General features: G+C 38.1%; 1 protein-coding gene across 1 annotated transcript; it reads right to left on the reverse strand.

Annotated features, from left to right (window-relative positions):
* Positions 1-10,979: 10,979 nt before the first annotated feature.
* On the reverse strand, positions 10,980-54,626 carry ALDH1A1 (aldehyde dehydrogenase 1 family member A1). The gene is made up of 13 exons (XM_009938873.2): positions 54,454-54,626; positions 37,623-37,727; positions 33,328-33,468; positions 29,984-30,113; positions 28,868-28,929; positions 26,729-26,857; positions 24,345-24,458; positions 22,598-22,700; positions 21,851-22,035; positions 17,877-18,041; positions 15,483-15,640; positions 13,892-13,966; positions 10,980-11,602 (listed from the first exon to the last, which is right to left on the reverse strand). Exons 1-13 carry the CDS (start codon positions 54,541-54,543, stop codon positions 11,530-11,532), a joined length of 1,530 nt encoding a protein of 509 aa, XP_009937175.2. The 5' UTR covers positions 54,544-54,626; the 3' UTR covers positions 10,980-11,529.
* Between the last annotated feature and the right edge of the window lie 17,463 nt (positions 54,627-72,089).

Here is a 72,089-nt window from a genome sequence, read left to right on the forward strand (position 1 = left end):
TACATTGTGTGTGTTCAGAATTACAGAATGTTAAGAATTTCCCTTTCTTGTTGCCTTGCCTGAAGTTATCTGAAGTTTCTGTGAAAACATCTTTCCACTAACAAAGTTACCCTGGTGCCCAAACGTCTATTAGGGCATGCATAGACCTGTTTAAGACTAGATTGTTACAAGTGCCAAAAGTCAGGTCACCAAGTACATACCTAAATCATAATGAAAGTAACAAACTCAGATTCAGGCTTAAGCCCTACCAGCTTTAAGCATGTAAGCGTTGTGGACCAGGACAAATGCTGTACATTCTTCCAGGCCAGTGCTTCCCTTCTGCTGTCCTAGGGCCTGCTGGTGAATGGATTTGGTTGTGCAGGACTCTGGTTTCAGGTCTCTGGTACCAGACTTTTCCCAGTGTCTCTTCTCTCTCCAGGAAATGCTGATGCATCAGCCTGCTCTGTAAGTGGCACTTTCTGCTTTTCTTCTGTTCCACTTGCAACAAAGAATCCTCGAGCCGGAGACTGAGCCAGGATGACTCCGGACCCTAGTGATTATTACAGGGCTATTCCCTGTAAATGCAGGAAGCTGGTGCCTAATGTGTTCTATGTTTAGTTGCCCCATTACTCTTGACTGTTTCGCAATTTTTAACTTGGTGCTTAGCATACAAGGTTTTGCTGATTTTGTTTCAGTGTGCTTTAATATGCCCACTTGGCTACTGAGAGCTCAAGGCACCTCCTGGAAATGTTTGTGGACCGCAGAGTTTCTTCCAGTGAGACAGCAGCCCTGAGCAGGGTAAATTTTATGCTATTTTGTCAGTCTCCAAGGAGTTCACAGGTGTGTTCTAGGAGAGATTTCAATAGAGAACAAATTAAAAAAAAGACTTTTTTTAGAAGTATGTTAACTCAATTGTAAAGTAGCTCTACATGTAAGGTGTATGGGATTGTGGCATAAAAAAGAATGATTTTCTCCCAGGCAGATAATGAAATAAAGAATATTTCATTCTGAGCTTAAAATAGGATCATTCCTTGTTCTGTAGTGACTATATCATTGTTGATTCACATGTTTCTTATTTCACTGACAGACAAGGCGAGTTAAAGTAATATTATGCCATCACCTCCTTGAGGGTAGGAACATTTGCTTTATATAAATCCGTCTGCAGGTATTCTTTTGACAGATGATTTTTCTTCACATATAAATATATTTTTTTTGTTGAGGAAGTGTTTGTGTTGCATTATGGCAAAGGAAAAGTATATTTACTCTGAAGAGAAAACAAGAGCCATCTGTCACAAACGTCATAGCAGAATCATGTTCCACAGATAAGCTATATTTTAAAGCTTTCTGAGATCCACATTAATAATTACATTAAAGATTGAGCTGAATGGCATCTTACCCATTAGCAGGTTATCTATGGATGACTCAGCTCTTTTACACAGCTATTTCTTAAGTACTGACAAAAAGGGAGAAAATATAAAAAGCTGAAATGTAAATTAAATTAAATTAAATAAATTAGTTCCTCTAACCTGGCTAGGCAGGTCCTCAAATGGCTTCTTCTCTTTTGCTAACTACAGAGTATCACTGTAAATATTACTTATGTCTGAGGGCCACTTGGTGGGTTTTCTGCCTTATATACTCACATTCCTTTTAAGTCTAATTTTAACTGTGAATTCTCTGAATCTCACCATTATGCTGAGTTTGTTCTATGTAATTTTTTTTTTCTCAGTTCTAAATTCTTCATATATCTACGAATCTCTAGCCTTCTGGGATATGAATTCCTTAAGGAAATATATAATGAAGAGCTATAAAGCTTAGGAGCAGGACTTATTAGAAGATGACCGAAAAATGTCATTGGGTGAAATGTTTAATTTAGTGTAATTTTCAAATGCTGTAACCAAAAGTTAATTCTTACAAATGCTAAAATATCATAATTGCCTTAATTTCCCAGCCTATTACATAATAAGACACATTTTCTTTCTATCTCTGCAAAAGGTTCATTGTGTTTTTCTGCATCAAATCCCTGTTGACTTTTCTGCTAGCATACCTTTTCTGTGGGCATATATATTTTCTCCCTTCTCAGTAAAGTTTCTGAATTTGCTTTGTATCTTTGCTTCTGATTGTTTTTTCAAGCTTTACTTTTTAAGCCCATAAAGATATGGGGAGATGAAATCCTGTCCACCTTATTTGCTGAAGTCCCTCTGCCTTCATCTGATTATTATGAACAAGATTTAACCTTGGTATTACAGATTTTGATAGGTGATTGTAGCCAATGTGCAATCATACACTGCCACTCCTGCTCACAGATTTGTGCAGCAGTACTGTAGAGCAGCAAGTTTTCTCACAGAGAGAGGAATGACTAAAAAGTAAATGGATATTTTCTGTTTAATCATATAATGTCTTATTTATACAACCAGAATTTTACTTTCAAATTTTTAACTTGTTTCTGGATTCTCTTAACTAGTGGGCACTTTTTTTTGTCCTCAAATTTGTTTTACATTTCCCTGGTTGAACACCGTTATTATAAGTCTCACTTTCAAAATAATTTATTCTATGCAGCATTCGAGAGAAAGATTAAAGATGTCTATTTGGTTTGTTTAAATATTAAAGAGCTAAAATGCACCTTTCAGACAGAACACGCTTTTGGATGTTAAAGCAGTAACATCATGCAGGCAGCTGTGAGGTATTGAAGCACCAGGTCACGATGAATAACTAGTTCTTCTATTCAGACCATAGCAATGTTCACAGGATATGTTCACCTGAATCACATGGATGTCTGGAACTGTCAAAATTAATGCTAGTGACAGCTGACACCTCTAGAAGTCTTCAGTTTAAAAAGTCTCTTTGAGGATGAGACTGAAATTTTTGTATAGGTTATAGAGTGTTCAGGTTGGTCTCTGCTGTCAACAAGTCAGCGTCAGCATGGACAGTTCTCAGTGCTTGATTTAACAGTTGAAAATTATGCAACCTTTGCAAGATTCGGTGGTTATGGAAGGTTTTAGTCTGTTTAGAATCAATCACTTCAATACTCAGCTAGCTTCTCCCATATAGCTCTTCCTATGACTTGAAGGAACTCCTAATGAGCTGTGAACATCTTCTTGCCAGCTGCAACAGTGACATAAAGCCATACAAAAATCTGAGTCAAACTGGCTCAACCCACTGTCCTCTCAGGCAGCTGCTTGTGTGCTAGTGAAGTAGGCACAGAAGGAGGCAATGGAACTGCTATGACCTTGATCTGGACATGTATATTTGGTGTGAAGGAGTAGCCATATGTATTTTTCTTCCTATATGTCCAGCACGTCAAAGTTTTTAGTATTCATAACCTGCTGTTATGAAACAAAATTCTGCCATGTTCTGTTCTTGTAAATATACTCCATAACACAATGACTTATATATAAAGTGATGTTTGTATATAGGTTGCACCGGGTTAGTACTTAAATGCTGTTTTTTTGTAAGCAATGTATTTACAGAAGAAAATAAGAATGAATCAAATAGGCAGTAAACATGTGCAGCAAATAGATGTCATAAAAAATTAGTTGTTTCGATAAATAAAGTTTAAAAAGTGTCTTCCAGTGTCCTTAAATCCACATATTTAAGTAGCCCAATTTCTAGCAGTGAATAAGCCAGTGGAGGTTAACTATTCAGCCCACATATTCACAGAAGCGGGGAAAAGTGACATATAAAATGTTGAAGTTTTTGCAACGACTCACTTGTTTAGTGGTGGCTGGTACATCATATACAGAAAAGAAAAGAATAATAGGTGATTCCTGAGATGGTGACACACTGTCAGGCATGATCTGTCTTGTGTCCATGAATAGTGTAATGCATGGACATTTTTCCTTTTGTTAAAGATAATTAACACCTCTTTGAAGAGTAGAGTGACGCAGTGCAGTCTGAGGAAACATGCTGCAAATGAAACATACACCTTGCTTTGCTGAGTGTGAGGGTTAGGTTCCTATGATACTTTCTCGTCGAGATCAACCTCTGCTTAGTGCTAATGGCACCAATTGTTTGCTTCTGCTTGTTTAATGAAGTCTAGAGAGAAACATAACAAACCTAACCTTTCCAGCAATAAATTAGCAAAATACAAAATATGAAACTTATTGTTTGTCAGACTGTGAAGTTTCTTTAGCTCTTCAGACAGGACTGTTTTTTTTACCCATTTCTATTATACCATGGCTAATTGTCCATGTAAATTAAAGCATAGAATTATAGAATGATTCGAACTGGAAGTGACCTTATAGATCATCTAGTTCTGACCCTCTCCTGCTGTGGGCAGGGACACCTTCCTCTAGACCAGGGTGCCCTAAGCCCCACCCAGTCTGGCCTTGAACACTTCCAGGGAGGGGCCATCCACAGCTTCTCTGGGTAACCTGTTCTAGTGCCTCACAACTCTTATAGGTTATAACTCCACTCTCAATAATATTATTTATTGTGTCATTTAACACGGAAAGTCAATGTCATGTTAAACACCTCCTTTATATCAGTGTTAACAGAGAGGTAATCATGGAGCACAGGGAAGTATGTGCATTAAGAGAAGGAGACTGAAGTAGTAGAAACCTTACTGTTTTTCCCGTTTTATATTAGATGCCATAAGGGGATACTAACAAAGAAGCTATATGTTTTGGGTTTTTTTTTTTCAGAGATGAAATTTGGATATGTGAGCTGGGAGTCCTCCTCCCCTCTACCTCCTTACCGTTACTTTGACAGTACTTATTCTCTCTTCAAGCCTGAGAACAGGCAGCCAGCAGATGGCATGAAGGCACTTTGTAGGCAAGAGCATCTTTGTTGTTTTTTTGTTTAACTTGATCTTGTGCAAGATTTCACCCCTTTCTAACCATGTTGCTTTGCCTTTAGACCCCTACAGCCACAACAGCTTTAATGAAGAGTGCTTGTATTTTCTTCCTCCTTCAGACTGAAGCTGCCTCGTGATGTGGATATGTGGAGCTGACTTCAGATTCCTTCTGCTAGCTTTAGTTAACTTATGTCTGAGGCCTCCTATATTCACCAAAAAGAACCCCTTTGTTGCCCAGGACTTTCAAAAATACACACTTTTATTTATTTTATTTTAGAACATTCTGAGTTTGTATACATAGAAGAAATAGAAGACTGATTTCCTTAAAATTTCCCACTAGGAGAAAACAATAGGTTAAGAATATTTAATAATAATTACTGTATTAATATTGAATAAGTAATTTCCAATGAGTGTTCACTGTATCCATTCTTCATACTCCTCTGCTGGGTAAATATCTGTAGACAGATTATGATTTTTCTTGTGTTCAGTGATCATCCAAGCATATACTTTGGCATTTTCCTCTGTAGTTTCAGCTTTACCGGTGTGCTATACAAGGGCCCATGCATCTGCTCTGTTGATTGGTGATGAGCATTTATAGTAGATAACTTGCATGGATTCTTTTCCTTGAGGAATTCTTGAAATGGAGAAGGCCACAGAATCGTATGGCTTTTAATGATTGCTATCAACACAGTGGATAAGCAGGGTTGTCAAAGATTCTTTGTGTAAGAGTCAGCTCTCTAATAGGCACTGGGCTTAGCAATACACGCTGTTAGTCCATAATATGAGTTCTAAAATATGTGTTGATGTAGCTATGCATGGGACATATTTGTAGTCCAAATACAATGTTTACATGACACATATCTTCCTTCACACTCATACAAAGTCTTTCTTGGTTCTTGAATATAGTTAATTGTGGACAGTGTTGCTTGTTCTCACGTGATTAATTTATTTGCCTGTCAGACATTCACCTCTTCAAAGGGCAATAAACCTCTAACCTTGCTCAAATTCTGTCAGTCTCTTTCTTGCTGTCACCACACTGTGTGCTCCTTGATCCTAAGCATGATTACTGTATGTAATAAGGAGCTTTATCCAGAATGAATGTAGAATCCATATTACTGGAATCACCAATGTGCCAAGGGGCCATAGGTAAGGCCTTGACAACTTGTACCATTTGGGAAGATGTGATAATACCATGGAGTTGTTCTGTTTGCCACAGCTGGTTTTGTGTTGTAAGGACCATGCTATACTATCAAAGCTTCTTAATAGTCTATGAAAGAGATACTGGTCTGTAAGGGATTTTTCAGCGCTGACAGTGAGGATGGTGCCCAGCTGCAGTGGTTTGTTTAATAACTTGAAATACTTGCAGAATTTGTCAGGTTGCTTTTTATGTCCAGAGTCACCTTGGATTGGGGTGTATTGAGCATTTGCAATTGTCAAGCTATTATTTAGTCATAATCTTATACTCGACAGAATTATAAGCAATATGAGGATGTAATACAAACCCTCTCTTTCCTGCTGTCTCTTCTAATTTGCTTGTTTCTAAATAACCCTCGGTACTCATAATTTTTCTTGGAAGAGTTAGCTACTTCTATTCTGCTCCCATCAGGGACAACCTTGTTGTGTTTTGGTTAATACTTCTCCCAAATCTCTCTGCAACGCCTGCTACTAATGTGCAAAAGCAGCTGTGGTCTCTTCCTCTTACAAGGCCAGTTTAATATACTGTGTATGAATCATCTTTGTCACTGCTCTTTGAGGACTGTTTCATGAGTGGGATTTTCAGCAGTCAAACCACCCAATACTCAGTTCTGTTTACTGGATCTTTATGTCTGTCCAATTTTTCATGCAAGAAGTGATTTATATCCTTCATACAAGACTACGCAGGACTTTATTTAACAGAGTCAGTTTATATTGTGCTTCCAGATCTCTAACTTTTTTTTCCAGAGCAGTATATTCATCATGCCACTGTTTTTCTCTTAGCACAACAAAATTCAGTCCTTAGGGCCTCCCACTGAGTTCGCAGGGAACTACTACTCCCAAATTTTCAGACTTTTTTTTTGTTGTTTTATTTTGAAGTGGAGTTGTCCTAATAAGAAGTTATTTAAATCTCACTTTTCAATAGGGGAATAAATGGAAGACAACATTAATACCAAGAGAACTGGAGCATGTCTAACGAGAAGAGGGAGAGAAGAAGGATTAGGCAGGACAAATATAGTCTGACAGCAGACTTGATGGTGGAGAGGCTGGGGGAGGACACTTCTTCTATTGAAGGCCTTCATGTTAACTCTTACAGAACTATAACGAGATCTTACTGTGAGATCTTACAGAATCTCAAGGTGATCCTCAGATTTGCTTTCATTTCTGGTCACACTCCTTATACTTCTGCTGTTGCTCCCTTCCTTTCTCCCTCTTTTTCTTGCACTTGTCCTTTCTACACTTATATTTCTGTCCCAGATGGAATAACCCACTCTCCTCCCATCAAGACCTTTTGCATGCCAAGATCTCACATCTTTCAGATTCCTTCCTAAAACCTACTTCATCAGGGAATTTTCAGTCCTTGTCCAAGCCAGATGTCTCTGCTGCTCTGGGTATTTTTTTCTATATCTTCTCTTGTCTGTCAGAAGATCTGGGTATCTGGCAGTAGAGGATTAACAGTAATTTTATTTCTTGAGACAGAATGAGAATTCTTTACAGCTTCGCTATTTTGACTGAAATAGCCTGAGGCTCCTTCTATCCTGCTGTTACCATTTAACAGCTTCCCCTCTGTTAAAAAAAAGTAGTGTGTCAGGGACAAGGAGTGGGGCAGGGACTCCATGGGCAAGACAATGAGTTTAAGGACCCCAAGTTTCTAGGACTTGTTTTTCTATATGGCATAAAATTGCCTGAAACAGATAATTTTTCAAGAAAACTGCAGAAGCATCTTCTTGGTTATTCTGCCATGAAAATTAAAGGTATGCATTCAGTAGTGTTAAAGGGATAGAAAGGTAGTCCATTGGAAAAAGAAATAGTCCCATTCAAATCTGTTATGATTTTACTGTAGGTTATGTACTCTGGCACCCACTGCCTTGTATAACTTTTTGAAAAATATCACTGTTGCAATCCAAATGTAAAATATAAGTTTAGCAGTTGCTGACGACTATAGCAGTCAGTTCTCAGAAGCTTTGAAAGGAAGTGCAGCCACCTTACTCCTCTTGTTAACTTTTATTCTCTGTGAAACATTGACTGCAACTTCACTAACATTATAAGCAATACATAGAGATCAACTATTGCTCTTCTCATGTTTTGTCCCAGTAAATTTCAATGGTACTACTTTGACACGCAACAGGAGTAACATAATAGTGATTTAAGCCCATAAAGAAACTGCTTCCTTAATTACCTGTGTAATATTTGCTGACTTAGAGTCCCCATTTATTCCTTTCCAGACTGGCTGATCACAAGCCACCGTACCCATATGCAGATATAATACAAAGACACTGCAAAGATATTTCACTGTTAGATGGATTCTTTAATACTATGAACACAGTTGCACACACTCTTAATTGTGAAAGAACGTTACTTGCACTCACAGAGAGACTGAGTTAGTACTAAGAGTGTGTGCACTGTGGAGGGGTATCCACTGTTGACCCTGACTCTGAATTAGTAACCAGGCAGTTGAGGAACAATTGCGACCATATTCTGAAATTCTTCTGGGTTGGACACAGTTCATGTACTGTGAACTGATATGTTCTTGTAACTTAAACCGGACTGCACAATTTATTAAGCTGTTGTTTGCCTCTTTCAAACAAATTTCAAGTGCTTTAGGCAAACACATACATACTGAATTCCTTAAACTTACTAGATGCCAAAAGGTGCATTTCTTTACATTGGCTTCTCTTGGGAACAACTTCAGTGTGTCATCAGATTAAACCAAAGCTATACTTGGCTGTGATGAAAAAGTTGGGTGTTTCACCTTGGTTGAATGACAGTCTTTGTCTTTTGTTCTTCACTTTCTCTCTCGCACTCTCTCTCGTGTATAAAACACACAAGGAAACACTTTTTGAGTCAAGGCTTTTGAAAAAATGAGAACTTAAAATCACTACTAGATCCTACATTTTGATCACACTGAAACATTTAAATTGACAAAAGACCATGACCAGCTTTCTTTCATCTGTAAATAAGAGAAAGACTGTGTCAAACAAGAACTAAAATAGATACACAATTTTGCTGAGAAGAGTATTAATATATCTCAGACATTGTAAAGAAGAATGCATGTATGTATGCAAGGGACAAGCTGATTCTTCTTCTATATCCCTCTATTTATGTTGAGTTTTCCCTTTCTTTGGGTTATATTTCAAAGTGGTTCTTCGCTTCTGCTTGCAGTTGTAGGTAGTATGGCCTAGCAGGACTGGATTTGCAGTCCTATGCTGCCAAAGGACCCTGTGAAGATATGAGAACCAAGGGCCTACACAGTACACATTCAGAATGGAGTTTCTTCAGACTAGTCCTAGTCTGCTTTTAAAAGCTGCATGGTTATTAGTGATTGGGTTGTATCAGACACAGGCCAAGTGTGTGTCTTCTGGCTTGGTGTCGTTGAACAGGTACCCAGTTTTGTTCCCATGTACACTCTTCCATGTGAACCAAAGAAGATAAGTGGGGATGATAAGGAATAGAATTTCAGAAGCGCACTCCTGATCCAAACCCTCATGCAATGTAGACCTACTGTCATTTGGCTTATCTATCCTGGTTTGAGACTTCCTGAAGAGGAAAAGCAGAATTTGGACAGCAGAGATTTATGAAGAACCATACCTGTTCTACATACTGCTTTTAATATTTTTTGAATATTTAATCTTTCATTGTGTCCAGGTATTCTATAATACTATGTACATTATAAATTTTAAAGTCTTTCTGAATCTTCTGCATTTCTTTTCTCCTCTGCAGCTTATTTCTTCAGACTTTTTTTCCTTTTCCCCTTGTTTGGCATTTGATTCCTGTGCATTCTTCTGTACATATTCATCTGCTGAATATTCTCTGCTAATTATAGCCAAAGTACATTTTTTCTTTTGATTCACTCTTCCTTCTTTTGTTATTTTGTTACTTGTTCCTTGATATGGGACCAGAACTGGGTTTGTTTGACAGCTATGGCTAATGAAATTATTTCAGAGGGCAAATGTATGGGAATTGATATCTTTCAAGAGCAGATGATGTAGAGGCCTGTGGAGAGTGTCACAAGTCTTTTGTCCAGTTCTTAACTTCATGAAAAAAGACATCCAGAGAAGGGTCGTAATGTGAAAGCATGACCTGGGTTTTGTTTTAACCATCTTACAAAAAAAAAAAAAAAAAAGACAAGCATATCCAAAGGAACAAAAGGAACATATCCTCTTTCCTTTCAATACTGTGCAAATTCTCTGTACTTGCTGCTTAAAAAATAGTGGTGTGCTATGTTCTTGCTAATGGCCAGAGCTTGTACATAAAGTTGTAGGTAAGGCGGATCCTCTCTAACAAGAGATGACTAGTGGCTCTGGATTCGGTCCAGAGAAAATATGACCCGGTCAGTAGCAGGCTATGTAATTGCTGTACTTGGTTTCTGTAGACCACTGTCCCAGACCTTATCAGGTGACTGCTGATGGTGAGTGGACATCAGAGGGTGCTGACAGCTGTGCTGGCAGAGAACTGTGAGACACCAAAGCTGCACAGACTGAGACACCTTAGAGGTTATGATCAGTTCGGGACACATGAAATGCAGAAGGCCTTTACGAGAATAAGCAATTATATGAGAAGGAAAGGCTGAAGCAAAAGGATGAAGGGAGAGAATGGTCTAGGGGAGGAAAGAAGAGGGAGGAGAACATGCAAGTTACATGCAGGCGTATGAGTACAGGAAAAATGAAGCTGGTATAAACCACAAAGGAGACACCCTTCCCTCACCTCCCCTTCTCTTCTGTCCCTTCAATATTTATTGTTCGTTATCTGTTAAGATTTTTTAACATACTTGTCACTACAAAGTCAAGTGCTGACTCTTTGTAAATTGCCCAGTGTTCTGCATGTTCATATTCTTCCATTTAGAACACTGTCAAAGAATTAGGGACTTTAGTCTCCATATAGCCAATATAGTATATTTCTGGTGACCTAAATACAACATTGAGACAGTAGTGTTTCTTTAAGGATATAAAGTATGTGCTACATTGTGCCCAGGGGTAAACCAGTGTAATAGAAAAGACTAAAGAAAGGAGCAATATTAGGTTTTGAAGGTGGATTTTAATATTTATTAATATTATCCAGATTATTTTCATATAGTATGGTGAATAGTCAGTTGTCTTAGAAGTATACCTAAAAGAAGTCTATTATTTTTGAAAGACACAAAAAATTATCTATCATCTGCTAACTACTCATAAGTGCTTTTGTTAAAGACACAAATAAAAGAAAATGCAAAGAGAGCTTGCCATCTAACATTTAGAAGAGCACATAAATTCAAACTGTACCTGTAGGAGATACTGGAAAAGGAAAAATTTCATAGCACTACAGAGACATTCAACTGAAAATAAAACATAGTTCTTTCTGAACATGAATTTCAAAACTAGTTGGCTATGTACCAGATGTTAAAGTTTCCTTTTCTCAGTCATATTAAAAGTTTCTACTCTATTCTGCATATGTTTAATGTAAGCAAGTACTTCATACAATCAGAAAGCAAAAAGGTTAATGAATAATTTGAGTGATGAAATTCTTCAGAATTCAGATAACCTTTTCAGGTTCGTTGGAAGATACTAAATTCTGCACCTCAAGCAGCATTATGAGTTCTTCTGTGGGATTTTGATTGTGACAGTCTTAACTTCTGTATATTCATGAAGGCCATATTCTCCCCTAGATAAAAGAGAAACAAGAGCATTATTTGTGCTAATGTTTTTTATATGAGTTATGTCCTAGATGGGATTTTCAGTGGTGCCATGCAATTGGCTGGATGTATAACAAGTATACTAGACATATTTGGAAGACATCTGTGCAGCTAGACTGCTGCTCGAAGCCTTTTCAAAAGCTACAGCCACTGTCTCCTGGGAAAAGTGGGAAAGAGACCAGTTTCACTTCTATGCCAAAGAATGGTGTTTAATCAACTCAGTGCATTTCTAAACTGGGTCTCGGGGCAGCAAATCAGGCACATGTTAGGTCTTCACAAGCATGGTCAATAAGTTATTTGCAAAGGCCTTCCATTGATGTCAAGAGTTTTCTCCAGAGTCAAAGAATAGATATTTCATCTCAAGCAAATGGAGGACATAATGAATCCACTATGAAATCTCCCAGACAGTGAAAAACACTTAAATCTTACTGACATGTTATTAGCATGATTCGACCTTTATGTTTTACATGATGAGATGAAGCTTACATGTACGTCTAGGTGTTTGACATCTGATTCAGTCAAACTATTTAGACATACTTGATTTTTTTATAGAAAAAGTGATTGCTACAGTATAATGTTGTCCAGTTCTCACTGCTGTTTGACTAGGTACATATGTATGCAAAACAGAAATCTTTGCTCAGGACTGTCATGCTGCAGGAAAACATTTAATGAATCTCTTAATTTTTGAAGAGAGATTCTGTCAGTATGTGACATTCAGTAGTTTAATTCACAATGATATTATCATTTCAAGAACTATAAAGGGAATTTTATTCTGGGATTGACACATTAACTACCTGATTATTTCGGTGCTGTTGTTTCACACATATTTCCATCTCTCCTAAAATTGGTTCCCACGTTTACAAATTTTTTCCCATGGCAGACACCTATCTAGTGCTAAATCCTTCCTTGTCCTGCAGCAGGAATATTTTTATTGGTTCCCTAATCGTGATTTTGAAAAAAGCACTAGGAAAATCTTCGTTTGCACAAAAGCTTAACTCCTTCAAACTGCAATGTTATGGAGAATGTTGGTCTTTGTGACAGCCTATTATAGTTTTTCTGTTATTTCCAGCAAATAAATCCCCAAAATATTTCTGCAAAATACTGTTATTCAGAATTGATGATATCCCAAATTTTGGCACACAGCAAATGCAAAACAGTCCTTGATGGTAATGACCCAAATTATTGTGATTTTTTCTTTTTGACATTTTCTAAGGCTCTCAGCATTGGCGTAACTCTCTTTCTTTGAAGTTAGTGGGAGCTTTGACATCTGGAGCAGATTGAGTCCAGTGATAAGCAAGCATGAAAAACTAGCCTTTATCTCTTAAAAAAACATAAGAAAATTTAGAATAAGGAGCTCTCAAGCACTTCAGCTGAAGAAATATTTTTTAATTACTTCCATTATTCATTAAAGGTACTACGCATTTAGCTTAATAAAAGGGAAAACTATGTATTTTGATTTTTATTCATTGCTTTAGAAATAATTTGTTGTGCCCAGATACATGGCATGTTTAACAAAGGAATACTTGTGATTTATTTTGCAAAAAACATCAGAAGATGTAATTCTATGTAATGTAATGAATATGTATGATAGCAAATGCTTCTCTATGTAAGGCTTGAAGTAATTGTCTTGCTAATATGAAGATAAGGATGAATGCAGGTAAGACAGGACATGATTCAAATTAAAAATGGACTAAACTTTAGAAATCTGAAAGAATTTTATTAGCTTATTATTTCTGTATAGACCTCCACTTCTATTTTGGGAAAAGTCCAAAAGTCCAAAGATTACAGAGAACTACTTTTGTCATAACTCTTGACCAAGCTGAAATGTAATGTGAAAATGTTATTGTCACAAGATTTTAAACTGAAAGCTCTTGTTTAAATCAAGGATTTTGAAATGTCTTGTGTTTTAAAAAACCTAGCATTTAAAGAGGATTCCACAAACTACACACATACATATCTTCGTGCATATGACACTTTCTCTCTCTATAAAAAACTGTAAGCCATAAACATAACGATCAGTTTTGTGCATCAGTGGACTGCAAGCTAGTAAAAACAGTTATTTTGTAATTTTCTTATTTGATTTATAAAAGAATTCTTTGCTTGATGTTGTGTCTGAAAACATGAAGTCTCTAAACAGTATATAGACTAATTTGACAACATGTAAAACTGGGCATCCTAGATATGAATGTTTAAAGTTGGGTTTTGGAATTTCATTCTGCATTTCCTGTCATGCTACATTTTTAAAAGTATTTACTTACATTTCCCGTCCATTTCCTGACATCTTAAATCCTCCAAAAGGACACTGAGCAGATACTGCACTATAACAATTCACCCTGGAAGAACAGGAAAATTACTTTCGACAACGTGAAACAACCTTTTTCACTTCTGAAAAATCAGTGGTTTTCTGTTGATTATAAAAAAACTATGGTGATATTCACAAACTATAGCGGAGTAATATATTTGCAAAGTTATGTGTAGTTCAAGGTTCAGAGATACAAAACATTACCAGAAACTACACTTATGATCAGGGTTCTAACATTCATCAAGGGTCTTCAAGCAGAGTGACAGTCATGTCTTTCTCTGACAGTTATGATAAAATTCCTTCTTAATTTGTGCATAAGCTGTCAAACCAAAAACTAGTCACAGTTGAGTCTTCTGCAGGTACACTTCCAATAGGTAAATTCAGGATTGCGCCAGGATATAGTTTGGAAGTTTTGTTTAATTCTACTCAATGTTAAACCATATTCTATATTGCAGTTGAGAACAAAAATACAATAATGAGTATGAAAGGAATTTCATAAGGGAATTTGCAGTATGAAGTGTTTTGGCAGAATGTGCATCCTGCTCCCTAGCTGAGAAGCTCTTGCTGTCTTACAACATTGTCAAATCAGATATTCTTTATTTTCATATCTTATAATTTCTCCTGCTGTTGGTCTCCTTGTTTCAATAAAAGAGGTTCTTCTCATAGTTAAGGATTCCTAGACAGACCAGATATCATGTAAAAATCAAAGATTCCACTTTTTTTTTAAACTTTCTTCCACTTAAAGAATACTAACTCCTAAGAACAACATAAGCATATGTTTTTAGGTCACAGGACCTGTGCAGGAATTTGTGCTGACTGCAAGGTCTTTCAGAAAAAATGTGAATAGGACACAGGTTTTGTGTACAAGTTAAATTGGTTGAACTCTTTCTGATGCATTGAGACAACTGTAGGGAAATGTAGGTCTCTGTCAGTGATAGTCATTAGACTCAGTCTGCTATTCCTCCAGGCTTTCACTCTTGCATCTCTCAGACCTTGCCTTTCCAGTTCCATGTAGGTTGCCTCTTTCTTTTCCGTCTCTGGAAATTGTCCTTGTAACAGATGTCCCCCACTTGTGTTTCCTTCCTTCCTTCTTTCCTTTTATCAGTGTTTTCCATCACAGGTGGATGTTCTGCCCAGGTTAATAGCCACAGAACTTCAGATAATTAATTCCTTTACATTACACAAAACGATCCCTGCATATTCAGTATGTATTGGGCTATCCCCAGATTCTGAAGGGAAAGGGAAGTAGCACTTTTACTGTGTTTCCTTTATCTCCTTTCCTTTTTAGCAAGTCAATTTCCTTTTTCAGACTAAGGTTACAGGACAATTGTGTGAAGACTTACAAGAAGTATTTGTTTAATAGCACTTCAAGTATGGAAGGGTGAGGTGAGGAGAGACACAGGAGAATGGCATTAACGGCATTCCTCTCTAAAAACAATAACGAATTGAAATATAGAAGTGCGCCACCTAGAGCAGTGTAAAATGTCCTACAATACTGCCATTCGCACCTGAAGTTCTGAAGGAAGAATTAAAAATCCATTACTTACCATACTGTTCCAGCCTGAAGAGCAGCTGCAAATGTCAGTGCTTTGTCAATGTCTTTGGTAAAAACTGCTGCTGCTAAGCCGTAGGTAGTATTATTTGCCCTCTTGATAACCTCATCTACAGTTTTAAACTTCATGATTTGTTGAACAGGTCCAAATATCTGTTTCAGACACATGTAGACATTCGGACTAGTATAGCTTACTATTGTAAATAAATTATATTTTTAAAGTTTATTTCTGTCAGATGGCCTTATTCCTGAAGTCATGTAGTCAAGACTGTACTTCTCAGAAGGGAGTTCTCAAAACAATTATAAATTCATGTAAACATAATATTTTGATAGTATGGACCAAATCAAGATAATCTACTGTAAAATGATGATTAAAACAATAAATGACTAAATAAAACGATAAATGATGAAAACAAATAAATAAGGATGGAAAGACACCCACCATAAAGGTAGTTTGCATGGAGTCACAGTATGCTACATATCTATACTGGTTACCAACAAACTGCCATTTTCTTGGTAAGCTCCAGTTCCAGAGTTGAGAAAGACATTTAACTTTTCCTTCTCCTCAACTTTCTATTACAGATTTATCTCTGCAGGTAGCCACACAATGGCGCACCTACACCAAGTGAAACAACTAATTCTGCATTCTATATGGGTGTTATGTGGGATAACAGTCCCTCAGGCTTGGCTTTCCAGCTACTGATACTCTGTATTCTCAGCCAGAGGTGCCCAGACCCACCACACAGTGCCAAGGCTGCGTAGGGCAGGGGGGCATTACCACATCTAATTACTTCTGTTCCCATAGATCACTAGCTTTCCACTTGTTTTCCCTGGAAAGTGTTTAGTGCTAGTTTATAACTAGAGTTGTAGGGATTGGTTTATCTAGATCAGAAAACCACTGAACATTCCCCCACTGTTCAAACTGTGAGTTTTGGAACCTGGATATTCTTTAAATTGCCTTGGTTCTCTGGGGTTTCATTATTTGGTGCACTCAAAATAGTGTAAAAGGAGCAGTTCCTGTACTGCTTACCCAAAGGAAACAAATACCTGAAGGGTGGGTGTCAGAGGGATGGGGCCAAGCTCTTTTCAGTAGTGCCCAGCGACAGGACAAGGGGCAATGGGCACAAACTGAAGCAGAGGAAGTTCCATCTGACATGAGGAAGAATTTCTTCCCTCTGAGGTGACGGAGCACTGGAACAGGCTGCCCAGGGAGGTTGTGGAGTCTCCTTCTCTGGAGATATTCAAGACCCGCCTGGACAAGGTCCTGTGCATCTTGCTGTAGGTGACCCTGCTTCGGCAGGAGGGTTGGACTAGATGACCCACAGAGGTCCCTTCCAACCCCTACCATTCTGTGATTCTGTGATTCTGTAATAGATCTGTGAAGAAATCTAGCTCTGTGCAGTTTCCTATCTGCCTCCCAGACCTGTAGAAACAATCCAATTGTTTCTCATATAGCTCTCTCCTGTTTTACAGTGCTCTCCCCTTCACAATTAACTTTAGATCCTCTGGTGCTCATTTAACTCAGCCTTTTGACTGCTGCTGAATGCACTAGGCATGTTCAGCAGATTGCATCAGCAGTATCTCTGGCTATATAAAGCAACTCTTAGATTTGTAACAATTTTGAAAGAGCTTTCTAGTATGAAGAAGCATAATGGACACCAACTGCAGCACAGGCAGCAGTTATCAAACAAGATGAATGTAAAAACTACCTAGAGAAGAGGTCTTGACTGGACTTTGTGGCTGTGTTTACAGAAGTTTTTCTCAATGGCATAGCAACTCTGCACTCCTAACTCTCTCTTGTTCCTTGCAAATGAGCACTGCTGTCCTGGCACTGCCACCTTAGTTGGATCAGTAAAAACTCCTTCAGTGTTGTGTAGACACTTCTGCAAACTGATCTAGGTTAAATAACCCTGAAGAGCAAAAGCTCTGCTTTACTATCACTGCCAGCCACAAAATGTCTGTGGAAGCACAACCTAACTATTTTCTCTTATTTCAGAATTGCTGATTGGTGCATGTTGTGTCCAAACCCCAACTTAAGTGGCTTCCTAGGCAGTGCAAAGAATTCAAAAGCTCTGCCTTCAAGGTTTGCTTCCCTGTTACAGGTTAATGTGACTCAGATATGTGAGACATCGGCATTTCTTACCTACTGCCAGCTTAAGCTGGAGCCTTTGTTGGCAAGCCAGCCTCATAGTCCTCTCCCTCACCTCCGCTGAGTTGGTAAAATGGGCATCAGAAACAAAGAAAAGCATTTTAAACACCACCAGGATGGAATGAAAGATTCACTGGGAGTGTTTTTAAGTAGCTACTTGACCTTCTAAATGGATATTTTGTATGGACATGTAAACAGACGATCTCCAGTGAGAATACAGACTGCCAAGAATTTATTTACCTCTTCTTTGGCAATGCGCATATCGTCTGTAACGTTAGAAAATATTGTAGGCTGGATGAAGTAGCCCTTGTCTCCCCATGGACATCCTCCACATTCCAGTTTGGCTCCTTCTTTTTTCCCACTCTCAATTAGGTCCAGGATTTTTTGAAACTGCTCCTTATCAATCTAAAAGAAAAGATATTACAGGGAAGAAAACAGTATACACTGATAACAATAGTTCTTCTAACTCATTAACCAGAACCTAACGATGTTGCAGCTTTGTTCAGTTGCATGTGTTGCTGTGGAACAGCTGAAGAGCCCTGCAAATATTCTTGTCACTGACTACTCAAAACCTTGCAGGCTTCTCTCAAAGCGACTAGTTGCCAGAAATTTTGACATAGAGCATCATCTGTAGAAGGACTGATACCATGTTTTTCTTTAGTAAAAAAAAAGAAAAAAAATCTATAAAATTAATGTGGTTGATACTTCTCCCAGTGCTCTTGCCAACTGCAAATGGTTCATCAAAATAAAAACTGCTAAGCCTGATTCTGCAAAAATAACAGAGGGTTTGATCTAGCCAGCAAGACTCTTCTGCACTTCACTAGGTCTGGTAGATTTGCCACACTGTTTTCCTCAACTATTAAGAAAGATAAAAAACAACAATAAAATATAACTGAACTTAAATGCAGTTTTCAGTTCGTTCTGATTCATCAGTGGAATAAAGACACATTTGTGGCTTGGGAAACATAGATGGCAAATTGCGTATGGTATGAAGCCAATCTTTGCTCCTCCTCTTGCCCAAGCCTACCAACAATTTCAACATATGCCAAGCATATAGTAGCACGGCTCTATAGTATATGAAAATGCATGGTCTTTGGCTGTAAAAGGAGTTTATAGTGGCAGTACAATAGGGGCTTCTATTTCTTCAGCCCCTTCCAGTTTTCCGAGGCAAAGTGGATAAAAGGAAATAGTGTAAAATGGGACTAGAAATGGATCACACACTGTTTCCTTTCCTCCCCTCTCTAACTCAAGCAATCACCACTTTTATCCCAAAGGCAAATTGTGCACAAGACAAAATTTATGTCAAGAGAAACTTGATGGTAAAGCTTGTTCGGTAGAGGCCTCTAACATCCTCTCTTTTTTTCTTTTTAATTTGTTCAATTTTTATGATTTTTCCTTCACTCTTTTAGAGTTCTGCTCTTCAAGCACTGGCGTATGAAGATACTGAGATTAATTCTAGGAGGACTCTTGCAGAGGATCTTCTTCTTCTCTGTGATCATACTGTTCAGTTAGCAGAGTAGGTGTGTGTCTTATTCTCTTATTCATGCAATAAAAATGTTGCATTTCAGTTTAGGCAACAAATATTACCATAATCATAGAACACACAATATTTTCAAAGTTTCTGGGGAATCCTGGATACATATTAGGCTAAACAGCTACTCAGCTAAAGCTGTGATCAAAGCTTATCTTTATAAGGATATGAATTTATAAAGATATTTATAAAGAGGTGATTTTTAGTTTGCTGCATTCCCCTTGTCATTTTGCTTTCTAACAATTGCCTTTCTGCATGCTGAAGACACAAAATTTCTGCTACCCTGGTGGCCAAACATCTCTTGCGTGTAAATATTCTGAAATGAAGACAAGGTCTAGATGATACAGCTCATATTGCTGTCAGTTGTCCCTTTGTTATTATTACCATCATTATTTTTCTTAATACAGTGTGAATTAGCATATATATGGTCTTTCGCATTCCAGTAGGGTCTTTAGCTATTCTTTGGTGCCCAAAGTGTGAAGTGTGACCCAAACTCACTTCCTGAGGCAGGTGCTGCCCCAGAGGCCTTGTGAACTGGAGAACAAATATGGATTTCAAGGAGTCTCTGTGACAAGAGAGCACAGGAAGTATTCCTGATACAGACTATTTTTTTTGATTCTAGAAAGAATTAGTGAAAGCACAACAAGGAACTTGAAGACAAAGCAAGATATTTAACATAATTTCCGTAAAAGAAATGCACCGAAGCTGCATGGTTACAATTTTCCATTAAGTGGGTTCATACCAGTTTAAAATGAGAAACTTTTTTAACCTGTGAAAAAGTTAACATTTCTGCTAGAGCTTGCTAAAAATACAAATACATCAAGAAAGGCAAATTATGAGACTGGAGGATAAAAGAGTCTTCATGCTCTTTCAAATGTTTTCAGTAATGCTTTTTTCACGCAATTAATTTTTTTTTTTTTTAAAGTTTACTTTCATCTCTCATTTAAATTGTTAACATGAATTTCAAACTCAGTAAAGTCACAATAGCATAAGAGTGGATTCCTGTTAGTTTTTTATTAGCTGTGCACCAGACACCTGGAGTTTACTTGTTTCAGTCTTCCTGCCCTCTGGCATTTAAATTTATTTAGCTCAACATATTAGCTTGTTAGCCAGACATGTTGCAGGATATCAAAATAGCATCCTTACTATTTTTAAATTCTCCAAAGCTTGTGTGGCTTGGAATGCAGTTTTCAATTTACTTGGTGTATTTGATTACATAAAATCACTGTGATTGATAACCAATGAAGAACATGTTATGTTATCTGTCAAATGTGTGGCAGTTGTTTTATTGCCAGCTTTTGCTTTGTCTCTAATTATTGTGGATCAACCCAGCAGCCGGAAACTCAGCACAAGACAACCACTTGCTAACCCCTCCCCTTCCCCTCCAGTGGGATGGGGAGGAGAAATGGACAAAAGGAAAACCTCATGGGTTGAGATTAACACAGTTTAATAAATCAATAAAGGAAATACTACTACTAGTACTAATATTAATAATAATAATGATGATAATGATAACAATGAATATGCAAAAAACCCTATATACAATACATTTTTTCTCACAGTCCAACAACCGATTTGCAGCCACTGCCTAAGCAGTGATTGTAGAACCCAAAAACACGAATTTCACTAAATTCCCAAAAAACTTCAAAGTACCAGACACGAGAGGATTCAAACTTGTGGAAAGGAGAAAAACAGAGATACCTGCCCACCAGCCAATGCCCATTCATAAACTGAGCATGATGCCCATGGTACGGAATATTTCCGTTGTCCAGCTTGGGCTATCTGTCTGGCTGTGCTCCCCCCTAGCTCCTGTACACCTGCTTATTAGTTGAATATGAGAAACTGGAAAAAAGTCCTTGATTTCATAGCAACAAATGAAAACATCACTGTTATCAACATTCTTCTCGTACTAAATCCAAACCACATCAGCTACTAGGAAGAAAATTAACTCTATCCTGGCCGAAACTAGGACACTAATACACTTCCTTTATTCTGTGACAACTGAATATGTGCATAATAGCTATAACAGGAAAGTATATATCCCATAGTACAAGCTGATAGAGGAATAAGACTCTATGTGAAAATTAATTTAACAATCCTTTAATGTTATTCACTGAATCCACAGCATTGTGATAGCAAAGACTTTTAATGCTGCATTTTAGCGTTCATTTAATGGGGAAGCTGTTGGCATGGCCTTTTAACATAAGCAGGAAAAAGTACAAGATTTTACAAAGCAAAATTAATTGTGCAATATTGTAAAAGTGAGAGCAGCATAATGAAACACTAGCACCTTGAAAAAGCGGAAAAGACACTATTAAATTTTATTTCCTCAACGTACTCGCTTACAGTGACCCTATTTGAATATAATTTTAGCAATCTCTGACATGGGTGATGGCACTTTCACTTTTACAGCTGTTGTAAAGAAACTTTCTCAAGGCATTTCAGGTCTATGTAATTGTTCCCATTCCATAATAAAAGCAACTGGAGAAGAGAGAGAAACCTCACACTTAGGCCCAGGACAGTGGCAGAAGCAACCACCACTCTGCTTTCTTCGTCCTGATCCTCCAGACTAACCACTAGACAACTGCACTTAGCCTTGACACTCATGTAACAATAGGTTTAGAAGTACATTAATCCATGATGTCATGTCATAATCATATTGGAAACACATTACATTACTTACTTGTGGGCCTTGCTGTACACCAGGCAACAGGGGATTCCCAAGAGTATAATTCTTTACTCGTTCAATGCTCCGGCGAACAAACTCATCATAAATAGGCTCTTCCACAAAAATCCTAGATCCAGCTATACAACACTGTCCCTGGTGGTAGAACAGACCAATGTGTGCAAATTCCACAGCGGTGTCCACTGCAAAGAAATGCAGAGTCCATCAGATCATGAAGTTGAATGGTCACATCATAAACTCTACAAAGCTTTGCCATACGATCTAATTTCCCTTTTTAGCACTTTTTATTTTCATGGCCCTTTAAAACACATATATTAATCCATTTAGTTATATCCAAAGCTAGTCTTATCAAGAGTAGCATAGTACATCTAGACAAACACATTCAGCTGTTCTATGTGAAATGTAGATTCAACATTATTTGCCCTTTTAACAGTATCAAGAGGAGTATTCAGCCAGAAAATTAATAAACCTGTAAAGTTCCATATAGCTTCTTTTGGTTCTGCATTCTTGATGCGATAGGATGATCCTTAATTACAGTAAAGGTTGGACAGGCTGTCAGACATTTATATACATTCAGGAGCCACCAACTTTTGGTGGCAACCTAAGTCAAAACTATGGCATGACTGGAAAACATTAAAAACTACCCCTTCATTAAACAGGTATAAATCATTTACTGACAAAGAAAAGAAGAAGAACTCAGGACTTGCAAAAGTAGTAGGTATATGTAACAAAAATGCTACTAACAATCTGCGTCTGCAAATATGATATTAGGACTTTTTCCTCCAAGTTCCAGTGTAACTCTCTTGAGATTGCTCTTCCCCGCTGCTTCTTTAATCTGTTTGCCAACCTAAACGGTAGGGAGAAGAGAGTTTCATCTCAAAAAGTTTATTATGACCTCAATAACACTTCTCTGAGTTCCTCAAAAGTGAAAATAAGTTCACAGTCATCTACTATCCTAGTAACTGTAGAAATGAAGAATAAATACAAAAAAATTTTGAAAAGAAGTGTCAGGGTGTAAGTGACTTGCAGTATACAACCCAGGAATGCTTTCTAGAAGAGTTTGCCTCTGGACACACTCATGTTAACTGTCAAAGATTGTGGAGCACGGCCTCAGTGAATTTCACCTTGATGATCTGGATCTGTGCCCCTGATGGAGAAGGTAAACAACTAAGGGGAAATCCATCGACCCCAAAAAGGAAGTCAGCCAGCTCGTGCAGGACGCATGAACAGTAGAATTCACCAATCAAGTTATGAACAAAGCCGCATGCAACTAAGGCAGTACCGTATCGGAATGCTTCTGATAGCGCGTGAACAACAGCAAGTAGTATATAAGGGGAACTTTGTAAATAATAAAGGTCTTTGGCTAACACTCCGCCAGAGTTTGTGTCTTCAGTCTCCACAAAAGATGTCTGGTGCTTTCTTGGTTACCCCCACTGTACATGCTTGTATCTGTAATCTAAAATAGGCACTGATTTCTGCTTTGCCAGTTACTGCCATTAGGTTGAAATTCCTTTGTTTTATACATAGGCAAGCCCTTTGATGCACAATGTGTATGAGAGAAAAAGTAGGTATCTACACTGCCTGTGTGGCCAACTTGTCCTTACCCCAGTTTCTCCCTTAGAAGGAAGAAGAAGAGAAAATGGACAATGTGAGGTAGAACCCCTATCCTGCTTCTTTCCATTGATTGCATAATTAAAGGAACTACTTAATATGAATCTCCCTGGAAAAACTGTGAAGGGAAAATGTGCTTGTAGCCCTTCTGACTTTGGTCTATAACTGTTCATGTGTAGCAACCATCAAATAGCTTCCTTTCTCTGCCAGCCTTCCTGACTTCATTACTCACTGCTAAATTACAGTGTCGGAAGAAAAGGACTGTCACCAAAGTCTACAAACACACCCTCTGGTCCACCTGCGTTTGGAGGGACACTGGGTGCTGGGAATTGTTGTTGTTACCGTCCACTGGGAACATCTGTGGGATATTTCTCAGATGTCAGGTTTCTGGGTGTTTTTTTTTTTCCTACTGCTTTAGAGTTAAAGGTTTCTAAGAGTAAACATGTAACCATGAATGAGATTTCTGAAGTACCTTCCTACCATCTTGTTGTTACTAAAATTAAGGAGAATGGAGCACAGTCCTTTTCACTTTTTTGCATTTTTAAAAATAATTACTCTTAAAAAATGAAGCAAACTAAAGATATGAAAATGTTTTCTTTTTAAAAGGAAAGACTTATAATACTCTTGGCATACTAGAACCTACTGTGTCTTCTGGAGTGCCTTTGTTTGAAGGGCTTTTCTGCAATACAAACATTTTTTAAATATGTTTAAAGTTAATAATAACCAACAAATCATTAGACAGACTTGGTTTAACAAACTAGAAGTCAAAAGAAAGAAAAAAGTTAAAATAGTTACATAGAGCAAGTTAGACATTAAATCATTACTAGGAATCAGGGGGGCATAGTTCCTTCTCCTTTTTTTCCTGCATTGATTATAGTACCTCTGTAGAGCCTGTGAAAGCTACTTTATCTACATCCATGTGGTGAGAAATCGCTGCTCCAGCGGTGGGTCCAAAGCCTGGCACAATATTCACAACTCCAGGTGGAAATCCTGCCTGAATTGGAGGAGAGAACACTGTAAATTTGGGGAAGGATAATGACTAAAAAAACATGTCTCATACAGTCTTACTTCCCTTTTCAATTCTCCAGAAACCTCTTCTCAGTAATACAGTTATTTTCAGCCCTAGAGCCCCAAATGTGTTCATTCTCCCATGATTTATGCCCTCTTTCCCTCATCTGTCTTTTAGACTATGAAGAAACTATGGGATCTCAACAGCACTTATGAAGGGGAATAAGCCCAGAATCAAAAAACCGTAAAGGTATATCTATTATATTATCACTTAAATTACTCTTTTTTAGCATTAAACAGGACATTGGAATTACTTGCAAGCATTCCGTTTTCATTTGGAAAACTGTGAATTTCAGCTGGTGAGTTACAGCTCCTGAAACTCACGTCCTGCATTATGGACACCAGTCAAATACTTTCGTCTGAGCAACTTCAGTTCTCTACAGGTTCATGCTCACATACAGTCCATCAATGCTTTTTATGCTCATTTAATATTCCAGATCAATATTCAGCCTGGAACTGGTGGGATAGTGAGGTTCCTTCCATTTGCTTAACATTGTGTTTCATACTTGATTTGTAGAGAAAAGTAAGAAGAACATTTTTTATCGGACTAGTTCACAGTGTCTTACTTTCAGCATTTAATTTCCATATCTGTATTAGAAGCTATTCTCTACATATCTGCAAAGGAGCCTTGAGAGGACTATTAAAAAGGATAAGGAGTATTACCTACTGAAAGTGACTATGTATTTTTTTTTTAATGTGGACACTTGAGAAGTAGAAAGCTAAATTGCATCTTGAGACAGTTTCACAAGAAGTCTAAAGCAGCTACCGAAACTATCACTGAGGTTGTGATCACTATCAGGGATTTGGTCTCCAACTTTACTTGAGTAAACTGGGTGTAAATTAAAACTCCACTAGATTTGGGTGAATAAATCTTGAAGGACTTGGTAAGCTAAATATTTGTCTTTTTCTAAAGCTCCACAATATCTACCTGATAATACGCCAAAGACATGTAACAATTGTATACTTAAGCTTCTCATCCAGTTGAACACTGAATGAATGCGTAAAATGAGAATCATCTCGCCTTTTACTAAAAATACTCCAGTGTTATACCAGTCATTACCATTCTGTAACCATTGTAAGTGTGCATACACAAAGGACCACTGATCACATTCCCACTTCTGAGCTCTCCTTTCAGAGAAAATCAGAATATCAGAACAGATATTTCTGTAGGACTTGGAGCAGAACTGAGTTACTTTCCCTGTAAAGTTGATTTTTCAGAGAAATAGACTTTCAGATGCTTATTGTTAAAAATTAAGAGACAGTATCTTTGGTATTTTTTTTTAAGCAATTCTCCTCCTATATTATCTAATAGCATTTATTATATGATTCAATAACATCAGGACTTAACTTCTTCCTGGTAGTCATTTAGTTTCTGTGAAATATTAACACATAACCAGTCAATATGATCTGCTGAGTCATTGTTTTCAAGCAGAATAATAAAATCTGCCTAGTCATTTCCATTAACACTCTGCAAGGTTACTGCACTGATGATTATTGACATCTGTGTCAACTGTTCAAACACGGTAGATTACATTTGTTTATTTTATTGGGAAGCAAGATAGCCAAACTATTTAACCGTTCTTTGGGTGTTTACTGGGCTGGGCACAATAGTCAATGTAACTTTGGAGACACTGTAGAAACCACCACAGTCCTTGTGTTCAAGGGCACAAAGTGTATTCTCCCAGTTTCAGTGTGAAGAGAGTTCAAAAGTTTGGCAGCGGTCACCATTTCAATTTTACAGAACCCTGTTAATAATAAACCTAGGTGGATGAAAAGCTTGTTTAATTGAAAAATAATATTTAGCTGTACAAATAGGTCTTTTTCTGTGATGACTATGTTAATAAAGTAATTACCAACTAACATGAAGTTCTCTACTGTTGGCTCCTTGTTTGTTTTTGACTTTGAAAGGTACTGTGCTTTTGTAACACAAATACATTTGCCAAGGAATGCAATTTACTGAATTTTTATTCAGCATTTTTGTGTGTGTGTGTGGACTGGGCTGAAAGATACGAAAGCTTTTGTCCTGGATTTGCTTCATTGGTTTACAGTAAGGTAAGTTCCTTAGTACAAGGCTAGACATGCAACGAGAAGTACTTGCAGAGGACAGCCTGGCTTATATTAACTTTGTGGCACTTCAGCTGCAGTATACCCTTACATTTCTGAGAAGAGCAAAAAACTGTCCTGTTGCTGACTTACCTCTTTAATTAAGGATCCCATGTAAAGGGCAGACAACGGAGTTTGTTCTGCTGGTTTGACAACCACAGTGTTTCCACAACAAAGGGCAGGGGCAATCTTCCAGATGAACATGACTAATGGAAAATTCCACTGAAAGACAGAAGTGAAGGTGTATCCTATATCTAATACAGCATCAAAATGACTTTTCTTTTTCTACGACAATAGTGCAAATTGTCAGATGGGTGGCTGGACTCTCAGCAAAACTCTTTTCAGTATGACAAAACAAATAGCAGGCAACATTATACAAAGACCAGTGATTTTATTGTATGTCAGTCCAGGGTATCCGAGGTTTTAGTTAAAGCTCAAGAGATAATAAGTGTACTCCTCTAACAAAGTCTTACATAAAGTTGCTGAATTAGTGGTGAAATTGGGAGTTTTGTTATCTTAAATGATCACATCCATCATAAATTCAGTTTTTTTAAGGGAGACAAGGTAATAATGAATAACACGGCCCCTGCCCTCTTCTCTGCAGATTTCACTGGCAGGTCTCTATTACGGTCAGTCCAGTGAGACTGCAGAGCAGCTGACTCCTTTGGACACCATATTCAAAAACATGAGGGACAAGGTCACTGGGGAAATAAGGGTTGCCTCTTTGAGACCATTTCTAATAGTTTTGGAAGCATTAAGCCCATGAGCCTCAGCACGAAAAATACAGTGTCCCTTGCCTTGATGAAAGTGGGAAGAAAGGCACTTAACAGTTATCTATTATGCCAGAAAGGACTGGAGGAGTGCACACCAACTGTTCTTTATCTCTCTCCTTATCTCACTTCAGTCTCACCCCACTCCCCAAAAATAACAGGAGCACAAGTAACACCAAGTAAGGAATTACAGGATTTTCTGGATCTTCGTCATTAAAGTGTAACTGTGTGAGCGGAAGGCAAATGGACGTGTTAAGCTAACAAAAGTGTTTTGCAGTGTTCATGTAGGTCTCAAAGTTTCTGGTTTACGTAAAAACTTCCAACTTGGTGGATTCACTTGTCAATGGAGATAAAATGAAGATATATGAGAAGTCATTGAACATTTTATAAAGAAGCCAGTGTTTGTACTAACTGCTTCTACTTCCAGGATGCAATTTTACTAGAAGTGGTCACATCTAGTGTGTCAAGTTCCTTAGCGTATCTTGACTCTGTGTGCTTTACTTGAAATATCTAGTGTCTGACCTACAAGGGACTCTAAATCACCAGATTCCCAAGTTCTTCTAGAGGCTGGATCCATATTCCAGTGATGTTCTGTAAATCAATGTGGTGATCTAAAGGGACAGCAAATCTGCAAGTTCAAAAGAAGGACATCAGGAATATGCGTGGGACTCGCATGTCTGCGCAAACCTGACAGACAAGCTGACTATTCAGAATCTGGTAAGCTGTTGAGCAGGTCAGGTCAGACTGCCCTCACCTACCATGTGTAAAGAGGTGGGTGGATTAGGAGCGTCTAGTGCATACAATCATTTTCATAGCAACCCATTCATCGAAGCTGTGTATACCTCACAAATAAGTTTAAAGGTGGAGTTCCTTCGTGTGTTGGATGTTCAGACTGAGACAGGCCTTTTGAATCTTAAGTTAAAATTAGTGACTTCAAAACTGGGAATTTAGACGCCCTGAACAGGAGCTTGGGAACTTATAGCTCAGTATCACTGTGCTTATTTGACACATTATTTGTGTTATTAATTATACCAGCAATGTGGTAAATAAGTCATAGTCATAAACAAAAGTCAAGCTGTCTGGATGCTGTACAGAGCAGAACAGATATTCCAGGTCCTGAAGAGTTTACAGGCTGTAAATAATACCCTCTTCTACTTGTTTCTTTCTAATTCTTTCAGTTCCAACAAAACACTATTCTGTCTTTCATACAAATCCATCAGTCAATCTTTCAAGATTCATTTTTCCTCCAAATACAGGGAGGGGAGAGGCAAGGCTGGACTAGACAGATTCATCAGAAACTTCATGTGGCAGAATTTGATGAGTACTCAGACTAGTCTCTACTTTCAGGGCCTGAAAGTTTCTGATTGGTAAAGTTTCACAAATGCACTTTCATAGACAGGATTTCGAAAGCATTTCCATTTGTAATAAACATTTTTGTTTTACATAAATGGCTTCAACTTACAGGAATAATTTGGCCACACACACCAATAGGCTCATGTCTGGTGAATGTAAAAAAGTTTCCATCTAGGGGAAGAAGAAATAAATTAGACATTTAGACAAAACATTTATGAGAAAAAGTTAAATCAGAAAATTAAAGTTGGATACCAAACTTAGCTGGATATAATTTTACTTACAAATGTTATTTTCAAAATCTTAACTATGCAAAAAATCAACCACAAAGTACATCTGGATTCAATATCTACTTTCTTCATAGGTCCAAGGTTTGACGCTGCCAGTCTGACTGACTTTTTGCAGTGATAACCCTGCTTCTCAATATGGTATGCACAGCACACCACTGAGCATTCTTCATTTTTTTTTTTAATTTTATCACCCTTTGTTTGGGAAAGTGCTCTTATAAATGCAGCTTGCAATCCTAGGTACGTATCAGGCATTTTTTAATATTAGATCTTAGCTTAAATCAAATCCATTAAGTATAAAACTCTCTTTGATTCAAATAAACTTGTGCTACATTAAGCCTAGTATAGAGATCTACTTGATGTAAAAAAGTTGGAAGCATTTATCACTCTGGTTTTTCATAATTCCTTCTTTATTACCATTCTTTGTCCTGAGAGAAGGCAGCTAGAAACAATGTTTTCATAGAGCTGTTTAAGGGGAGAGGGAAGAGAATGAAATGCCAGCAAAATAAAGGAATGTTTCCTCATTCCTATCTTTTAGTACTCTGCCTAATATATTATCCAATAACCAAAACAAATATTGCCGTTTGTGCTAATCTTAGCTTTTCAGCCAATACTTGTTTTTCATTAATGTATCATTACATAAATTATATATTGCTATGCAAAAGTAACCTTCTGGACTTCTTAGATGTACAGAGTCTAAAATCTTTTGATCAATAAACAGCACTTATTAGTGGTGTATAGAACAAGAAATAATTGTGAACAACTGCACTAAATGTTTAAAGCAAGGACCATTATATATTTTCTAGAACCTATAGTAATAACTATCTGAAATATTTTCCATTTGAGATATTTTTTGTATTGCAGGACTTTTAGAAAAAAGGTAGTTTTTACAGATCACATTGGCTTCAGTTCTGTACTTTTATTATCTCAAAACTACTCACCCATTGGAACAGTACGGCCATGGTTTTTATCAGCCCAGCCTGCACAGTAGCGTAACGTTTTGATACCGGCACCTAAATCCATTAGGTAGGCAGTGGAAAAGAGTTTCCCGCCATCAATGGTTTCCAATGTCTGCAGACAACAGCAATCACAAGTTTAATATCAAATATTGATAATGGTTCTCATGCTAGTACTTTATCATTTAGCTTTTGATTGTTCAGTCCAGAGGTTTTCAGCTTTTAGTTTATTCACAGTGAGCTATGCAGATAACATGATCATGGCACATTTGTAATAGTGGCATGTTCCGAAAAAAAACAATAACATTTCTTTCATTTTAATCAGTTAGACTATTCCAGTTTATATTAAATAGTCTGTAAGTGTAGATGAACTGATCAGCTAAAATTCTACGCAAATAACTGACAAATAAAATGAGTGGCCTCTCTCAGCTTATTTGCACTGACACCCAAGGTAGGCAGTACTTTCCTGGAAATAACCGTCACATTAACTTAGGATCCTGTGCTTGTATTTAATAAGGAACATCTTTCTACGTGCTTAATGAATGCATTATTAGCAACTTCTATGAGCAATAAGACTCAAAGTATGGAATAAAATATCTCAAATATACCTTGAGTGTTTGATGTCCAAAGGAAAGATATGAGCCATCAAGAACTCTTAACTGAGGAAAATTCACTATGAAAAATAGATATTTATGCAGAAGAGACTCTCTTTTATTGGCTAACTACTGAGTGAACAAACCAGTCTTATTGGAAGCCAGGCTAAACTCTCCACACCATCAATCTCCCCACTAGGCATATATCAACCTTGAGAATAATAATCAGTAATAAGCAAATATTTATCCAACACCTATGACTTTTCAGTTGACCAGTTCTGTTCCATGCGCAGTGTTTTAATGATCCCACAGAGACACTAGCACTTAATAGGGTTGATTTCCAGTCAAAACTGGGTAATGTTGTTTGGGTTTATGCCGGTATAACACCCCTAATTTTTGGTAAATCTAGTTAAAGACCATGTGCAGTTCTCAAGTTGTATCAACATCTTCTTGACATGGCTAGAGTGTTTTTCTAAAGTTTTCTAGCACAGAGACACTGGGGACAATCCTGTTTGGATGCTTAGTAGGAAAACTCCAAACTGTAGTTTCAAGATCTAATCAGATCTTTGAAATACTATTTTCTTTTCTAGACTTACTATTTTATATGTCCAAGGTTCGCTACCATTTCAGACTGTCTACAGACTAATCCTGCAAGTACAATGTTTCACCAAATATTCCTGTGTGAAGTCTGCAGTTCTAGTTACCTGGACACCTTGTCGATACAATTGGAAGAGAACAGAACAAATGCAGAAGCCAGCAATGCTTGATGGCTTTCAGCAACAAGGAACTGATTAAATGAGATCTGTCTTTGTCATTCCAGCAATATCTCCAGCATTGTTGTTCTGTCTCGACATGGGAGAAAATTCTTCCCTGGCCTCAAACTTCTGAAATCTGTAGCTTTGAACATCACAACAGACTGAAAACTAAGAAAAAAATATCTCAGTGTCTGTTTCAGTACTCTGCTTTGATTTCTTACGGCAGCTTACCAGTAGGGCTGATGAGCCTCTGGATCTTCAGGAGAGGCATCTTATCATCTGTCACCAGGGCACCCACCTCAGCAACAGCCCCACATTTTCCCTAGTCTTCCATTTGCTGCTGATGTACTTGAAGAAGCTTTTCTTGTTGTCCTTGACATCCCTTGCCAGATTTAACTCCAGGTGGACCTGAGCCTTCCTCATTGTATGCCTGCATTGACAGCCTTCCTCTACTCCTCCCAAATGGCCTGTCCTGCTTTCCACATTTCATAGACCTTTCTCTTTCACCTGAGCTCCACTAGAAGCTCCCTGCTCATCCATGAGGGTCTCCTGTCTCTTTTGCTAGCTTTCTTGCTCAGGGGGATGCACCGATCCTGAGCAAGGAGGAAATGGTGCTTAAACAGCAATCAGATCTCTTGGATCCCACCTACCTTCTAGAGCCCTGCTAAACAACACTTTAACAGAATGGCAAAGAAGAAGAAAACAACAATCAATAATACCGGTATCCCATTTGATTGGCTGTTTGGGTCAGCTGAACCAGCTTGTTGTGAAAATTTATCCCAGGTGAACCCAGGACACAGGTGATTATCAGCTCTTATCAAGGTGACAAGATTTATTTAGAGAAAACTTGGTTGAGGAAAAGTGTAGATCTGACAGCTGCAGACTTTGGAGTTCAAAGAAATAACCTCAGTCCTTTGCATTTTCATTTTTCTTCTAAAAACACATTTGGGACACATGCAAGTGTGTTCTTACACTATTGCTGTAAGGGCAGTAGAGTGGGCAATGGACTCTTTGCAGGTTTCACGTATTTTGAAGGTGTAAATTTTATGAGCTTATCAGTGGTGCGGTTTGTAACTAATGGCTAAATACTTCAAATTGTGACTAGATCAGTGTGAGGGATGATCTTGATTGTTTGAAGCTCCTCCTGCTCTCTTAAATTTTTGACACAGTTGGCAGAAAACAGGATTCATCTTCAGGATACTGAAAACAATTATCCTGCCTAAATGTTAGTTCCAGAAATTGCTTGAAATAGCAAAGAGACCATCTTCATGGCAGCATCATGTATGCAGTTTAAAACGAGAGGGGAAGGTACTATACTTTCTCTAATTGGTAATGCATTTCCATTTTAAGTATTCTTTCTTGCCTTGGTGCACAATTGGTAGGTGGACGTACTACAGCTTATGTTATAAGCTCTATATGTCTGCTGTTACAGAACAGAAGATGGTAAAGACAGGACATCATTCCCTACTCCCTACTTTCTTACTAATAATAAGTAATTAGTTGCTGCTTTTGGTTGTGGTTAAGATTATTCTCTCACTGCCAGTTGCAAGCTGAAGCGAATGAAGGAACAGTAATACCAAAATATGTAGCCATGAAATTCAGTCTGACTTGTAGAATTTGTAAGTGCTGAGCCAGGCTTTGAGTTTAGGCCTCAGTTCAGGCCTAGGTTTATAGAAGTATTAAGCCTGTGATCTATGTTAGTGTGTCCTTAAGAATTAACAATTGAAATTGCATCCATTGTAGGTGGCTTAAGTATCATCTTAAAGCTAATCAAATACTCAACTTCTTTGCAGACATGGGGTGTTAGCAGACTAAAGCGCAAGCCGGTTCATTGAGGTCCATTTGCAATACAGATGAAAAACAAATATTGAGACAGACTGACTTTCCAAAGATTTAGCATGTTATGCTTGCTTATACCTTTCTTTAAATATCAGGACATAAGCTTTTTTTCCCAGTCTTTTTGTTCACATGTTATACTCACAGCTAAAATCAGCCGATCTCTTTCAACTAAGTCAGCTAGTTTATTCAAGAGCCTTCCTCGCTCTGAAGCATCCATTGTACGCCAGGGTGATCCAAGCTCAAAAGCTTTTCTAGCTGCTTTAACAGCCTTGTCTACATCTGCCTATGGAAAAAGACAGAGAAAATTTTACTATCAAGAATTGATTCTGTCATCAGTCTTGTCAGTAGTTAAATGTGCAAGATGTTTTGCAAGATAACAATCTAATCAGAATTAGTATAGTGATTTTAGATACATGGGTTATTTTCTTTCAAACATTTCTGCTATCATTTCAGCAATGTGAAGTTGTATGAGAAACTGATGAGTTCTCAAAGCTTCTAAAATAAAAAAAACATACTAAGAAACTCTGCTTTTGAAACTGAGGTTTTCAGACTCTCTGCCTTCTACTGTCTGTAACTGGGGATACACCCACCAGCTACACTGCTAATGCAACTTAATCTCTTTTGTTTATAAATAAATGCACGAATCTGTAAGTTAATTGTTTAAATGCTGAACATTATCTAAAAGTATTTGGTGGTGTGATGATGACCAGGTTAGAAAAATCTATTCCTTAGCATATTTTATACAAATTTATTATTGAGTAAGACATATCAATGCATTCATTTTTGAAAGTTTTAAGGAACATTCTTTTTTAAAATAATTTTAACAATTGACTAATTGACCAGGTTTAAAATGCTAAACCTAAATATTCTGAAGTCTAAGCATTGTCTTTGCATTAAGCAAGTTAATTTCTCAGTTCATTTTAATAGCATAATTTATTATTTATCATTTGGCTTTTGCTGTAGCAGGAGAATCTACAATCAATTATATAAAGCTTTCCTCTGTGCAAGGGTGCTCCTGGATATTAAAAATCCGATTACAGATCTCTTGAGAAAAGGCTTTTAGCACTCAGAATTCTTCTATCTTTCTCAATTTTTGTAAAAATTTTCCCGGGAAAACAATGACAAAAAAGAGGTTTATGTTAGAAATAAAAAAAAAGAAATTCAAGAAAAAAAGGATGAATTTATACATGCCACATTTCCCTGAGCAATTTGAATGTATTGTTTAAAGAATTTCTTTCAGACTTTTATTGTGCTGCTGGTTGCTAGAATACCCTCTGGGGAAATCACTAGCAAAGTTAACCAAGTTAGCAAAGTTGATTATGCCAACACCAAAGTCAATTGTTCTAAAAGTGAACCAGATCTTGAATCTTTAACTAATGTTGGTAGGTAACAACTAATTTTTAAAAGCTGGGAGTAGGGTGGGTAAGTGGCTTGGAAAGTCCAGCACAGACCTGCTAGGCAGGAAGCCCATAGAACTTCCCAAAGTTTTTTCCAGGAAGTTTGCAAAAGAGATAGGAAACATCTCTACAGATAGCACAGTCATTATTGTAGGGTAATTTTGACCAGTCACCTATATCAGGTAGCTGAAATCTACCAGATTAGAAAGAATTTTCTTCAGAATCTGTCAGAAAGTCATCAAATACCTCATCATTTATCTCCAGAAAACTGCATTCAATAAATATTTAATTAATTCTATTTTTTTCTCATCTTTTTTCTATCATAAATATTCTACAGTTTTGCAATATGACTTAGGTTGTATGTCTTGGCCTTTACTGGAAAAGAACAACAGGAAACCTTAAGCCATACTTGAGTGAATTATGTACATTAAAACTAAATACAGTGTCATGTGTTCTTTCTACTCCAAGTACAGAAATAATTAAAACCAGGAAAATCTTTATAAAGCTAATATAGGGCTGTGAATGAAAATTAAAAAAAAAAAAAGAAGAGGTGTTCTTTAACCACGTGAAATTTAATTTAGGTACATAAATCTGCACCTTGAGTATAAAGACTGATAGCTGCTTTCAGAGCTAATGTAGACTTTTTACATAAATACATTTACTTCACATCCCACTGACCATTTGTTGAGCTGCTTTATTTTTACTAAGGGCCTTTAGGATTAGTGAATGTAGCTTGAAAGAGCCATCAAACTGAAAGGAAAACAGTTCCCACTCACAGAAGTGTCTGTGCTTCCTAATCTCCACTTGTTTTTTTTTAAATAGCACTGCAAGGCAGTGTACAGCCCTTTGTCAACTCTATTGTACACACAAATTAAATTCCTAAAATCTCTTGGCTCATTATCTAAAGATTAGGGTCTAGGATATTAGGTTCACAATGACTGTGTAATTTACTAGTTTTGTACATTTCACTTGACAATTGAGTTAATAGCATTTGTCATTACACATTAGCTTGCAAAATTATTGGAGAGAAATAACTTGTGTGTTGAAAAGTATTGCCTCTTTATTTAACGCGTTGTTAGATTGTTTGTAAGGAACGAAAGCTACAAAAATTCTGAACGGTAAGTGAACTGTTGTAAATCATGAGTAATTTAATCTGAGGATGATCAGATATCAGGCCAACCTGATTTGCAATGTAATTTGGTTTTTAAACACTGAACAGAGATGAGGTAAAAGAAGTAACATTTTACATCAACAGCAAGTATGGTTCCAGTGGGACACAATTCAGAAGTTAACAGCAAGCTCATGGAATTCTTTGGCCGAGGACAATAAGAGCCTGAAATAGTCTCAGTGACTCTGAGCACTACATACAGGTAACTGGGACTAAAGAAAAGCAAGAACAAGCTGTTTGAAGAACTCATGATTAGATATATGAAATTATCAAAAGCCAGATTCATGCAGACTTTCTCAACCATCTTTGTCTAACAAAAAGTTTAAAATATGTCTTCACTATGATCTTCTTAGTAATGTGTGGTCACTATTACTCATGTGCTAGACAGACAGCATTTGAGCCAACGATTATCAGAAGATTCTTGATGAAAATACAGAACAGAGTAACTAGGATTCAATGTACATATGATGTTGAATGAACTGGGTTTCTATGCATTTCTCAAAAGAGCATGTAATTTCAGAGTGAATCTTTGTGTGATAAATTAAAATATTCTGAAAGAGATTGTGCTTATTATATTGGCAGTAAATATTTGTTGAATTTATAATACAGATAAACGGTTTATATGTTTTATAGTACTTCTCATGGGTGAGAAGGTGTTTAATGGATATTTGGCAGCCAAGTTTAAAACACACTTGTAATACCCCTCATTCTAGATAGGCATATTTCTTGACTAAAATGAATTTCGGATGTCATTTTGTGAGAAATGTGAGAAAATTTTCTCTTTTGTATGCAAAAATTTGACTTTAATTAATGTTTTCACTAATTATAAAACCAATTTTATTTTCAGTCACAGTCATCACTTTTTGTGTACCTGTGAAGTGGAAATAGAGTGTTCGCTTCTCATACTTACTTTCTCAGAGTTTATAAAAATGACTTCTTTTGTTGTCGGTTTTAAAACTGTTTAAGAAACATTGTCCGTTCTGTTCGAAAAATTAACCCCCCTATTTGACAACTTACATTTAAACTACATGGTAGCACTGGGAAAACCATTTTCAGCAGAAAAATGCATGATATGATGAAAATACAGAGCTGCTCATTTGAGGGTTTAGGTTTTCATCATAACTTTGATTACATGGCGTCTATCTGTTTTTTTTCACTAAGAAACCTCGTAAGTACAGAATATAAATGATTGTTTATAGGTGTCAACAATCTTTTTAGTCTTCTTAAATTCATGTAGTGAACATGCTGTAAGCAAACCAGTTTTGATGGAATTGGTGTCTATTCAATAAGTTACCTTCAGCTTCAGAGTCTTTTTTAGGACTATGTTCCGATATATTTTTCACAAAACCGAAATTTTCAAGGGGGCGGTACTGAGAAAACATATTCACAACTGAAAATGCTGATGGTATTGATCATCTTTGCAGAGTCTGTTTGGGGAAATACCAGTCTTTGTCTACTTAATGTTATCTATAATGAAAAGCCTTATATAAATGTGTGATGAACAGATTATATCACTATGTAAGGAAAAGCCAGGAAAAAAAAATAAGACAGTTAAATTATTAGATGACACTGATCAAAGATAACAAAAGTAATCAATATTATCAACAAAATAACAAAGAGTATTTATTCAGGACTTTCTTCATATAAGCAAGGTCCTAAGAGTAAAGCAGTATTTCAGTGTCTGTTTACAAACAATATTAAGGCTTAGTAGAAAAGCTAAGAATTATGTTTGTAGAAGAAGGTATTCAGGATGAAGCAGGTACATCTCTGGGGTGATGCTTTACATCAAAAGAGATGGACATTTTCCTGACTGCTTTTAAGATGCAGAACTGAATTTAAAGCTAGGGTTAAGAGCAAGAAAGAAAACCCTACCTTGTCGCCTTCTTCCACCTCACAGATTTTCTCTTCATTTGCAGGGTTAAATACTTCAAATTTTTTACCACTGACCGAGTCATGCCACTCATTGTTTATAAATATCTGCAGAGGAAGATTTAGTGTAACAATGTTAGTAACATATATATAAAGATGTCTGTTATCTGTTTTAGTGAATAAATCTATCTTTCATAGCCCAGAGCTGCCTGATTGATAGGTACCTGGATTAAAGATGGAATAGCGGTTTCTACACTGTTCTGAAGGGACGAGTAGTCACTTATGCATTTAACCAGGAATGGCTTTTTAAAATTAACTTCCTTTGGAGAGGCAAACTTTCTCTCTCTATGTGACATTTTCACTTTATTTCATATCATGAAAAGGTACTGTTACAAAGGGGTCCTTCCTCTCTCAAACTGAAGACTGTGGTGTACAAGGGAGGTACAGCCCTAAATAACCTGCCTAAAACTACTGGAGTTTCACAGAATCACAGGATTAATAATGAGGAGGCTCTTTTTGTTACATGTCCCAGCAGCAGTAAACCCAGTCCTTGGGTTTAGTGTATGTAGAACACGTAGTATCTTAAAGGACACTATTTTATTTAGCTTTGTTTTGAATTCTCTTCACTGTCTCCTGCCAAAAAAGAAAATCCCCCCCCGAAATAAAAGATTATGCATTTTTCTGAATTGAAAGGCAAAACTAAATAACCCCACCACAGTCAGTTGAATGAATCAAGGAAATAACCCGTTGAGTGAAAAGCAAGAAAATATACTCTCTTTTCATGTTATAGGAGAAAAATAATTAGAGATTAGGGAGGAGCTCTTTTATTTTTCACCAAAATCCTTTGGCTTTGTGGATTGGTCTTTCCTGAATGTGATCTTAATCAAGATTTAAAACCAGAAACATAATGCTCTTTACCTTCTACAGAAAAAGCAGAATTTAATCCATTAGATAAAGATAGGAATCAAGATTCAAGAGGAAATTACTGATGTATTCACCAGAAGTACACTGTTAGCAAGCCTAGAGAAAGCTTAGACTGTCCTTGCTGTTGGTAGTTGGTACATTTCATAGAATCATAGAATCACAGAATCATAGAATCATAAAATCATAGAATGGTTTGGGTTGGCAGGGACCTTAAAGATCATCTAGTTCCAACCCCCCTGCCATGAGCAGGGATATCTTCCACTAGACCAGGTTGCTCAGAGCCCCATCCAACCTGGCCTTGAACACTTCCAGGGAGGGGGCAGACACAGCTTCTCTGGGCAACCTGTTCCAGTGTTTCACCACCCTCATGGCGAAGAATTTCTTCCTAATATCTAATCTGAATCTGTCCTCTTTTAGTTTACAGCCATTCCCCCTTGACCTATCACTACACACCCTTGTGAAAAAATCCTCTCCATCCTTCCTGCAGGCCCCCTTCAGGTACTGGAATGCTGCTATGAGGTCACCCCGGAGCCTTCTCTTCCCCAGGCTGAACAGCCCCAACTCCCTCAGCCTGTCCTTGTAGGAGAGGTACTCCAGCCCTCTGATCATCTTCGTGGCCCTGATGCTTTCTTAAAAAACACACTTAGCAGCACATACTGGGAGATGAGCCCTCTCTCATATATAACTGTTGCCTTGAAAAAAAGTGGAATTACTTTACTGATGAAATCACAAACACCTATTTCTTTAATTGCTGTTTTTCCACCTGCCCTAATTTTGCAAGGAAAGGACTAGCCTTCCAGATTGAACCAGCACAAACTAGAATGTTTACACTGGCCAAATTAAAATGTCCAAGATCTGACAGTGAAGGAAATTTCAAGGGTGGCCTATGGGCAGAAGATGACTGTAGTCCTCATCTACACATTTAACCCTATGAAACTCAATAGGTCCTAGAAGAAAATGAGTGGGAAACATTGGCATTTCTGATCATAATTTTCAAAGCTAGTTCCTACTCCTCCTTCGGAAAGACTATTTGCAGGTTCTCAATCTGAACATTTTCTTATCACAATGCTGTTATTTCCAAGGGGTTAAACTATGAATGCCTGGTGGGTTGTGCCATATTAGCATAATCCTGCACTCAGCATGTGAATATAATCATACAAACAAAGAGCAAATGTGGGCATTGACAGTGTACATGCACTCACAGCTTGGCAGGATTACAGCTGACCAGCATGTGTGGGTGTGGGGGGCTCTTTTGTCTCCCCTCTCTATCTGAAAGTTTCTCTGAAAAACACCAGAAATTTAAATCTTTCTGGTTTTAGTCTTCAGCACATGCTGCAATTCCTGCTCTGGAAGGGTGAAGCTACTTGCCTTGTATGACTTAAGACTTTGATGAGACGATCCTTGGGTAACCATTTTTGCTGTCTTGCTTTATAATCAGTATGACCGTCTTCTGTTTAAGGTGATCCTTGAGCTTATTCTTTATTTACTCAGTAATTTCTCTTAGTACCATTATTACCTCCAATTTAATGATCACAACTATCAAATCTTGTGTCACCCTGACATGGGTGACACTTCCCTGCCTCCATTCAGCCTTTAGGCATAAAATGAAAACATATTCCTGTTATTCTGACTATTACCACCAATGTCTGACTATTATTGTTTGAACTGCAAGGGATTTTACAACAAATTAGTATTACTTGTGTCCATTTTGATAGTTTTTCATCCTTCATTCCAACTCTGAGGATCTCTGTGATGTCTTTGACATCTGGTATCTGACCGTGATGGTTGGACTTGATGATCTTAGAGGTCTTTTCCAACCTAAGATTCTACGATATGGTTCTATACCGATTTCCCTCAGCACCACTACTCTTGATTTTCTGTCCTCCCAGAAATTGTCTAACCCTTTTTACTAGCCTGTTGCCTTCGTGTGGAACATCCATATATCAGGAAAACCAGGCCAGCATGCATTGCTCATTTAACTGTTTTCTCCTGACTTTCACCTGATAAGGACTGGAAAAAGTCTAACATTGAAACCAAGAAAATAAGTTAAAATTGTGATTTCCTCAATCTTGCTAGAGTATCCTGTCTTTTTATTCAATATCTTTCTACTTCAATCTTTTTCTGAAGTGCTAAACTTATAGCTAGATGTTAAGAAGCACAGAAGTACAACAGATGCACAGAAGCTGGCCTGTATCAAAATTAATCATAACAGCTTACCGAGCAGCAATGAAATTGATACCCAAAGTTAATACAAGAAATGTTAGGAACTATGTCGTTACTCAGAGACTGAATTTTTGTAGTGGCTGAAAGTAAGTTGTGTGCTGAATTTATGCTGCATGGCTGGAAGAAATACCATCAACTCTTGATTTCAACACTGCTGGTGCACTCAGAACAAGACCTAAATAAAGCAAGATGGTCATTATTGTTTCCTATATTGAACTTTCATGATTTGTAACCTTTTGTGATGCAATAACCCCAGAAGTTAAAACTTAGGCCCTTTTAGATGGGAATAAGTAGTTGTCAGAAGTACTGTTACAGCTGAAGGAATAATTCATTTGAAATCCTTACAAAGTCTAAATGACATCATTGTCATAGAAGAACACTTTCTCCAAAGACAGTATGTATTTCTCACCATGTCTCCTTTGCTTTTACTATTTATTTTGTTGTCTATTTGGTATGGCACCTTCCTTCTCTTTCAAGCTGTGGCATATGAATGTCAGTTCCACTACATATCCCTTAAAACTGTGTTCAAAGAGGGTTTCAGGAGGGAGCTGTCCTGTGTCTCTCTAGCTTTTTGGTTACCGAATATTAACAAGACTGTTGATGAAATCCGTATGAATTTGTCTGATTTTCCTCTAAAACAAACAAGGAAACAAGCAACCAAACCACTGAATTGTTCCTGAAAAATCAGTATTTTTCTATTGTGTAGGGAAAATATGGCACCATACACACTGTTCTAAGAAGGTAAATGTTGTCTTTTAAAAGATGTACTTTATACCATTATTAAAATGACTATAATATTTCTGAATTTTCTCTTCTGTCATATTAAAGTTGATACAAAATAAATTGATTCAGTAATTGCTAAGTGATAGAGAATAAAACAATCTACTAAAAATATGCTCTGCTTTGGTTGTAATTACTGACAAGTTATATGATATTACACAGCTGTGAAAAGTTAGATTACAAGCATAGAGAAGGCTAAGGACCTCTGGGTGAAATTTGAGGTGCTTATCTCTGTTCACAGATGTCAGATCAAACCTGGGCCTTACCCATAGGTGCACAAGATCTGTGTTTCCCTGGAACCTGCCATCTCTGAGGCACTGCTGGTGAAATTGTCAAAGTGAGTTAAATTTTTATTTCTGATTGTGTAGGCTAGCCTTGAAACAGAAAGGAAAACCTAATTGGAAAGGTCTGAATCATGTCACAGATGTTGAAAAGAGGAGGCTATATTGCTACCAAGTGTTGTGTACTTTCTCATTTAAAGTGGACATGTCATTCTCTGTCTAACTATCTGCAATTTCTGGATTTGGGTCAGTACTGAAATGGGATTGTCACCCTAAGCCACCCTCCTAGTGGCTGAGTGCACCTTCCTGCTGCTGATGGACTGGTGCCCTCCCTTTTCACTCTCTCCCAGTGCTGCTATGTTGCTGGCAGGCATGTGAGATCTTGGTCATCCTCATTATCAAGACCATGGCAGGGTCTGACTTACTGTACCGGGTATTTTGTGCTGAAACTCTACCTCCCTTTAGTGTCATAGCATCTTGCCCCACGTTTAGTCATTGGAGCTTACATGTGAGACCAACTAGCAGAAACTATCTGATTCTTGTTTCCTATCCCCCTCCCCCTCAGAGCAGGCAGGAGTCAGCTGCTAACGAGTGGGCAGCTCTGACTCAGCGGGGGCAGAGTCAGTGGTGATGAAGATGTGACCCTCCTGAGTACAAGAGCAAACCCCAGGGAGCGCGAGCGACCAGGAGCGTGGCGAACAGTGTGGGCAAACAGGGTGTGGCGCATCAGAAGGGCGTGGCGCGGCAGTTTGCACAGCAGTTCACGCAGGCAGGGCGTGCAGGGAAGGTGGAGGCCCTCCCCCAGCTCCCGAGGCAAGCTCAGGAAACTCATCTGCAGGAAGGAAGCCCAGCCATGGCACCCTGCCATCAGAAGGCTGCTTCTTCTCTGCTGGTCAGAAAGGAAGCCGCAACCCAGACTGAGGTCCCTAGAAAGCATGCAGCTCTCCAGATCTCTGGCTGCAGCGTGTGCCACCAGCTAGCGCTGGAAACGGACAACAGCAAAGGGAATATCTGCATAAGGTGCAACCAGGCGGACTATCTACTCTGCCTGGTGGCAGAGCTAAGAGAAGAGGTAGATAGGCTACGGAGCATCAGGGAGGCTGAACAGGAGATCGACCGGTGGAGCCGTGCCCTGACAACCCAGGAGTGTACCCAGGAACAACCTGTAAAAAAGGCCTGGGACCAAAGGGCACTAGTAACCTACCCCCATCAGGCTGAAGGAAGCGACGCAAAGGAAAACAGTGAGTGGAAGCAGGTCCGCAATCAGGGCAGGAGGCGAACCCTTTCCTTGCCCACCACATCTCCATAGGTTCCTCTGCATAATAGACATGAGGCTCTAGATGTGGAAGACAAGACGGTGGATGGTGCAGGGGTTGACCCATCCACTTCGGAGGAGGCACAAAGATCAGAAGGACCTCCCTCTCGCATTACTACCAGCTCCACAAGGAGGAAGAGACGAGTCATAGTTGTAGGAGACTCCCAGCTGAGGGGAACAGAGGGTCTGATATGGCGGGTAGACCCTCCTCTCAGGGAAGTCTGTTGTCTCCCGGGAGCACGGGTCAAGGACATTGCTAGGAAACTTCCTAGACTGGTCCGACCCTCAGACTATTATCCTCTGCTGTTCTTCCACATGGGTGCGGACGAAGTTGCAGTAAGTAGCCCAAGGGTAATTAAAAAGAATTCAAAGCCCTAGGACGATTAGTAAAGGAATCTGGAGCACAGGTTATCTTTTCATCGCTCCTTCCAGTGGTGGGCAGAGACATTGAGCGACATAGGCAGACTCAGTCTATAAACACACGGCTCCGTGACTGGTGTCACCGCCACAACTTTGGTTTCTTTGACCATGGGATGACATACACAGCACCAAGCTTGCTGGCATCAAATGGGAACCAGCTTTCTCAAAGGAGGAAGAGAATCTTTGCCCAGGAGCTGGCGGGGCTCATTGATAGGGCTTTAAACTAGAGGTGAAGGGGGAAAGGGAATCTATCAGGCTTGCCAGTGACAGGCTAGGGGATGATACACAATGGTTAGAAGGATGGGGGGCTAGTAGGAGCCCTCAACCCATTGCCCAGCAGCATGCGAGGGACACTGCAGCAATGTGGAAGTCTTGCGGAAGGGAGCTGGAGGTGCTTGAGGTATCTGGTGCCAACAAGAAAATACCCATGAAACACCTCAAGGGAAAAAAGGGGTGCTCTGCTATGAAGGTAACGAGGCTGACAGCTCAGATGAAATGCCTCTATACGAACGCATGCAGCATGGGAAACAAACAGGAGGAGTCGGAAGCAATTGTCTTGCTGGAAAGCTATGATCCGATTACCATCACGGAAACTTGGTGGGATGAATCCCACGACTGGAATGTAGGTCTTGATGGCTACAGGCTGTTCAGAAGGGACAGGCAAGGAAGGAGGGGCGGGGGTGTTGCCCTTTACATCAAGAAAACACTACAGAGTGAAGAGCTGTCCCTGAAGAATAGCCACGAGCAGGTCGAAAGCTTATGGGTAAGAATCGGAGAGAGAGGCAACAAAGGGAACCTAGTGGTTGGTGTCTACTACAGGCCGCCAGATCAAGAGGAGCTGATAGACGAAGCGTTCTTCCTCCAACTCCAGGAGGTTTCGCACTCGCAGGCTCTCGTCCTACTGGGGGACTTCAACTACCCCAACATCTGCTGGAAAAGCAACACGGCAAGCTGTAGGCAATCCAGCAGGTTCCTAGAATGCATTGAGGACAACTTCTTAAGCCAGGTAATAAGCACCCCTACCCGAGGGGATGCGATACTAGACCTGGTGGTCACCAGTGCGAGTGAGCTCGTTGGGGATGTCAAGATCGGAGGTAGCCTGGGCTGCAGTGACCACGTGCTGGTGGAACTAACACTGCTGAGGGAAATGGGAAAAACGAAGAGCATAGTCAGGACCCTAAATTTTAGGAGGGCAAATTTCGAGCTCTTCAAGGAGATAGTCAGAAGGAGTCACTGGGAAACAGTCCTCAGGAACAGGGGAAGAGAACAGAGCTGGCAGGTCTTTAAGGATGTATTCCAGAGAGTGCAAGAGTTCTCAGTCCCCAAGTGTAAGAAGTCGGGCAGAGAAGGGAAGAGACTGGCATGGCTGAGGCAAGAGATGCTGGTCAAACTAAGGAAGAAGAAGGAACTGCACAGGCAGTGCAAGCAGTGACTGGCTTCCTGGGAAGAGTATAGGGAAGCTGCCAGGTTGTGTAGGGATGGGATCAGGAAGGCCAAGGCACAGCTAGAGCTGAACTTGGCAAGGTATGCAAAAAATAACAAGAAGGGCTTCTACAGGTATGTCAGCCAGAAAAAGAAGGTCAAAGAAAGCGTACCCCCGCTCATGAGCAAGACCGGCAAACTGGTAACAGCAGATGAGGAGAAAGCTGAGGTACTCAACAACTTTGTTGCCTCAGTCTTCACTGGCAACCTCTCTCCTCACCCCTCCCAAGTTGATGGATGGCATGAAGGAGACCAGGAGGGTAAAATCCCTCCAGCTGTAAATGAAGACCAGGTTCGGGACCTCCTGAGGAACCTAAACATACAGAAGTCCATGGGACCCGATGAGATGTATCCCAGAGTCCTGAGGGAACTGGCTGATGTAGTTGCCAAGCCACTCTCCATGATATATGAAAAGTCATGGCAGTCAGGGGAAGTCCCCAGTGACTGGAAAAAGGGAAACATTGTGCCTCTTTTCAAAAAGGGTAGAAAGGAAGACCCTGGGAACTACCGACCTGTCAGCCTCACCTCTGTGCCTGGGAAGATCATGGAACAGATTCTTCTAGAAGATATGCTAAGGCACATGGAGGCCAGGGAGGTGATTCGAGACAGTCAGCATGGCTTCTCCAAGGGCAAGTCCTGTCTCACCAACCTAGTGGCTTTCTATGATGGTGTAACAATAAGAGTGGACAAGGGAAAACCAATGGACATCATCTATCTGGATTTTTGTAAAGCCTTTGACACGGTCCCCCACAACATCCTTCTCTCAAAATTGGAGAGCCATGGATTTGATGGGTGGATCGCTCAGTGGATAAGGAATTGGTTGGATGGTTGCAGCCAAAGGGTAGTGGTCAACGGCTCAATGTCCGGATGGAGACCAGTGACGAGTGGAGTCCCTCAGGCGTCCGTACTGGGACCGGTGCTGTTCAATATATTTATCAATGACGTAGACAGCGACATCGAGTGTACCCTCAGCAAGTTTGCAGATGACAACAAGCTGAGTGGTACGGTTGATATGCCAGAAGGACAGGATGCCATCCAGAGGGACCTGGACAAGCTAGAGAGGTGGGCCTGTGCGAACCTCATGAGGTTCCACAAGGCCAAGTGCAAGGTCCTACATGTGGGTCGGGATAATCCCCGGTATCAATACAGGTATCAATCAATACAGGTATCAATACAGGCTGGGGGATGAAAGGATCGAGAGCAACCCTGCTGAGAGGTACTTGGGGGTACTGATAGACGAAAGGCTAGATATGAGCCATCAATGTGTGCTGGAAGCCCAGAGGGCCAACTGTGTCCTGGGCTGCATCAAGAAGAGCGTGGCCAGCAGGTCGAGAGAGGTGATTCTGCCCCTCTACTCTGCTCTGGTGAGACCTCACTTGGAGTACTGTGTTCAGCTCTGGAGCCCTCAGCACAACAAGGACATGGAACTGTTGGAGCGGGTCCAAAGGAGGGCTACAAAAATGATCCGAGGGCTGGAGCACCTCTCCTGTGAGGACAGGCTGAGAGAGTTGGGCTTGTTCAGCCTGGAGAAGAGAAGGCTGCGGGGAGACCTGATTGCAGCCTTTCAGTACTTAAAGGGAGCCTATAGGAAAGATGGGGACAATCTCTTCAGTAGAGACAGCAGTGACAGGACGAGGGGTAATGGTTTTGAACTAAAACAGGGTAGGTTTAGGTTAGATATAAGGAAGAAATTCTTTACAATGAGGGTTGCGAAACACTGGAACGGGTAAGAGAAGAAGCCTACAAAGAGGACGACTTTCCCTTGGTCGAGGAGGATTGTGTGAGGGATTGCTTAAGTGATCTGGATGTCCACAAATCCATGGGCCCCGATGGAATGCACCCACGAGTGCTGAGGGAGCTGGCGGATGTCATTGCTGAGCCACTCTCCATCATCTTTGAGAGGTCCTGGAGGACAGGAGAGGTGCCCGAGGACTGGAGAAAGGCCAATGTCACTCCAATCTTCAAAAAGGGAAAGAAGGAGGACCCAGGGAACTACAGGCCGGTCAGCCTCACCTCCATCCCGGGAAAGGTGATGGAGCAGCTTATCCTGGAGGCCATCATCAAGCAAGTGGAAGAAAAGAAGGTTATCAGGAGTAGTCAGCATGGATTCACCAAGATGAAATCATGCCTGACCAATCTAATAGCTTTCTATGATGACATGACTGGCTGGGTAGAGGAGGGGAGAGCCGTGGATGTTGTCTACCGTGACTTCAGCAAGGCTTTCGACACAGTCTCCCATGATATCCTCCTAGGGAAGCTGAGGAAGTGTGGGCTGGATGAGTGGTCGGTGAAGTGGACTGAGAACTGGCTGAATGGCAGAACTCAGAGGGTTGTCATCGGTGGTGATGAGTCTAGTTGGAGGCCTGTAACTAGTGGTGTCCCCCAGGGGTCAGTACTGGGCCCAGTCTTGTTTAACTTCTTCATCAACGACCTGGATGAAGAGTTAGAATGTACCCTCAGCAAGTTTGCTGATGACACCAAACTGGGAGGTGTGGTAGACACACCGGAAGGCTGTGCTGCCATTCAGCGTGACCTGGATAGGCTGGAAAGTTGGGCAGAGAGGAACCTGATGAGGTTCAACAAAGGCAAATGCAGGGTCCTGCACCTGGGCAGGAACAACCTCATGCACCAGTACAGGCTTGGGGCAGACCTGCTGGAGAGGGACCTGGGCGTCCTGGTGGACGACAGGTTAACCATGAGCCAGCAGTGTGCCCTGGCTGCCAAGAAAGCCAATGGAATCTTGGGGTGCATCAAGAAGAGTGTGGCCAGCAGGACGAGGGAGGTTCTTCTTCCCCTCTACACTGCCCTAGTGAGGTCTCATCTAGAGTACTGTGTCCAGTTCTGGGCTGCCCAGTTCAAGAAAGATGAAGAGGTACTGGAGAGAGTCCAGCGGAGGGCTACGAGGATTATGAGGGGACTGGAACATCTCCCCTACGAGGAGAGGCTGAGGGAGCTGGGCTTGTTCAGCCTGAAGAAGAGAAGGCTGCAAGGGGACCTTATAAATGCTTACAAATATCTGAAGGGTGGGTGTCAGGAGGATGGGGCCAAGCTCTTTTCAGTGGTGCCCAGTGACAGGACAGGGGGCAATGGGCACAAACTGAGGCACAGGAAGTTCCGTCTGAACATGAGGAAGAACTTCTTCCCTCTGAGGTGACGGAGCACTGGAACAGGCTGCCCAGGGAGGTTGTGGAGTCTCCTTCTCTGGAGATATTCAAGACCTGCCTGGACAAGGTCCTGTGCAGCTTGCTGTAGATGACCCTGCTTCGGTAGGAGGGTTGGACTAGATGACCCACAGGGGTCCCTTCCAACCCCTACTATTCTGTGATTCTGGGATTCTGTGGGTTGCCCAGAGAGGTAGTGGAGGCCCCATCCCCGGAAACATTCAAGACCAGGTTGGACAGGGCTCTGAGCAACCTGATCTGATTAGCGGTGTCCCTGCTCGCTGCAGGGGGTTGGACTAGATGACCTCTAGGGCTCCCTTCTGACCCAAAACTTTCTATGATTCTATGATTCTATGATTCTGTCCATTAGGATAGAGGATCCACTGTTGCTGCTCAGAGTAGCAGTAACATTTAAATAGAAAAACAGAAAATACTTTGGGGTAGGCAAATAAAAGCAAATGATGGTTGACTCAGGGCAGGACAAAGTCAAGACAGTAAAACTGCATAATAAGTACTTCTTGTCACACAGACCTGGGATTTAAACCCTACCACCAGAACCACATATGTTACAAAAACATGACAGCTTTCAGTGAAGAGATTTTTTGCATAGTATTGAAATTGCTTCACTGATTATCTGGGTGGTTGTTAATAATTGGGAAATGGTTTGGTATTAGCTGTCAAGATCAATAAAAATATTACTTCTAAATGGATATAGTAACAATTTGCTATTAACATATTCCTCTATGTTTCAGCTTGTTTATATGGGGGCACCATATAGAGTGTCATTGCTGGCTCCAACCACCAGGACTGGCCAACAAACTCCAGACTGAAAAAAAGCTGTAAGTGAAGTAAATATGCAAGTCCCTGGAAATTTCAGACATGTGGTGAAGTTGATAATAGGAATATCCACACAAAATATTGACAGTTATGAAAGGGCAAAGGCAGAATTTAAATGGTTAATATGAAAAAACCCGTCTTTAGTAACTATCTACATTGCCAAGAAAAGAGACAAAGTAAAAGGTAAATATTAACATAACACTGCTATGATGTTACAGTATGCCAAATTCATATATATCTGTGAAAGGAATAATAGCAAAACATACCATTTTTGGAAGTTTTTAAAGTATTTGTTTAAATATTACATTTATTGCACCAACAAATATCACCAATAGTTTTAGTTTAGAATATCTTTCTTATAATGTTTTTAATCCCATTCCGATTTAAAACATAACTTCACTATGTTAAGTATATACAGAAGTTTGTATCCGGGCTGTATAAATCAAACTATCCAGATGTCTTCTGTAAGCTAGATAGCAGTCTTGCATATGCAGGTATGAAAGATAGGGAAAAGAAGGAAGAAGTCCAAGCTCTCCGTGTAAGCAGTATTACATACACTGTAGACAGCTGCACTCATAAACGTGCATGCAGCCATGTTTATTTAATGCTGTGGAGCATATGCTGCAAATGAACTGGACGTGGATCTCTAAAACCAGAAAGCATTGAAGTACCAGCCAAGAGCAGCCTCTGGCAACTCCCCCGTCCTGCTGAAAAAAACCCCACTTGGGATCATCTTGCAGTAGGTTGCAGTGTTTTGTCTATCAGGCAGAACTCCACTGGCAGCTTAAATTTTTTTTGTGCTGGTTTGTCAGACATAAATGCAAAAGACCTATCCTTCTGTGGCATGCGCTGTGCAGGATGTTGTCTGTGGTGACCAAATATGGTCCATGAGGTTTAGGGTTGCAAATTTATTTTGCAAGGATTTAGAAATGTTGTTGCAGGCATTATTTCAGTAGTATTTTTAGGAGTGAAGATGGTTTTTATTTCAACAACCCAAAGAACTAATGACTTTCATCCTTCTTTACACTAGACCTGGAGATACACATTTCTTGTAGATGAGACTGTGTTCTACTAAAGCTTAGTATTTTAAAGAGAGCCCGAGTAACAGGCTATGGCTTTGTTTCTCAGTGTCAGAAAGCAATAATATCTTGATTGTCTGAAATGATTGATTTTAGTTCAGATAATCTGATACCATTCATCATTTGGGGTTGAAATTACCTGCAAGACTACAGTATTTCTGTCATTGTTTAGACAGTTGATTTGGCCACTCAAATGACCTGAGCAGAGAACGGGGAGACAAGACCCGCTCTGTGCCTTTCTTTGTCATCCTGGTGGTTTGTTCACTTCAGTCCTTCAGTATTTTGAAAGGACTATGAGTTCATTTTTTAAAGAGCCTGCTAGGAGAGAAGTGCCATATTAGTATCTGTACTAATGAGGAAAAGAAAGTGGTTCTGGACAGATTTGTCTCAGATGAACCACATCATAGGCCTTCTGAATTGGATTTTAGGGCCTCTACATTAGGTGCCATCACCTTAAAAAATGTTAGTTCTTGCTGCATCTTCCTTAGAATGATGCTCCCCTTCTTGTGGGTTCAATATTGTGTAAAGTCTGTACAGGGTTACAGGCCTTAGTGCTTTTGTAGACCTGACTTAAAAACGCCATTTAAAGAAGAAAATAACTCACTTCTGATGTTGCAAAGTTCCTATACATGGTGTCATATTCAGCATCTGTCTATAAACTTATTCTTCATCAGGGGAGAATTTTTATGTAATTCATTATTACTGTTACAGACTACAATCCATACTACAGAGATGTAGTCAAGAAAAGTAATAGAAATATATAAAATGTGGACTATCCCAAACTTAGTTATTAAAGATAACTTTCTAAATATGGAATGAAATGTCTAAGCTATCTTCTCTTTAGACACCAGAAAATCTGCCATACTTATAGCACAAGAAAAAAGACAACCTCCTCTCGCCATAAATCTGCCGCCAGATAGTCTACAACTCTTGCTATGGTAAAGCTTTTCTTGCAATGCTCTTCTAATGAGCCCAGCTGTCTGTTTTGCAGAGCTGCAACAGGTGCTCAGCTGACTGCTTTCTAGTGCAGACAGTAAACCAGGGAATGACACCACCAGTGTTTTTTTAGAGGCCAGGAACAGTGAAGGTGCACCAGGGCTGCGACTGAGTTCCTGCCTGCTGGAGGCAATTCCTCATTACTCAGGTGAGGTGATGCACAGTGCTGAAAAATTGTTGGCTTCTATTCACACCTACTCCTATAGATAATGAAAGTCATTCAGATATTCTGGAGTTTGATGATGGCAGTAAATCTTACAGTTACATCTGAACCTGAAAGAAATTTGTGGCCCAAGAGAAATCTCATTTCAATTGCTGTAAGATCTGATCTACTAGTCCCAAAACATGTTATAGAGTCCCACTGTATTTTTTAAGCAAAATAGTTAAAATACATGAAGTTATTTAAGGAAGTACAAGAGACTGAAACTGTAAGCTTTGATCAAATTTATCAATATAGAATACCTGTTATGAAATCTCTTTTTTCCACCAGGTTTTTCCTTACAAGAAGTTGGTATTTGGTTAATATTTCATGTAACTTTTTTTCCCTGTTGGAATGATAGGTTATTATTGATGCAGGAATTACATTTTACTGCTGCAATGGACTAATACTCCTTCTATTCATGATTTAAACTTTTTGACTTGTCAGTATGTGGCTTTGTGTCTACACAGTCAGCTGATCTTAAAAAAAGCATGTATCTGTAATACCTTTATAGATGATCACTTTTCCTGAGATATTCTAATTAAATTTTTGTGGTTTTAACCCTCGCCTTTATTTGTGAAGCTAGTGATTGCAACATATGTGATACACAGCTACAATTTTTGTTCACTCAGAGCAGCTTACCCTTCCACACTTTCTGATATTCCACATGCAGCTTAGCGAGAGAATGTGCTGCTGTTTTCTTCCCCTCATGTAATATGACGACATAATAATTAACTAATCTGAGTATCTCTGATTAAAGGAGCACCATAGGGCTTAGTCTATGTGAAAACATCATGACAGAAATAATTTGTCAAACAATCATTGTCTAATTCCTCAGTGTTGTCTAAGTAAAATATTTACTAGCATATGTTTAGCCAGTTACCAAGACTCATTTGGTCCATTGGACTATCTTTAAAGCAGATTCAGATATGAAACCCATTCAAGATCACTTTGTGGTTCAACAGCCAAGCTATTTTAACTGTTTAAAATGCATTTAAAATAAATTCAAATTCCCTGAAGAGTGTCTAGTTTTATGCTATGTGCAAAAGGCATAATCTGAAAAGTAGCTGTACCAACCTATAGATCCATAGACATATGGAAATATTTAGTTAAATGATCTCTGTAAAAGTCCCAGAATGATCTCTGTCATAGAAAACAAGATAGAGAGAGTGTAATGTAAAGAGGAAAGCCACTGGAAGGTCTCCTGCAGACCTTTCTTCAGATCCTCATATGACAGCTGTTGATAATATGCAATGGTAGAAAAAGAGCAAATTTGTGTTTCCGAAGCTGAGAGATGTGCTGATGTTCAAGGTGATTCAGACAGAAAGATTAATACACCAGCAGTAATTAATGCTTCCCTCATCTTAACCCCTCCAAAGTAGCTAGTCAAAACAATCCCACACCCCACTTTCTGACTTGCATGAGACAGGTGAGGAACAGGATTGGTAACCAGACAAGAGTCGAAAACCTTTATTAAATTGTGGGATGACTGCTGGGTATGGGATGACATTTCTATTATCCCATCCCCCTGTCCCTCGGTACACTGTTGTGGCTTTCAGAAAACTCTGTATGATACTTAAAGAGAGAAGGAAGGCGCTGTAAAAATCAAGCCTCCGCAAAGGTGTGTGGGATTTGATTATTTGTAGGTAAGCGCTCTTACAAGCGCATTGCACTTCTGCAGTTACACATTATATGCAGTTTTTAAGGAAATGGTATCTATTGTCAAGGCAAAAGAAACATGTGTTTGCTGTGTGCCAGTCTCCTTAATTGCACACTATAAACATTTCAGCCATGCAGGTAATCTTGTCGTTACTTTTTGTGTTAACAGAAGAGGTTTTTGTTAATTAAGTATTTTAGAAAGATAAAAACACTGACAGGAATTTATGTGTTGCATATTCAGTGACATCTGATTTCTGAGCTGGCATTTTGCTCATATTAGCTGTTTTCCTTTGGAAAAGTAAAAAATCAGACACTGTAGACACTGCTCTGAATTAGGCTTTGTTTTTTGGTTTGTGTTTTTTTTTTTTTTTTTTTTTTTTTTTTTTTTTGAGACAGGAAGAGTAGTAGAGAGCTATCACATGGCAGAACTACATAGCTTTCCTAGCCTGTTAAATATTTACAAAGTAAGGTCCTGTGTGCTTTATTCAAGAAAGATATACATTGATATCTGGTTAGTTTTTTTTCCCATGAAAATGTAGGATAGAATGGAATTCAAAATGACTGATCTAGATAATTACTGAACACCTTGATTTTGGAAAAGAAAATAAGAAGTGGGTTTAGACCTTTTTTTTTCAATTGCAATGGTAGTGAGAAAAAAAATGAACAGTAAGAGAAGAGTCTCCAAAGAGAAGAGGTCCTTTCTGATAAATTGTCCTATGAGAAAGTTTCAGAGAGCAGGGTTTCAATATTTTCTGCCAACAGTTAGTTCAAAGTTCTTGCAGATATCTGCACACTATGACACAAAATGGGCAAAGGGTCTTTTCAAGCCGAGAACATGAGTCTGGATTCTGACCTTCTTTATCTGTATATTTCTAGCTGCATATGGAAAGAATTTGCTATCACAAAAAGTTTATGACAGTATAGAGTAATTAGTGATGGCAGACTTTATCTGTTTATTGATAGTTACTTGTTTAAGCTGAAAATCAGATTCATTATCTCTAAGAAAAATACAAGTGGAATTAACTTAATTTTAGTATGATTCTCACATATCACTTTCCACATAAGATTATTTGGTACAATTATTTAAATCTGACTGTAATAGAATGCAATAGGCTAACATTTTAATTTGTTCTCGCTGTTCTGAAAAATGTTACAGTAATAGAAACTTTTACTTCTTCACTCCATTTATACTTTCTCAGTAGCTTATCACTGCAGAAAGTTTATTTCAGGACAAAAACAACACCCACCTCAACTGAATTATAAAGTGATTCTACCACACTCACACACTTCCTGAAATACTTAGGCTCAAGGGGTTACTGAATATTAATTGCTAATACATATAAAATTAGAAACAGGTCAGAATAAGCATTTTAATGACAGATCTACTGTTGTTTCCATGGTTCATATAAGAATAAAATGAGCAAATCCTACTATCTGAGCTGAACGCACAAGAAAAATTAAGCACAAACGCTACTAACCTTGGTGTACTTAATTTTCAAATCTTTGAGGGGCTCTGGCAGCACTGGCAAAACTGGAGCAGGATTGCTGTCTGAACCTTGCTTCTTCATTTTTTCAGTTGAGGTGTTTGAGGACGATCCTGAAACACAGGTGAAACGGGGTATAAGGGAAGGACAGAGATTTTTGTCCTGACTGAGCTCTTAGCTTTATTTGTGCTTTTTTATCTGTACCAGCTATGGTATATTTGCATACAGGAGTATGATTGGATGAAAGAATTCACTGCAAAGAGAAAATGACACTGCTTATTTTTAAGACCACAAGCAACAGCCTTTTCACCGAGCTGAGACCCCGATGAAGCAAATGCTGATGAAACAATCTGCTTAGCCACATGGTCTGAATTTCTGACTGGGGAACACAGTTTAAGGCCTCTTTGTCTTACCTGTAAAATTGCTTTCTCTCAGCAGGCAGGTCCCCAGATTTGAACTGAAGCTCTTCACGTACTGGAAGGCAGCTCTGAAGATAAAGACAGACTCGTTAGCTCTTGAAACAAATTAAGCCCTTCTCACTGGTAAGGTGGTGAGAATAATTCCCTCTGCTGGAAAGCATTCACGATAAAACAAGCCACCTTAGGTTATACTTTAATATGTTTGAAGTACATTATAATTCCTGTAATCAATACCTGCTTTGTAGATCACAGAGATAAGGGACTACAAAATTCTTCACATGCTTTTCAAGAAATGTCAAAGTGGGACAAAATTGATCAATCCGGAAAAAGTACTCTGTGGGTAGAACTAAGCAAAAGTTTGCTGTATTTTTCCAGATATCATTGCAAGTTTAAGGACAAAATTATTACTACACTGCTGTTTGGAAAATCTGAGTGTGCATTTCAGAACTAATCATTTAATAGACAAGACTTTTCTACCCAGGGTGGAACCCACTGGTGCATAGGTGTCTAGTTCTGATTATTCAATGAGAAAAATATCTCTGGTACTGGCAAATCATTCTATATGGCACAAGAAATTTCTTTCTTCATTAAATCCTACCTTTTCTGATGAGTTGTACCATAGAACAAACTGGGACTGAATTAGTACTTGTTTTTATAGGCTAAGCTTCTGATAGATGTACAATGGATTTGTGTCACAGAAATAAAGAGAAATAATCTTATCGCTTTCTTTGAGACTACACAGATGCTTGAAAAACTCACTGAGCTCAGTTAATTCATGTATTGCTCATCATCTAAACCATCCGGTAATGGAGGCCTTGTTGCTTTTAACCAATGGATGATACAGAACATATAATGAGATTAATCTTATGATTCATTAGTTATATGTAACATGCTTTCTGAATTAAAGAGCATGAAATAATTATAATCGACAATTTTTGTGTTTGGAAATATGGTTGGAGCAAGAGTTTCTGGCCTTTAGAAAAGTCCAAGTAATTTCTGGAAGAGACAGAATTCTTTTCTCACAATAGTCATCTCTCAGTGAGATGTAAAGAGCTGTGTGGACTTGAGCAAGTTTTAGCCACTCACACCGCCAGGTGAATGAGGGGCACCCGTTCTCATTGTTACAATGCCTTGATGTCCAAGATTACTTGCTCAGTTACTTCGTTTTGGATGCATCCTCCAGCTCGTCTGCCTCAGCTCAGTTGGCTCAAGATATCCCAGCTCAGAATGGTATATTTGAAAGTTTTGCGAACCGCACTTTCAGACCTTAACATTTTGGGGTAAAATGTTTGCCTGCCTTACAGAATGTCTCTGAGCTTCATGAAAAAAGATAATGTCTATAAAGAGTTTGTTCACTTTTACTTGGAATGTAGCTTTTCTGTGCTATCTTCAAGTAGGAAATTTTTGTGGTTTTTTGTTTTTAATTTTCATGTAATTTTCTAGTTGAGATACTTCCTGGCATGCCATTAGCTCACAAAGTTTTTGTCTAGTTAATTCACCTGCTAATTGCTCAGATTTTCCTGAGTTAAACAGAACTTAAATGGAGTTGTAAGACAGAGGTCAGTGGAATTATCTGGTTTCAAGCAAAACAAAACTCTTTCTCTCAAGCAAGAGTGTTCTAAATGCATTCTTACACTTCTGTACCATTCCATTCCTGTTTTTTTTTTTTTTTAAAATAATTAAGCTAGAATTGAATTATGATAACTTCTGTGGAAAATGATAGCATTTTTCCTCTTCCCATGTCTATAAGGACAGCCTGAAATCTGCTTAAACAGGCTTTAGAGACACTGCTCTGGGTTAAAAGTTTCAACTTTTCCAAGCATGCTGGTAATCATTGCTTTGTTTTCCACGCCATTCATTCATTTAACACATGCTTTACCCTCTTTTTTTTCCTTTCTGTTTCCCTCTTTCATTCTTGGATTGCATGAACTGCCTTCGCTACCACACTTCCTGTGAGTCCTTTCTTTTCTCTCTAAACCTAGTGTATTGTTAAAAGGTCTCATCTCTTAAAAAGATTACTTGCTATCTTGAGCAATTTGCTTGTCCTGTCTTTGGGCCTTATCTGTTGAGTTCCAAGCATTACCATTAATATCAATAATTCCTTTAACTTCTCTGTGTTCTCATATCTATGAATGCCTGACTCCCCTCCCTTTTTCTAGGAAATTCTAACTACTGCTTAGACTAGCTGTTCATGACCATCCCAATTGTCTCGCACCCAATAACTTTTTTATTCACTTTCAGCCTAGGATCCCTTTTAGCCTAGTGCAGAAAAGATTTCCTTTTCCCCACATCCCATGCTCCTGTTTATTACAGCTTCCTGCTATTTTAATTTTGTGACTTTTTTCCTCATCTTGCATCACTACTCTTACACATTTTCCCTAAATAAAGATATACTCTTTAAGCACTATAACTGTGGTGGACTGTACTATTCTTTCAAATAGTGGATTATATATCACTTGGATATTACAAATATTGTACATGGAAGTTTACATAATTTTGCTGTTAATTTTTTATTGGAAAACATTAGATTCTGTCTAGCTGGTCAATGATTTGCTCGTTACTTGTTGTTATGTTTTCGCTGCTAAGGAATGAAACTTATCCATTCCACACCTTGGGGAATTACATGGTATGTTATGTGACTGTCTGATAGTGCGTTCTACACTGTAAGATATAACATTTCTTCCAGTTTAAACCTACTGAGTTCCCCTCTTCAATACAAGATCAAAGAGGAACAAATAAAAGGTAGTGGTTCACCATGCAAGCTGTAATCAAACCGTGAGTTGCCTTGCTGCATGACATTGGCAGTGCTAGAACACAAGATCGAGGGCTGCATGAACTTTAGGTCTGACGTCATTCTATATCACTCAGGTAAATGAGAGTTATATGCTGAAAGAAGCTGTAAATCATTTGTCTGTGTGTTTCTTCACAAAGATTACAAAAAAAATAAGTAACTAACCAAACACAACATTCCAGAGTACAAGTAACCTTTCTCCTCACATGTGATCATGCAGTGGGATATCGCCAATATTGCTAGCAGTTACTTTTTTCTTGGGTTCATTGTAATCCACGTCGGCAAACTAGCTGGCCTGTATTCTTGAGATTCATTGCAGGCCCATATTCATTACAGACTTTATGATTTAATAGCCAGGAGCACACAGACGAAAGTAAAGCTTTTATTTGGGCAGTATGTCACAAGAATCAGTCTGAGGTAACCTGTGACTGGATTCACTTCCGTAAACACAATATTAGCACTATCTGATATGCCCTGGCCTTTCCTAGCTGCGCTGAAATGTCAGTCCCGGAGAATCCTGTAGATCCCATGCCACTTTGCCAAAGTCATATCAATGTCTTCAAAACTCTTGTGCAGCTCAAATGGCACTTGATGTCTATGTCAAAAGAAATGACTTGACTAGAAGGTTTATGATTCTACTTGTTAATTTTGTGTTAGTGTACGCTGCGCTAATATAGTCTGAAAGCCATATGTTTTTTATAGAAATTCCCCTTCCAGCACTCAACAGAGAAATACTTACTTTACCTCATAGGATAAGATCCTTCTGACAATAGAACTATCTCCTACCCAGAAATTACTCTGACTTTTCTAAAGACCAGAAATTGTTGGGGTTTTTTTCTCCAGAAGTAGGTACAAGCTTGTCTTTTTTAAACCAATCTTTTTTTTTTTCCTTTGTTTTTTTTTTTGAATGACAGCCAATCTATCTTTCCAGTTCCCACAGTCTGGGTGTCTCCATTCTCCAGCAATAGGGGACAGGTGCCTTACTCTTTGTATAAAGCTGAGATTGTAATCACAGCAATAAGAAATTCAGGCCCATAGGTTTCTAAAGAGAGGAGACTTTGCCCTTCAAAATATATATGTTAAAAAAATGATTAAAAAACTCTAAGTATTATTATTAATATTATTATTAGCATTATTATATCATTATTATGTCAATATTATAATTATCTAACTAATTATTGTTATCATTAAGGAAATCTATTATCTTGTACTAGACACGGTCAAAGCTACATAGATCAGATAAAGCTGCACATATTTAGCTTGGACCACCTCTGATGTAGGACAGTGCAAGAAATTTATTGCAGGTAAACAGATGGTAGATGTTCTCCGTTTTTAGTTTTTGTCATGTACAACTCTGGGAATGTTCCAAACTGCATATCTTTGACCTCTTATGATCCATCAAAATTACATCTTGAACTGCATAACAATTATGCCTTCTAAAAGGTGACATAAAAGTTTAGCAACCTCCAAGAAGTTACAATTGCTATAATTCAAAAGACTTAAGGTAATAATCTTCCATGGTGACTTAGGGCACTGTTGTGAAAAGTTCCTTGGGATAGGAGATGAACAGAATACGCTGTTGTACTCTGCAGTTTGGTAGCTGCGTTGTATCATCTGTGCTGAGTTTAGACAGAGTCTTAAATGCTTAAGTACATGTTTGCACTTTATAAAACCTTATAATAGAAAAATCACTTGAAAAATCTCTACTGAGACAATCTCACTGTTACTGAAAATCCAGATTATATGAACCACTTCTTCCAAACTCAGACTATACTGGGAGTTAAAAAAGGCAATTATTCAGTGATTCATATAGATGCTTTGCTGGTATTGACAGAAGTTGGCATGAAGGTTGAAGTGGAAACTGTAAGTGTCAATAGCACCGAAATATGTTTAAAAAGTGGAAATCACTGAGATGCATGAAATCACTGGACAGTCACTCTGAAATAAATTATTGACTTTGTTAACTTTCCTTATAACATGGCAGTAGAACAGATACAGTTGTCTCTGTCTAGCACGGTGTGGAAAGGCAGACACATCGGAAACTAGGCAGAACTGGTGTGAAATTTGTGACATCTTTTCTCATCTAAACAGAGAATCCAAAGGTGAGTGGGATGCACAAGCTTTGGTAACTCTAATTGTGAAGCACTGAAGTCAAAATGACAAGATTTTCAAGACTACTAAGCAAATTCCTTTGGCTTTTGCAGCACACTGTGTATCCTGCATTTCTGAAAATCCAAGGATTGCTTTTGTACAAATACAGGTATCTCTGACCAGAATTAGCAGTTCTTTAGTCATCATAAAATTTCTGTGAGGTATAAACTTGTAAAGTGATGCAGCTGACGGATGCATAACTGTGTATTTGAGTATCAAATTTGAAATCACTTCAAGAAAATTCTTTCCCTCTGCTACTTGACCATAATAGCGTACAAAGAAATATCTTGGAAGATATTTCTGCATAATGCCTTCACAAACAAGTCTGAACACACATAATAATACAAGCTACTGTTTGGCTGATTCATGCAAACACCTTTGCTCCAGTATCGGCCAGATTTCAGTTGAGTTGGTTCACTACAACAAGGGCAGACACAGAGCAAGAAGTAGAAAAACTAGTGCTACTAATTTTGCAATCTTGGTATCAAAAGATACTGTATAACTTCTTGATATCAGTTCTTGAGCTGACAGTGGATGCTGTCATGAGGTCTATTCTCTGCTGAGTCTATAATGACACTTATGTTCCCCGACACTTTCTGCAGTGAGGGACAAATAGCTGTGTCCTCTGCTCCTACACAGAATCCTGTGCAACCACAACTGGGTTATTTTTCATTCACATAGAGTCCCATCTGCTAGTGGAGCAAGATCATTTCTTCTGACTTCACACACAGATCAGACACTCTCTGCTTGACTGTGTGCTGAACACAGACCTTTGCAACAAATTTCAGGGCAATTTCACCTTTTCACGATAAACCTTTTCACAACAGACAACAAGGTATGACAACAGAGCAAGAGAGAACACAGCACCTAGAAATGAAACTTGGGGCTCAGAGTGGAATGTCCACAACCCCTACCCACTGCTGCATGGGCAGCACAGCAATAATGCATAATTCCTGGGCACAGATGTACCAAGGTTAGCCTGGGGACTGGTGGCTCTGCAAATCAAGTTTGCGGAAGAAAACCAGTCCAAAACAACCTTTGGAAAAGCAGGAATATTTCCACTTGCTCAGATTTTGGTGGGGTGAGGCAACGTGACATATCATGATTAGCCCAATGGAAAGGGGCACACTTCAACAAGTTTATGTCGCACCCATACAGCTATCTATATCTGAGCTAATTGTATAGCAACTCTCCATAATCAGTGGTGAGAAACAGGATGTTTTAGAGCACAAATCCTCTCACTCCAAAGGAGGTACCTAAAGCAGCTCAGTATCCCAGTAAATTAAATAGTATCATATAGGTGAATAATTATTGCTGGTTATTATACAGGCAGTCTACTCATCTATCTCTGATACAAATATCTTACTGGAAATACGCACAGTGAGGTGAGATATCTTTAACTTCCCCCCCCACACCACCACAGGGAGTGGGCTTCCTATCTATCATTTATGAAATATCACATTGCTTCTGGAGTGCAAACAAAGCTTAGCAATATACTTCTGTGCATGGCAGGCCCTCAGGGGAAGATAAACACATCCTTTCTACCAAAGAGTCTTTGCTCTTTAAAAGATTGACAGGGAGCACAGGAATAATTATTTATAATCAGCTGGATTTATCTAGAGCTTTTTTAGAAGCATGTAACTCAGTCTAAATACATTTTAAGAACACTTCTCTCTCTTTCTGCTATATGGATGTCTACTCTTTGTGGTCTATAATTTCTGCAGCATGTTTCATACCGTGTATTGATTTTGGGGACGGCTGTTTTATCTTTGCATATAAGTCCATTTACACAAAAAATAATGATTAAAATGCAATAAAAAAACCAACATCAAAGAAAAAAATAAAGGAAATTATAAAGGAACTGGATGTATTATGGGTCAATGAGAGAGAAAGTAATGTTTCAGGAATTATTAACACCTTTTTTAGAAACAGTTATAGAACATATTTCTGCCACAGGAAGCAATTTTCTTTGTAATGCAATTTCAAAGACTATGTACTAGCTATTTCAACATTACAACATATCCTATATTTACAAGAATATTTGGTAAAGAAATATATTTCATTTCCTTAATTTAAAATGACTTATAATTGTTTTTCCTTCTTGAATTTACCAGCAAAAACCTCAGACAAAAGTAAAAGACGTCATAGTTTATGTGAAGAAGGGAATCAAACAATTAAAAACAAACAAAAAGAACTCATTTTAGTGTGATGTATCAAAAATGTATCTATCTTTCTGGAGAATAAGTAAATTCTCACGAAATTGGTATAAACCATACCAAAAAATGTAACTGTGACTCGTAAAGGTCTGTGTCTGCATTTGCCTTAAAGCACAGAACATAAGCAATTCTATTCTACTTATGTCAACAGAATTTATCCCACTCTACTGATTCTTCCTTATTATAAAATCATGACTCCAAATATTTGCAAAATTAAGGTCATAGAAACAGTCCATTCACAAATTAGCAGCTGGCAAAAGTATGTGTTTTTCACTCAGGCTAAACTAGTTTTCATGTCAACAGGATATTATCTAATTAAGACATTAATAATGGTCTATTGCTTTTCTAACTATTTGCTGAAGTAAATGGACATTTATTTCTTTTTTGCAATACTGCTTTGAGAAAACTGGAAAGAATATCCGGGCTGTAAAAATGAGAACTGATGAAAGAACAATATTATCACAAACACATATTAGTTAATAAATGAGTACAGTTTTATTGACTATAGTTTAAGTTATGGCAGTCTTGGAAGCATAAAACAACTTTTATGTATAGAATATCTTTTTGTGATACTGTTATTTTTGTCTCTATTCTATGCTTAAATCTTGTGACCTTAAATAAGGTCAATTTTTCATGAGTCAGAAGAATGAATTTATTACTTCTTTTCAGTTAAAAATTAAACTAAATTTTTCTTTAGTCTTTTTTCAATACAGAGGTCAAATGAGAGCAAGTACTAAGTAATGAAATAGTTTGAAGTTTTCTCAAATAATTGATTAAGTATGTAGATTTTATGCCACAGGTCATAGATAAAAGCTCTTATCAGTGAATATCCTGAACAATTTGATGCAAATCAATAGAGTTCATGCAAGTGTAAAACTAGTCAGAGTTAGATCAGAATCAGATCCAACACTAGTTACTAACCTGCATTTTAAACAACAATTACTGCCAAGTAATTTTCAGCATTTCCTCCATGAACTTCTGTTTCAAAGCCAAGATTCAGACAGCCCCAATTGTTTTTACCTAATTGCTATGTGTGCTTTATAAGCCTGTGTGTAGTGACTGTGTTCTTCAGTTATGAAAGCCTCACATGTGAAAATGACTCTCTCTCTACATTTTAAGTTTTAAAGAGCATATAAAAAAAGTTCTCGCACAGCTAAAAAGAAAAAAACATGTCAGGGTTATATTTAATCTACCTCTTTTTATATTCAAAAACAATTTTCTTCATGCCTGTTCCTTCAATTCCTTGTAGAACTTTTTATTGTTTGTAATGTTAGTATTTGATATTAATAATAAACGTGACTATAACTACAGTGTTTTTGAAAGATTTACTTTTGTGTCTTTTGGTATAGGATGTATTGGGCTCTGAGATCTGCAACGAAAATAAGAAAAGCCTTCTCACTCAAGAGCCAGAATGCATTTTCCACACATTTCTAGTAGTAAACTGCTAGGACATGGTGTGAAACTTGTTATTAGTAGAAGAAATCAAAAAGGGGTTTACTGAAGTTACAATTAAACTGATGTAAAACTAATATGAAATTGGTAACAATTCGTGTCATTCTGTTCCCTCCCTGCCTCAACTTGCTTTTATCATGATTATTTCCAGAAAGTTCTTACAGAGTTGGCTAGAAACCACCCACACAGGTAAGCAATCTGGGGATCAAAACTCATCTATATAACACTTGAAGTGGAATGAAAAATGCTAGGCAAGAATCATATTTGTGGTAGGAATAGAAGTTATCAGAAATAAAAAATGACTTTGCACAATGATTCATTACACAGTATTTTTAAATTAAGTGTGACACAAAATTATATTCCTTGTGTTGTAATGCCAGTGGAAGATTTTGATGAATTTCGAACTCCTTTATTTCCCAACTGTTTAGTTAAACTTAAACAAGCAAACAACTAACACAAAGCATGACCTCTCTTTGTTTGCAAATTTCAGGGAAGATTTTGCAGATGCTGGTCAGAGGTTAGCATTTCCAATGAAAAGTGAACTTTAACGACATTGCAGATCTGTGCATACATGTACTTTTCAGGACTAGAAGTCAGAATCCAAACCCCAATATAGAATAAAATATTTTGCGGCACATTATGAAGTGACTCTGTTTTCCTGTTGGTAGAATCTACTCTCCCTTTAAGGTAATTAGTAAGATTGACATTATTCCTTGTCCAGTATCTTACTTCTTAATTTCAAGTTTAGATGTAATGACTTGATCACATTAGCTGTCATTTGTAATTTGCATTTTTCTTTACTTTTTCATGGTTATAATCCAAAGCTCATGTGTTCGTTCATAGAAATACTGTGCTAGTGTACATAAGCTACTCATTAGCGTCACTGAGAAGTGAGAACAGCTAAAACCGTTGACTATGATTTTTAGAAAGATGATGTGATTAGTCAAGTTTCCACTGAATGCTGTCTAGAGTTTTCCGATTGTCTTGTAGAGTAATTTTAAGTCCTGTGTACCATTTAACTAAATAATTGCCGGTAAAATGGAATACATGTTGTGAAAAATTTGAAGTATATTACTCATTTCTGTAAGATCCTTTGAACTCAGGATTGAAAAAAAGATGAAAACATCCTAGTACAAGAAATAACATGTGCTCTGGGAACTAATTTTCTGCTTTGCTAGCGAAATGTGTTAGCCAGCAGATTAACAAATGCAAATCCAGTAACAACAAATCTTGGAATGAGCCAAATTTACAGTGACAAAAACATTCCTGCATGTGGTGTGTGACATAATTCACTTTTCATTTAAAATTAGAAATCTGTACATATACAAATACACACACATGTGCTGCATGTGTGTGTATTTGTATATGTATGTAGATTATTGCAGGTACTGACAGAACTAGATCCACTTTTTGGGACTGATTATGTAAATATATTTCATGTCAGTTCTAAGAAGAAAGAAGAAAAAGGATAACAAAATGATTTCTCTAAGGAGCGAGAATTTTTGACCTGGGGAGAGTGTAGTCCAGTAAAATGTACCAATACTTAACTACTTAATTGTAATTCTAAGAAAAATAATGGCTGCAAGTATTTTCAGATTGTTATGCAATTTCTAAGAAAACAGAAGCAACAATATCCTTTCTCTTTCTATTTTTTATTGTTCTTGAAGAGGTGTGGAATGTGTTCTGCTTTTCTTTCCATAAACACATTAAACTGTGAAAAGTAGTTTTCAGTCTCATGCTGCTTTTCAACTTGTTTGATTTCAAGTAGCTTTAAGCTAACACTCCAAAGCTTGCTCTGATCATCAGTGAATCCAGACTACTGGTGATCTGTATTATTAATAATGTAAATAAAATCCTTTTTTACACCATTTGTGTGTAACATCACCTGGCTGCTGCTGCCAATGTATCCCAAGAAGATAAATAAATTCAGACCTTTAAAGAAAATCTCTGAGGAGTTTATATCTTTTTAAAGCTTTAAAATAAAATGAGGTCTATTTTGGTTTGACTGCTCCATTTACTGGATAGTAAAGTTACTAAAAACCTTCTTGGTTCCTTCACTTTGTGTAAGAAAAAGTATGAGAGCTGAGAACATCAAGATTTCTTACTCAGAAGAAAAATCAGTACAAGTTTATAATATTTTAGTGCATTTTTAAAAAAAAACTGCTGAAACTTGTCAGATACATACACTCTGCTTTATTGCTTTGGTAGTGAGAATATTAAGCATTGTGCACAACAATTATGCCTGTACTAAGCACTGAAAAAGTTCTACGAGTTATATGTTACCTGGATGATAATCCAAAGTTGTATTCTGTGGTGGTGATAAAGAGATTAATAAACTGAATTTTATGTGGATGATCAGTAGATTTTGGAGAAAGCAGAAAGGCAAAAATGAGTCAAAGGCAGGAGACAGAGGTCGAAGGTAAAGTTGCTGTTTACTCTTTAGAATTTTTCCCTGAAAAACAAGTTACGTATAGCTAAAGTTATAAACTCAGCTTGAACAATTAAACTACTGCTGCTCTTTCTTGTTTAGTTAGCTTGCCAAACTCCTCTGACACAGAAGTTTTGCAGGCCGTTGGAGACAGTATTTAGTCTTTCACAACCACCATATATTCATGGTTGTTTTGATCAGGATAAGGTTTGCAGAAAACTACTTCTTTCCTATAATTGCCAAGGAAGATTTAAAATTTCAGCTCAAAACTAAGTAAAATTCTAATGTTGATGTTTCACCTTGAACTTTGTATTAACTCAGCATAGGCAAGTAAGAAAACTTTAACCAGACCAGAAGGTAAAATAGGAGACAGACTGAAGGGAGAAGCAGTGGAGAAAGGAGACATTATGAAGCTAAATACTAGCTGAAATTTAGAACACTAAAGAAGATAAAGAAAGGTTTGATGAGATGAAGACTTAGCTACTGTGGACTAAGATATGCATCAGAATCAAAGAAGTTTGTATATATCAAACTATTTAAGCAAGCTGAGAAAATGTAAGCAGAATTGTTAGAAATGACCCCAAGTGGCTTTTTGGTATCTTAATTTTCACTCTGAGTATTTTCCTATTACAGGTTAATGATGGCAAAATCCTCCTTTCACCACCTCAGTGAGAGCACAAGCAGACAATTCACGCTCTCTTTCAGTGCATAAGCATCCACACCTCTCTGAAGTGCCTTTTGAAGAACAAAGTTCCCAAAGCCACTGTAAAATTTTTCAGTTGCTGGGAGCTGGAGTACAAACTGCAGAAAATGTGTGTTTTTAAAACCAGTTTTCTTCCATTTTACTCTGATCAGTTAATCACCATGGTTAGGGCCACACAGAGGCTCTTGAACTTCTTTCTAACACTGAAACTTCTCACTTGCTCTTTCACGGATCTTTAATAAATCTGCTTTTCCTCTGCCTTGTTTTAAACCACTCCACTCCACTCCACTGCAAGTGTAAGTGGTAAAGGGGGCAGCTAGAACACACTGTATGTTCCATTTTGTTCTTTTTTCATGAGTAACTCTATGCACTGATGCAACTGCAGTATCAGGATGGAGTCTTCTGTCTGTGAATCCCTACTCTCTGTGGTCTATTTGCCACAAGACTTGCTTCCCTTATTCAATCTGTCATCAAAACCAACTCTTTCATCCCACAGTTTGTCAGCAAAATCCATGTAGCTGATTTCTTGTCAGAAACCAAACAAAAAAAAAAATTGAAAAGATACTTGTAGTAAGCGTGTAATGACTGTGCAATACCTGTCTAATATCTTCCCAGTATTGTGAGTTATCAGAAACAGAAACCTATCTCTTCATTCATTTTTTTGTAAAGTGTCCTGCATTGCCAAGGACACTTAACAGTGGAAGACAATACTGTCATATCTCTGCAAAAAGCAGAGAAAATTCTGCTTCTCCTCGGAATCATTCCTAGCAAAACTCCAGAGTATCTGCTGTCTGAGGGGAAATTACATGAGTTTTAAGTGCTGTAATTTGCAATGAAGAGGAAGAACAATTGCAAGATGAGAGCAGATTCATCTATTTGGAAAAGTCAGTCAAGTTCTTATTAAGTCAAAGGGGACTCTTCAGTGGTCACTTAGTATATAAGTATATTTATTGATTCATTTAGTACTCACAGTTCAGAAATGTTCAGTGTTTTAAGAATTGCATTTTCAGTTCACCTAATACAATTAAAAATATTTAATCCTAGACAGCAGTTTTTGGATGGAAGGATAATCAACGTAAGAAGCTCTGAAACACAAAGTGTACAAGTTGTTTTGACAGTATTAGACTCATGATTTATTTTCCCGTTTATTCTCTTTGTGACAGCATGTAAAACAAAATCATATGAACATTTTATTAGATTGGACTGTAGTGTCCTTTCCGGTTTTACTGTAGTCACAGTGGTATAAATAATACATTTAATTGCAAGTCAACAACAAATCTACTATTTTTTGTGTGTTTTTTGCAATGAGAATAGAGGAATAGCTATCTGGCCATGATATCTCCATAGAAACTTCAAAAGTGAACTTAAAAGCAAGGAAGCTTAGACAGACACTTCAAATCCATTCCCTTTGTGTGCTATGCAGTCCCTAATTTTGTCATGAACTGAAGTGCAGAATTAGTTAAATGATATACACTGACAACATATTGCTAAGTCTACATCTTTTTGTAGAACATTTTGTTGTTCAGTTTATACAAAGATCACAAAGAATATTTGTTAAAATAAGTCATTGCAATTTGTCTTGGAAAAACTTTTAAAATTCCAAACACATGAGAATGTCATTACTTCACAAATATCTCCAAATAAATGTTCTCTGAGTTCTTTTTCATTTTCCCCCAGACCCAATCACAAACTATTAAAAGCTGCTTCATTTGATCTAAAAAGATAGTACTTCTTCGGGCTTTAAACTTTTTTTTACTAGTTTTGTAATAATTATTAATGCTAATAGAAGTTAGCAAACAAGACAAGTTAAATTCATTTCCTCAAATTCAAGCTTAAGCACTACGCTACCAATCAAGAAAAGATACTAACCTCATTTTGTCAAATAGTTTTGTGCCTGTAGCTGGACAGCTAATACTGAAAATTCAGCATGAATATTCATAACAGAAAGTGCTTTCCCTGATGGTGAGCATTTGCAGAAGCAGGGACTCTGTGTAATGCCATGCAGTGGAATAAATAGGGAATGTTTGTGAAAAGAGATGGTCAAGGCTCAAAAAAGGAAAGGACATTTTCTCTGGGTGACTCTACTAGCATAAGAATTTGCCAGCTTTTTGTCCTAATAATTTCAGCTATCTTTATCCATGATTAAAATAAAAAAGCATGTAAATATCTGTGGATAAAAGACAAAAATATATTCTTTGGTTCTTTTTTTGCTGCTGTACTGAAAATAAAAAAGAAAATACTGTCACCTGAGACACAGACCCTCCGGAAATCTTAATGAGAATCTTTACCTAGATACCTCTGTTTTTTCAGTGAAATGATAGTAGAAGAAAAAACCCAAAACAAAACTCAAGCTCCCCACACTCTAACAGCAAGCAAACTCCATTTAACAGATAAGTAATCACATGGTGTTGCATCAGGTTTAAAACTAGAGATATGTCAGCCACATTATTCCTTGAAATCAGGGTTTGCTTTACAGAAACAAAACATCCTTCAGAAGACAGGACCATGTCTATGAAAGTAAATTATTTACAGTGACAGGGTCTGTTCATGATATTGTTGTCAAGTGCAGTTTCCTCACCTAAAGGTGTGGGTGGTTCCTGTGTCTGCTGGGACCTTGCAGTCCTTTCTCAACGTGCTATTCTCACCCAGATATGAAAAGTAATCCGTTCAAACCTAAATCTCAAGAACTCTTTTGCTTATTCAAGTCTGTAGATAACATTTTACAAGAAAATGTTAGATTTATAACATTTATATGGGGTCTCATTGTCCAATACATCATACTTTTTTAACATCAGTCCAAAAAAGTGAATGCATTTAAAGGTACAGATCTAGTCACTCTCTGAATTTCTTGCCAAATGCTACAGCAGGCAAGGTAGAATATAATGTAGGAGCACACCCCAAAATAGTAGCCTATTTCTCTATAGAGCAAGCTATCCTGAATACCTAAATCCTTTTCTAGTGTTCCTATTAACACGTTAAAAGGTATTAACCATCAAAACTTTCTGCTGAACCTGTGGCCTCTAAGGAAATTAGCAATCTGATTAATATTCTGCATGTTTCTGAGCTAGCAAGTAAGACAATTTTGTTTAATTGTGATTAATATTCTTCTATAGCTAGCCTCAATAAATTATTTGACATCATGAACTATACTGTTGTGGTTTGAACATTGTGAGCTTTATTGCCTTTATGCTTTCAGAACTTTTTTTCTGTTTTCCTGGTTTTCTTTATGGAGGTAGAGATATTAGTCTTTATGTATTTTTAGCAATCTGTCTAAAAATATAAGCAACAGAATTTTAAACATGTCTTAGTATGAGTTTCAGTTCTGAGCTGAATTTTAACATTCTATCAAATAAAAAATACCATAGTTGCAAGTGCCAAAATACCGTTGTTTCACTCTACTTATGTGTTTATCTTTCTGAATCTATCTCTGAATAAGGCAAAATCAACTCCAATACAAACATAAACACTGAGAACACACGATTAACAGTCATCACGCCAAATGTGATGTACAGTAGTTTGTAGTACCAAAGCTATCAATATGCTTGAAGTGGTGTTTCTTACAAGATAGTTTCTAAAATTATTGGCTTTATTCTTTTGTAATATTTTGTGTTAGATAACCAAATGTATGAATAGCTATGTGCCACAAACTCCCACAAGACACAGCCACCCTTGCATTATTTGTATATTTTAAAAGTTACTTAGCTCTTGGTTCTGTAGTTTTTTACTATCTGATCCTGCATTCTGCAGCTTCGACAAAGTCTCATACCCAGTACGGCTGAAACTGAGCTTGCTGTGGAAACTCTGTCCGGACTAAATTTCATAGACGCAGTGAACTGAAAACACCCAGGACTGTGGATTCCTCTTTGCATTACATAACAGTCTTCTACAGTCATTCCACTCAGCTCATTACAATTACTTGCCCTAGTTTATCACAAAGCAAAGTGGTTCTTTTCAGCCCACAGCACTATCTTTCTCATACTCTTGCCACGTCAGTATATATGTTAATGGAAGGTGAGGGGTTTGTGTGCGTTGCACTGATAAGTAAGCTGTTTTAGGCACTTCGCATTTTCAAGGGCTTGCACATCAATTTTACGTGGGCAAAGTAACAAGGAATGACAGAAACTACGGTTCTAATCTGCTGCATGGAGGGGGAAAAATATGTTTACTCTTGTAAAACCATCAGTACATTTACTAGAAGTGTGATAGAATGGCAATTATTTTCTGCCTTTCTGAAGGTATACACTTTCTACATACCTGTTTGATAGATGTTAGCTTCATTTAGTTTTACTATTTTTCCCTACTAATTTATCTGACTAAACAATGGTTTCGTGTGTGAGCTCATGTGCATTTTATGGCTTCCTGAAAATGCTTCCATATCTGTGTAGAATTGGAATTGAGATAATCTCAGGTGTCAAAACAGTGTAAGATTATTAATGTCATATGCTGTATAGGTTTATAATGCCTTGGATTTTTATTAAATCACTTGTTTATATCTTTTTATTATGCATCTCTCACATAGTGATGTATAATGCTTATAGAAAGAATAAGATGTGTAAATTAAACAGTCTTAATCATCAACAGTGAAACAGAGGTGTTACTGTAAGTTCTTTTAAATACATAGAAAAAGAAAATAATTTTTTGTTTCTGGTGTGAAACAGAACAACACTCACTGCATTTTTACATCAACATATAAAACAAAGATCAGAGGATCATTATAAGGGCCAAATCTGTCTCTCCTCAATGGAGATCCTCAATGGACCAATGTAACTGTATAATCCATATATTAATCATAAACTGTAAAAAAGCCCTAAATCTAATGCAACATCTCCTTGTATGGTGTCAAGTTGATTCTGTCCAGCTAGAAACTCCCTCACGACCCCCCAAAAGCCACTGCCAAGGATATCTTTATGAGGGGATATTGTCTGCTTCAATGCTTTAACATTCTTGTATCTTGTGATAATCAAGCTTATACTTTGTCTTTCATTACACATTCTTTTTGTGCCCCATCAGTCTGATGTTTTCTCTGTCATAGAGAGATGTTTTTGGCAGAAAGGAAATTAATTTTTCTTAACATATATAATGACATTTTTATTGCAGTACTTTCAATGTCTCTCTTCTCTTTTATCAAATGCATTTTTCGTTCAGTTTCCTGGTTATCAGATTTCAAAAAGACCACTGAAATTCTTTTAATTCAAAGCATATTTGCATTAACATTGCTAATTAATAGATAAATTATTAACACTAATTACTGCCACACATCTTCATATGCACGTAAGAATATACATTAAAAATTAGCAATTTTTCATAACCGTTTCTGTAAATTTTGCTGTCAATAGTCCATGAATCTTACACAACTCTCTTTGAAGGCTTAAACTTTGTGTATTTATGTATTTACATATACATATATAAGCATGTAAGCACATACAACTAGATATATGTTGTATGCAGGCATGTATTTTTATGTTAGTTG

The sequence above is a fragment of the Opisthocomus hoazin genome, chromosome Z, assembly GCF_030867145.1.
Source record: "Opisthocomus hoazin isolate bOpiHoa1 chromosome Z, bOpiHoa1.hap1, whole genome shotgun sequence".
Lineage (NCBI taxonomy): Eukaryota > Metazoa > Chordata > Aves > Opisthocomiformes > Opisthocomidae > Opisthocomus > Opisthocomus hoazin.

What these genes read in the sequence shown, in the direction of transcription:
- ALDH1A1 (XM_009938873.2), bottom strand. Translation starts at nt 54,543, where the DNA reads ATGAAGAAGCAAGGTTCAGACAGCAATCCTGCTCCAGTTTTGCCAGTG. An exon ending in TGGGATCCTTAATTAAAGAG is followed by an intron (nt 24,459 to 26,728) that starts GTAAGTCAGCAA and finishes CCTCCAATTCAG; the next exon opens with GCAGGATTTCCACCTGGAGT. An exon ending in TGCGCATTGCCAAAGAAGAG is followed by an intron (nt 15,641 to 17,876) that starts GTAAATAAATTC and finishes TGTCTGAAACAG; the next exon opens with ATATTTGGACCTGTTCAACA.